The sequence below is a fragment of the Crassostrea angulata genome, unplaced genomic scaffold (assembly GCF_025612915.1).
Source record: "Crassostrea angulata isolate pt1a10 unplaced genomic scaffold, ASM2561291v2 HiC_scaffold_124, whole genome shotgun sequence".
Classification (NCBI taxonomy): domain Eukaryota; kingdom Metazoa; phylum Mollusca; class Bivalvia; order Ostreida; family Ostreidae; genus Magallana; species Magallana angulata.
The window spans coordinates 4,379-76,467 of record NW_026441679.1 but is presented as its reverse complement, the minus strand read 5'-3'; the positions used below and the strand labels follow the sequence as shown (position 1 = coordinate 76,467).

At 33.2% G+C, this 72,089-nt stretch overlaps 2 protein-coding genes and 1 pseudogene across 2 annotated transcripts; 1 reads left to right on the top strand and 2 right to left on the bottom strand.

Annotated features, from left to right (window-relative positions):
* Positions 1–2,536: 2,536 nt before the first annotated feature.
* Positions 2,537–9,361, bottom strand: LOC128169384 (uncharacterized). The gene is made up of 4 exons (XM_052835535.1): positions 8,847–9,361; positions 5,664–5,754; positions 3,864–4,043; positions 2,537–2,817 (listed from the first exon to the last, which is right to left on the bottom strand). Exons 1-4 carry the CDS (start codon positions 9,171–9,173, stop codon positions 2,537–2,539), a joined length of 879 nt encoding a protein of 292 aa, XP_052691495.1. The 5' UTR covers positions 9,174–9,361.
* Positions 9,362–21,185: 11,824 nt separating this feature from the next.
* LOC128169383 (uncharacterized) lies at positions 21,186–23,714 on the top strand. Its single transcript, XM_052835534.1, has one exon. The coding sequence runs from the start codon at positions 21,186–21,188 to the stop codon at positions 23,712–23,714; it is 2,529 nt and encodes an 842-aa protein (XP_052691494.1).
* Positions 23,715–52,608: 28,894 nt separating this feature from the next.
* On the bottom strand, positions 52,609–62,556 carry LOC128169391 (uncharacterized; annotated as a pseudogene).
* Positions 62,557–72,089: the final 9,533 nt, after the last annotated feature.

Below are 72,089 nucleotides of genomic sequence, written 5' to 3'. Positions count from 1 at the left end.
GTGCGTTCATTCCTGTCTGCGTAACGATTAGTTCCTAAGTATGCTCAAGCATGGTAATTGAAGTCTGCACTTGTAAATATTGACATCAATTAAGGATGTCTGATTCTTTTTCGGGTACGGGCCTGAGGGGGAACACAGGCAGTGACCCCTTGCACGTTACAGGAGTCAAACTTAGTCGCCTTAGACCAGATAGCATAGTAAATAATGCTTAAACTGACCTGGTTTGTTATAATTAATCTAAACCTGATCCAGATGTATATGCATACATTATCATATTTATTTTCTCAATAAAATATTTTTTAATCAACCAATGTAAAACGTATATACATTGTATGCTTTTCTACAATCTTTAATTGTTTTTTTTTTCTTATACAAGATCAAAATTGAAAAAGGACTTCATATTACATCAAGGTCAGACTTTTAAAGTAATATTCCCCGATATTAATTATAACAGTCTTCTCGGGATTTAATTTTTTTTTTTACCGAATCTTGTTAATTGTTTGAGATATGGTTTATCTTTTATGTAAACACATATTGATTTATTTCTAGAAAAAAAGTTTTAATTCATGGCACATGCACATTGTATACAAACACTTTCGAGCTAGACATACACATGCATTCGTTGGTTTAATTCTTACTGAGCCACGATTACTCAGCTTATATTTGACATTATGAACATTGATCGTAAAAAAATATGAAACTTGTGGAACTGTAATTTATTAAAAGATTATTTCGAGAAAACAATCAGACTATGAGTAAATCTGTCTCTGTCTCACTCTCTCTCTCTCTCTTAGTTGCAAACACGCAAACTTTCTATCATCATGCATTGGTGTACTCTTAAAGCCCCTTTCACAATTGGCGCACGACCAATTTACACCACTTTGGGATCGAAATTTTTTAGCTTCGCACGAGCTCTCGCATACGTTGCACGAGTCCCCGCTTATGTTGCACGAGCTCTCGCATTCGTTGCATACGTTTAACTGGTCTCATCAAGTCTCCTCTGAATAGTGGACATGCACACTATTCAGACGCAACCAAACGTGATCCAAAGTATCGCAGTGCAACGCACAAACATTAGTACGAACGTTTTACAACGTTTTGTGTACTCGTAAGTGTGTAACACAGTTTATAAAGATCAAAAGATAAATCGCTGGTGTTTATGGGTCTGTTTCGCGACCGTGAGACTGTTGCTCAACGTGTCTCATGTAATCTTGCAACATTTTACTATCATTGCACGAATTATCAGCCTCAATATGCCATGCTTTGCTACAAGTATATATACCCTGTTTCATATATTTTCTGTTTAAGAACAAAATTTTCAATATACATTTATTGCTTAATGGTGAAGGAAATACAGGTATGAAGATTTATTTTCTTAAGAAAAATCATATTTCCCGAGGGCTTTGCCCGAAAAAAATGATTTTTTCCGGGGAATAAATCTTCATATTATCCGAACATTGATGCATTAACGTTTTGTTTTACCCAGCAACATATGATTACACAAAATACGTTAATTTCTAATGATGTATGACTTTTCAACAGTCGCAACATTTACGTCGTGATTGTTTGATTTTCCGTGTAACTGTCTCACTTTTCTTTTATAAGTCATAGTTAAGTTGGTTCTGAGATAAAAAGCATCATGATAATTAAATATTTTTGATTTAATCATATTTGTCTACATCGAATGCTCATATCGGCTTTTTCATTCTCATGACATCGCCCTGTCACGTGACTTTCTAAACCAATCAGATATAATAGAACAATTATATTGAGATATAGGGTCTAATAATAAATGCTGCTGCAAATCTGTATTTTTCTCGCTTCCAACTATGTCTACTGAATATGGGCGGTGTATATCCCCCCTCTGATTCGCACGATCATTCGTACCATGGCACGCATAATCCCACGTCCAATCACATTGGCGCACGTTCAATCGTCCGATCACCTAGTCTCTCGCGCGTTCCTATCTTATTTTCTTTCAACAGTTGCTTTCATTGTACAACAGTCGCATACAGACGCAAGATATAACGCAAGATTCAATGCGTTTACATCGCACAACGCTCGCTTAGATCGTGCGAAATTCGTACGAATACTTTTTTATATGCGATTATTTCGGCAACAATTGACGACTTATATCTAATTTGTTCTGTCGCACGAATATTTGGTTGCTTCTGCTCGTGCGCCTATTGTTAAAGGGGCTTAAACGAGTAAGACATTATCAAATACAAAATTTAAGCGGTTCGAAAAATACAATTGTGAGTTCTGAGGTTTTGATTTGCAGTAAGAGCTGTTAAATAATTTCCTTATTTTGTATTATTATTTTTTTATCAAATGCACTCTTAATGACAGCTCTTTCCAATTATGAAATTCTAGTCAAAAATGAGGTCTAATGTTTATTTAAAGGACATAAGAATTGTGTAAAGTCGTGACGCTTAGATAAATCTGTGTTCAATTATTATTCTTGTAAACTTTGCAGTTTTAAAAGATGATATATCAGAAAAGAGAAAGCATGATTCACTTAGTTTGTTTGTTTTTTTTAATAACATATAAAATCCACATCCAGGTACTTATAGGTGCCACGACAAGGATCTTCGCTGAATGTTGTACTGATTACTGCAACTCTGCATTGTGGTTTACCCTCACATATTTCTTTAACTTTTACCTCCGAATCCGGAGATTTGCAATCCGTTGTGAGAATTTGTGAATGGTTACATACTATATTGCCTTCTGTTCTTCCAAACATCGCTTTTTCAATAAAGATGTTTCCACTTGGGCAGGTTAAATTCATGATGTTGCCTTCACACTTTCTTTCGTTTCCTTTAAAAAATATGAAGAATTTACTAATTTTACTAGATTTAAAGAAAATAAAACGAAATGAAAATGGATAATTTATATGTAACTAGATACACTAAATTTATTCTCAATTAAAATCAAAGCATATCGTTGTCCTTCTCCCTCAACATTCTTTTCACCACTTTATTATTTAAATAAAATTAATTCTTAATCTGTTTAAACTTATAATTCAAAATCACAACAGAGATACATGTTTCGATGGTACATGTAAAACATGTAAAGATAAAGTTACATTTTTTAACCTTTTTATCAAATATTTAAGCTGCCGTGATACATAGGGGTCATAAACATATGCAAAGGAAATAAATATTTCTTATCCTGTAATATTTATAATTCTAGAGGTTTAATATTTTGGTGCTACATGGAAATTTGTACAAAGCTATGATCGAGCAGTTACCATTACTTTTATTTTTTTAGCATGAAAGAAGTTAACTCGGTCAGCTGTTAAAAGCTGAGAGGTATCAAAAAGGTGACTGAATGGCATACTTGTAGCTTCTCAGTTATCATTCATGCACTTAAGTTAATAGAATGACACAGGTTGTGTAAGGAAAAAAAACCTCGGTAAACTATAGAATACCGCTCTCATCAAAGGGTTATGTTATTATGAAAAAAAAAGTCGGTCACGAACTCCTGTTCGCCCCACAATTCATGTGATCTACCCTCAGAATGACCAGGGCTCTCGAGTGAAAAATAATGCATATCCACTTACACTATTATATCAACAAACTACAAGGGCACCTCATTATACTATTTTGCTAGTGGTGTCCTTTTCTGCTAGCGACATCACTGTTCACCTTTATAATGATTTTCCCCTTACAACTTCGTTTATTGTTGCATAAAATCCGTGCGTATTCCTGATGATTTTTTTATCGTCTTAGACTGTACATTTTTACACAATGCAGTTTCGATTTTGAAATAATTAAGGTAACAAAGTTATACCATATTGCAGAAAAATACAAAATACCATTTAATGAAACAACTATGAATTAAAAAATACATGTGTAGTTTACTTTTTAAGATGCATCTCAGATTCTTTCTCCAGGATCCGTCAGATCTACATAAAAAGAATCCAGAACCATGCTGTGTGTACCTTGGAGAGCATGCTAAGTGGATTCCTCTTGTTATTCCGATACCGTCCCATTCTTCTACTTTGTCGAGCGAATATTCTGGACCTTCAGGGATACCACAATCTAGAAATTAAAATAAACATTCTAGTTTTTTTTTAAAAACAATTTGCTTTCATATTTTCTGTTTTAATACTGATAATCTAGAGTATAAATTTATTTCATGTCAAATTGTTTATTTTAGATTGAAAATGTGTAAAGATTGGTATGATTACACATGTTTCTAATATACTATCTGATATACGCTGGTGTTTTTTATATGTTAAATGTTACTTCTATTTATTTTTCTAATGGGTCGTCATACATTCGTCATGACATTGAAATCATCAATTTTGTTGTCATTCGCTTTAAATGTAATAATTCCTTTTTTTATGTGTGTTTTAAACAATATGTATTTCTTTTTATTCAATCAAAAGATTCTGTGAAAATATTTTGAAAATTATACTAAAAACGTTCCTTGTCAAACAAGATTGTAAAGACTGTCAAGAAGTCATGATATATGGATGACTATTATTTTTTCTAAGCTTACAACACCATTTTTAAAAAGCCAATGCATGGACATGAATGTATGCCTATTATTTTGCTGAACAAGGCTGAAAATAGGTGTGATTGGTTGTCACTTTATCAGAGTAATATTGTTTAATCTGTTAAAACTGCAGCAGTACAATGACATTTAAATGGGTTTGAAAAAGCGATACAATGCTACAGCTAAGTTAACAATTGATTTTACAGATTAAAAGAGTGTGTGGTTTAATTTTAAATCCTCACGACTATTCTAACCATTTTAAACATTTGTTTAATAAACAATTAAAAAAAACACCGAAATTTCATTGGTCAAGCACAAACCATTGCAAATTCATTGTAAGAATTTGCATGAAGTATCAATACTGCAGTCTTAAATGAATTCATGTAGCATTTGAACAAAATACGGTAACATGTCATGTTTTCTGAAGAGTTTTTTATATTTCTTGTCACAGTGCGTTAGTGAATTTTCCTCTCTAAATTATAACATATTTATGCATTAAATACTTATTTGTGGATGTCGTCGGTCCTATGACACACCAAACAGTGCAGACAAAATGAGTACAGCGTTAGCGCGGTATAATAATTTGTCTGCTTCGCTTGGTGCGTCATAGGACCAATAAAATTTAAAAACAAAATATTCAATGCTTATATTTGCATTAAAAGTGATGTCTACTTCAAGGATTAATATGTGTATCGTTGCTGTAAAGCCATTTATTATTTATGTACATGAAACATACAAGGAACAGCAATATTAACATCTAATTTAGTTTGCCGTCTCGACTAAAAATATAGTGCCAGAAACTTGATAGACACTTTTTTTATTAAGAAGAAGATATAATTTAATGATTATTTTCGAAAGTACATATCAAATTGGTTATGTAAGGTAGAACGTTTCGTTTAATCGTAATAAAATATTTATTCTCAAAACACGTGATGGCGTATTTGCGCTCATGGCGTATAAATTATTAAAGTGTATTCAATGAAAATTGGACGTTGCAGATTTTCAATCCAAACATAATGGGGAAATGAACAATAAATGAATAAATATATTTCACAAGATTTGTTCTGAGTTTTATTTGTTTATAATTAAAATAAAACTCTAATACAGATTCTAAATTTGAGCAATTAGTTAAATATATATTGTACATAATTAATACAGACCTGAAAGGACACAGTCAAAATCATCAAAAGGTTTTGGAACGCACTTTTCGTTAATATCACAGCTGGACCGGGAACAGGCTCCTGCAATCTCCTGTATATATTATGAAAGAGTATACTTTTTATAAACGTTATGTTAGTATTGTACAATTAGTCCTAATTTACTTAAATATTCTTATCATTATCTAATAACTTTCCGTATTTTTTTAGTTTGATGAACATTTTTAATATTTAGAAGTTTATTTTTTAACAATAATTTGTTGACAAATACAGTTTGTACAAGAAATTATGAAATAATAATAAATCCAAAAGACTACAATGATATGTATTAAAATGAAATAAACACTTATTCTGTTGAAAGGTTTGCTTTTAAACTCATAATCCCTGCTTGATGGGATCAATTTAAGCTAAATATACACTAAACACAGGCATTGAAAGTTTTACATTTCCTTAATACCAATGATATTGGATTGGGTCAAGATTGGTTTTGCACTCATGCACTGCAGTAGTAGAACAAGTACATCTCATCGTCTTTACAAAACGTGGCAACAAAAGAATAGAGTCACAAAAAAGAGATTTCAGTAAAGCAATTGTTCCATTTGTCTCATCATTGAATCAAAAGATATATCTTGTGTAGCAATGAGAATTAATTGATGTGCGAGGCACGCAACCATTCCGTCATCGATAAATATTAATCATAAATAATGAACATGTTTTAGAGCAAGCCTCTGGGTGACTAGTTCACGCAGTATTTTAGTGTCTAGTTTTGTTTTTTCTTACAACAGTTTACAATAGCACAATGATTTAAGTCAACAAATCCATGTAATCAATGTTATTTATTAAATACTGCATGCACTCGCTCACTCTAATTTTCAGAGAAAACATAGTTTGTGTACATGTTTGATAGAACTAACTGGCTCACAGAAAGATTAAAAATTGCCTAGAAAACTATCATTAATTATAAAAAGTCGATCAGTCGTAAAACAGAGAATCCATCTACTCAAAAAACACATGGAATTTGGTTGCCATATTATAACTACGATGAAGTGTTGCACAAATGTCAGTTAAGCTTCTTTAAGTTAAGTCATTTAAATGTCTTAATGAAACTACATTGACAAGTAAAATTGATCGATCTCTGAACCGTAAGGGAAAACTGTGTTCGCAATATCACTGATTGAGCTTCAGTGTGCATTGCTTTTTACCGTATTTCTTATACTATTCTCAAAATTACTGAAAAATTATTGCACTTCAAATACGGACAAAAATAAAAGGTAAGTCCCTATTTGGCATTAAAGCCGTAGTTATTAAAAGGCGGTCCGTTATTTGATACACATTTAAATATCCTAACTGGGTGCAGGATGGTTTTTTAAATAGAATTATTTTTATGGTTATTTTTATGACTCAAAAGGAAATTTGCATATAGAAAAATGTTTTATACCTTAAACAAATCTCACATATTGTTTAAAAAGTCATAGACTATCGTGTTAGGCGCGTTTTTATCAAGACTATAAGCTTTTCGGAAAATTTCGAACCATTTAGAACCATTTGAACAAGACCTTGGACTTGCAGTTGTACGTTGCTATCTATTTCTTGCGTCAAAACAAGTTAAAATGACGCGTTTTCAAGCGAAATATACACCGATTGCGTAGTCTTAGCTCAAAAGCCAGACAAATCTTGTTGATTTCAAAGAGCCATGGTTTAGTGGCCAACAATGAAATAGACAGGGCTACGTCACATTGCTGTTTGACACAATTACCTAAAGTCCAAGCTTTTGTTAAAATGGTTCTATTATATTGTCATCTGCAATGTGGTAGAAAAATATCATGAAAAGACATCCAAATCAATTATTTAAGCAAATATAGGAAAGTACTGAAAATTTTAATTGACCTAAAAATTTGAGCTAACCTGATTTATTTTTAATTCTTTGGAAAACCTCTTCTAACTAATACCCACAATTATCTCCATAAACAGAAGTGTAGATACATGTAAGATTTATAATTCCATTTAGGAAAAAAATTATCCGCCTTATTTTTACCTTAAAAAGTATGCAGATTCTACCGGATGAGCATGATCTTACATGTACCTTTAAAATAATCCATTCCTAATGTATCATGTAGTCCCTTGAAATCATATAGACTAATGCATTAAGTTTTAATTCAATACAATTCAACAACAAAAAAAGCAAATTAGTTTGAAATACATAATCTTCAGGAGAATAAGGATGAGTTGATACTTCATACTATGGCAATGATCATACAATTACCGTTAGAAATGCTTTTAGTAACGAACTTCATTCTTAATTATTGATAATAGCAAAATGTTAAACTTCAAAACGTGTGGCTGAAAATATATCAAAATTTACCATAAAAACTAGTACAACCAACTCGTTATTTTCTTTTTTGTGGTGTCTTTGTTGTGTAAACAACCAGTTGTGATTTATACAACAATTATATTTTTGGCGCCCCATTTGATGCTTGCGTTAATATTATTTCTTTTCACTATGAGATATGTGATATATATGGGAATATTTAATTTTCAGTAAGGTCGGTTTGTAGGTGAATGCTTAATTTAGAACAAGTCACGAAAACCTTTAATGTGATGCGTGTCAATGTCGCTATGTAACCTAACTAGACTATAGAAACCTTTAAGTAACATTGATATGGAACAATATGTAAGGTTTTTTTTAAAAAAAAAAATAGCTTAATATTTTATAACTTTATTCTGGTTGAACCGCAGCATTCGATTGGATAAAAAAAATTGTAAAACCTGGTTTGCAAGTCACAATGCACCAACATCATAAACGTACTTATTCGCTTGACGTTACGTTTGAATTTTGAACGGATTAATACCGTTTTTAAAAGTAAATCGCAATCAATTTGTACAGCAAATTACATAAAATTAAATTATAAGAAATGAACTCACAATCTACCCAGGTTATACTCGTATAACCTGTAAAATTTACAAATTTTTGTAATCCGCTTTATATCTTAAATATCAATCCCAAAAAAAGAGCAAAAACTTGACCTCAGTAACTGGAAGACTTTTTTTATATTCCGAAAAAACGAAATCACTTTTGTCACAAATAAATAAAAATAGTGAATTTGATGTAATTAAAATGCGGCATACAAAAAAAAATTAGAATCAAAAATAAAGGGACATCTATCTATCTATCTGTCTATCTTTTACCTTGTCCCAGTCTCTGATGTCGGTATATATCCAGCCAGGCTTCTCTATGTAGTGTTCAGGTACATCTGTACTGCTCTTAAAGTTGGTCTGACAGAAGTGGGCTCCTTGGTAATAGTTAATGGACCGACATCGTGTTGTTCTCAGACAATCCTCTACACAATCTAGAATACTGTATTTATCATACGACGTTATCATCCTTTTTTCCAGTTTTCGTCCATAATGTAGTTTTGAGTAACTACTTCTTAGGTCTGCTCTACATACATGAATGGTAAGGAGAAGAGTCCAAAGACATCGTAGTATATAATATCGAAGAAGTGACTTCATCATGATGTGTGAGTGTTGTGTAGACACATGTATCGTAGGCGCTAGGTGATGCGTTGATATACTCAAAGTACTCTACAAATATGACATCACCATTTAAATAATATTGATTTGTTTTTTTATTTTATTTCAGTTATTGTTCATTGTTGGTTTTGTATCCAACATATTGTTCGTACATATCTTATTTGTCCAAAGTTAAATACCACACAGATAGTATTGATTTCAGGGGCTTGTTATGCAGTTTCCGTTTCATTATTAATGGAAATTAAATAGTTTTCTTTGTATACCTTTATATAACATAATGCAATGGAACATGAAAAATATCATAAATCATGCAACAAACATTACATTATCTACTCTGGTTACATAGAAAAAACGCTACAATCGATAAAAAGTTAAAATTGTCAAAACCATCCAAGGACACACATTTCATTAGGAAAATATTACCCCTCTAATTTTTTTGGTATGAGTGCCACTGTATTGAAAACCTTCAATTGTTGTTGTATCTGAAATGGAGCACATTATATATCTAACTTAAAATTCAGACTAACGTTCTTTTTAATATGCTTTATACAACAAATGAGTTTTTGTATTTACGCTTTTCATTTTTTTTTTTCAATATGACTTTTTCTTGAGATTTTGTTATTTGAATTATTTGGTTGCATTCTGAACGTTAATATGTATAGACTCATCAGCTTGTTTGCCTCTTGATCATGTTTTCCAACCCCCATACCCTATCCATTGTCAGGAAAAATTTATATCACTAAAGAAAGCTGTTTTAGTTTACGTGTACGTTAGATGAAATGACTCATTGATTCATAGGTAGGATTTACAAAAAATTTAATGAAGAAAAAAAATCGATTCTAAAGATATTTTCAATAGTTTCGACTTTTACTTGTCATTATAAATTGATATTAAATATATTTCCTTGTATACGTTTCTGTTAATAGACCAATGGATACACGGATGATATATTATTCATTATCAACAATTGTCTTTATTGATGGCATGGATACAAGGCCTGGAAAAACAGTAATGTTATATTCTCTTCGCAGCTAGGTTAAGGCCTCCCATAGATTTCACCTCATGAATATCACGTGACATTTCATAACGTTAGCTCCGCCCATTATTCATGTTTTCATCTTTTTCCTACTTTCGATATAGTAAAGCGATCGCTGTAAAAATTTATCGATTGACTGCTTTAAATAATCATTTTGAATTTTATTTTAAAGAATATTGTATCGAAAATATGTGACTGAAGGTGTTTACCATCCGCGTCAACACAGCGCCTTCACTCGCCTTGTTTTGGTTGCGAACAGCTGACAGCGGTGTGTCAACATTTTCATAAGATGCATGGCCTGCAAGACGCCGAGAGTGGAAAATGCAGCTCAACCATCGTTTGAGAGATAATAAAGGTATGTTTTAATACAGAATAGGTAGTGTTGACCTTTTCTTTTCAAATCATATGCTCTTTTCAGTCCATGCAGTGTACATGTACGTTACACACGTGTTGTTTTGCACATCATCGCTGTTTTGAATTATTATTTCTTATTAGGCTATTATTTTGTGTATTGAACTACACACCAGACACTGTAAACATTGCACTTGAAATGGGTGGGGTTCCCAGGGTACACAATTATAGAATTCATTAGGGCCTATAAAGTGCATATGCATGTTTGCATGGTGATTATACATATGTTTTGCACTTCAGTAAATTTTTGGATCTTAGATGATATAATTCATTTTGCTGGTATAGTTTACAGTATATATCTGTAAAACTGTTATGAATTCTTATTTGTTATTATGCTATATATACATACTGTATGTACATGTGTGTCTTAGTTCCGGTTTGTAGTGAACTATTGTATATACACACCATAAAACATGTAGGCTAGCATACACTGTATAAACATGTGGGGTCCCATGGTACACAAGTGTAGAATGATGTAATCATCAAGTGCATGTATGCATCATGATTTCTTTACTTTATTTAAATAAAACAATCTGTATCATATTGCCATCCACAGCTTCATTTATGAATTCAAATGTTCAGAAAGATGTGTACTACATATTCAATTTGTATGTGCTGCATTAAAAATATATGATTAATATATTTGATGTGTTAAATATGTGCAGTTATGCTTCATAATAATCTGATAATAAACCCCAACCAGTAAAATCTAACATATGTGGTTGTCAGTCTCGGCCGCTTGAGACCAGGTTGCATAGTGGTTAGATAATATTCGAGGGGCACAAGCTTTAAACTGACCTGGTTTGTTATTATTATTCACTACCTTATCCACATGTATATGCATACAATTACATATACATTTCCTCATAGCAGACTTTTTTAAAAAAATTAACCAATGTAAATTAAACTTATATGCTATTCTAGAATTCATTTATGTATTTTCTTAAAAGAAGATTTTAAATTTTTAAATTGAAAAGAACTTAATATATATATTACCCTAAGGTCAGCATTTTTGGGTATTTATATTCCCTGATATTCATAATACAGTCTTTTCTGGATTTTTTTTTTACAGAATCATTGTTATGTTTTGAGTTAGGGTTTATCTTTATGTAAATACATATTGATTTTACTTCTCGGTAAAGTGTTCATGCATAGCACATGTACATTGTGTACAAACAAATTTGAGATAACAAATACATGTGTATGTTGGATTAATTGTTACTGTGCTCAGATACATCAGCTTATGTGTGACATTATGGAAAATTCATTGATAGAAAAAAAAGTGAAACTAATGGAATTATAATGTCAAAGATTATTTCGAGAAGAGATATATAGTACTGTATATCAAAAGAAATTAAATATTTACTACATGTATCACGCTTTGAGTAAAGCAGACTCTCTCTCTCTCTCTCTCTCAATTTGATATGTGTTAATATTTTAGACCTAAGCTATTTGATTTGGTTTTTGTACTGCCATCTTGTCATATGCATAGATCCAGAATTTTTTTTCCAGAAAGGGGAGGGGGGGGAGGTCCGAAGGGTAATTGTTTTTTTTCATGTGGTCTGAGGCATATTTGCGATAATTTTACAATGTAAAATCTTCCTCCCTTCTAGATCCTCGCATGTTTTCATACCTATGACACTGCATGGTCAGTGTATTTTTTTGGTAACAAATATTCATGTATTTGCTATGCATATGTTCCCCCAGCTAATTGATTTTTTAAAATTTTTATTTCAGCCCAACATGGACTTCTGCTACCACCTGGCGACATGGGTTTTGCGGGTCGATTCTTGTGGTTTCAACTCTTGAGGTTACCCTGTCTTCCCTACCCACATATTCCCTGTGTTCTACAGACTATTTTATATAAAAAAAATAACCTGATAATGCATAAACATAATGGATAAAAAGGTGCTCATCAACATCATGCTTTGGTGTATTTTGAATGTGTAAAGACATTATTAAAAACAAAATTTAAGCTGTTTAAAAAAATTACAATTGTGAGTTTTGAAATTTTGCTTTTCAATAAAAGTATAAATTGATGCCTTTATTTTGTAATTCATTTGATATCATATGCACTATTGTATATATACAATTATTTATGAAAATCTTGACAAATATGAGGTTCAGTGTGTCTTAAATAGAAATCTGTATCTTAATATAATGAAAAAAATATTCTGATTTTATGGTAGAGATATTCTTATAGTTATAAGCAAGATTAACTTTTATCGTGGCAGAGACACCATGCGCGGATCCAAAAAAAATTCCAGGGGGGTGGGGGTGTCTGAAGGATGAAGGGGGGGATGGTCGTGCCCGAGGCATATTTGCGATGATTTTACTAGACGTATGTAAATTTAATAAATTTTCATTTTCCAGGGGGGTTGGGACTCCTCTTACCCCTCCTCTAGATCCGTGCATGGACACACTTGATAACAATATCATATACATATTTAATAAACAATTACATATTTAATAAACAGGGGTAGATTGAAGCAGGTACGTAGCATAAGATGGGGGGGGGGGGGGTAGGGGTCCCCCCCCCCCCCCCCCCGCTTTTTATTGCCGATTTTTTTTTTTTAAAATTTACATATAAGAAATTAAAATGCATGGAGTTGGCCCCCAACTGTTTTGAGAGTATGTAAAGAAATATTGATTTTTTTTTCTTTGCTTGTCAAGGTTTTTTGGATGAGTCTGCCCCCCCCCCCCCCTTACAAAAACGATCCTACGTACGCGTGGATCTGGCTTCTTATTTTTTTTTTCTTTAGCCTGTTATATAAACACTTTAATTAGTCTAAAATTATAAGGAAGACATTTATAGAAAACTAGCACCCACCCCAGACCTTAGATCCGCACATGGGGTTATCTGATTCTGTTCTGGTGCATTGAGGAATCTATCACTCTATTCTGTTTAAACTGAACAAAAAATAATAAATTGGTAATATTCCTGTGTATTTTACGAATTGAAAGGTTTAAAAGGTTAATGAAATGTGCAGGTAAGGAATAACTAACGATTAACAATGTAAATCTTTAAATTTTCCGCGCTTCACAACGCCAGATTATCTGCCCTTGATCCTGATCATCAGTGCGTTTGAAAATTGGCTAATTTGCATAAAATCATATACATCTGTCTAAAATTGCAAAAGTTCAACGATATCCCGTCAATTTTAAGGATTGTGTTTAACTTTTTTTATTTTCATCAAATACCAGTGATTGTAAAAAGTGCTGGGAGCAAGTTGTTGCTTGAAAGGAAACATTTTTTTGACATGTGAATTAACTCGGTTATCGAAAATTTTTATTAAACTTGAACGATCAATGCTAAAGTTAAGCATGTTGCTGGTACTGCTATAGTTGCTCCCAGCACTTTTTAGATTAAGCAATTAATTTTCTTTTAAGTGATATAAACAACAATTTAATATTTTATTCGTATATCGTCGAACTTTTGCAATAAATTAAGTCATATGTAGCTGCTCTATTTTTAGCGTATCACGTGATAAACAGCTGATGCGGTGGCTGTTTTCCCGTGAAAAATGTAGGGGAGATCGGTAGTAACATAATGATGTATAAACTTTATCATTGCCATACTTGGATGAGTTTGTATACTTTGTCTGGAATGAAGTCCGTTTTTAGTGTATTCATTTCATACGATAATCCATGGGCGTCCTTAACCTAGCTGCGTTTAATAAGGAAATGAAAATCGCGAAATCGTGTATGTAAATATCTGATATAACCTTCTAGACAAAGTAAAATCAATTTAATATAAACGCAATTTGTTTAGTTTGCCTTCGTATTAAAAAGAACACATTGCTAATGTTAACATTTAATTTAAATCACATATTTGTCAAGCGTTTTGGTGTAAGATAAACGGTATTCCGTATATAAAACAAGAATTTCAAGTTTGAAAACTTAATGAGTTTCTTCGTTTTATAACTTTTGTATGCATATAATTCATTTACAGTTTTTATCATGTTCATATTGAAGCTTATATTGATACCCTCACCTTTGAAATAACATTGTACTAACAAACTGTAAACCAGTCTACATAGCAGATTTTTTTATACATGTTGTAAATAAAATCATTTAGAGGAAGTATATGCAAATAAATAAATCTTTAACCTATAAATTAATATATTCTTAGCAGTGAAAAAAACATAAAAAAGCATAAATCTTTATTTGTACGTCTATATAATGGGAAAAACCCTAAACCACATTCAGTTTCGAGTTCAAGTTTAAATGATTCTTGGGGGTTTCTTTCTTGAAATCTGAGTTGAGGATTAAGGTCCTTGAACTCCTGGAAAATGAACTCTCTTGTTTTCATAAGGACCGAAAAAAATGTTATTTTCTCCAGAAAAAAATACAAGTAATATGTTTATTGCAGCATATTTTTATAACATAAATATGATTTCTTAAAGATCAAATTAGAGTGCATGACCTGATATTGAAAAGGTGCAAAACGCTGATGGAAAATATTTTCCCCATAATTGTTAACTTTCAAGAAAGTTTTATGTATGTACATGTATTCGTTTTCAAGGATATACTAAAACAAGGTGGCTAGTATTATGCTTTATTTAAAACAATTCCAATTCCCCATACCCCAGGCAGACAGAAACTATCCATGTGGGCATTTAAACCAAAAAATTCTGCATTAAAACTATACGTGTTACTCACTTATGTTATAGCTTTTAAATAACAGCTTTATTGACACATCATCAACATCTGACGTCTATAGCAAAATTATAAATTATTAAAAACCAATAAACACTGTTTTTGTTTCAAATAATAAAAATACTTGCATGATCTTTTGATCATACACTTCTTAAATTGCATTATATTCAAGCATTAATTACTAAGTATGAACAAGCAAAGGAAGATAAGTCCATAATGAAGAAGCAAGGAAAGATAATTTCATTAACTGTTACAACAATTTTCCCTGAACTCTTTCCAAATGCTCTCAAGATATCTTAACTTTTATAGAGACCTTCAATATTTCTCTTTTCTAAATATGTGAATTAGCTCATTTCTTTCATTGAAATTTATGAGCAGAATAAAATAACAACGCAACTTCATACTCCCACTCCAAGCCCACTTTTAAAGCTGACAGCATAATGTTTTTTTTTTAAAATATGCATTCCGATTTATTCTGTGTCAATAGACGTTTTTTTTTTAAAAAAATATATACAGCAACCCTAAATTACCATTTTGGCCACACCCTGAATTAAGAACCCATACCCTGTAAACTATATGAGTGTTTCGGCCCCGCACTAGATCGAAATCTCTGCACTGGGATGCATGGAAATTCAAATGTTTAATGATTAATTCACTTTTTACGATGCGGCATTTTTGCAGAATATTTCATAACCACTATGTTTATCTCGGTCCCTTAAGGTGGCTCACTTCATCTTGATATATTTTCTCAAATCAGCAGAAAATTACTTGATTATTGTAGGTATCATAATGGATAAGAAATATTTAGTTCAAATAGGCCAAAAATGTGCAATTTGGGGTGAAAAATTACAATTACGAAAATTTAATTCAGAAAACATTAACAAAAGCTCCATGCGGATTCGAACTCATGATCTGCGGTTCAAAAGCTCAATACTTTGACCACTGGCCAACGTCGATATACAATCGAATAGAACTATATTTGACAAAACATTAAATCGTGATCTTGTGACGTAGTTTCTTAAAAAGTATAAGTCTGGGTGTAGTGAGGAACCTTAATTTAAAACCCTTATCACGGATGATTGTATAATTTAGTAAATGACTATATATATATATATATATATATATATATATATATATATATATATATATATATATATATATATATATATATATATATATATATATTTTTTTTTTTTTTTTTCGATTGCAGACGTAGAGAAAAACATTACGGAAAAAAAATCATACTTTGGCAATTTTTACTGTGTCTTTGTTGGGTAAGTACATGTATGTTTTATTACCAATTAATATCCATCCTACCCCTCAAAATACGCACCATGTAACATTTAACATTTGTAAACACACGGCACTGGAAAGAAATCATTTGCAATAAGTCACCTAAGTGATCTAAAACAAAGCATAATGGCATCATAAAGAAATGTACGTTTTTACATGTACTACCATTTATTTTTAGACCAAAAAAAACCAACAGAACAGAAATGTGATTCAATGCATACCATCCTCTTTTCTATGATAGATGTTGACATTGTTTATTCTGTAGGATTGTCCAAGATCCACCTGTAGGCAGGCCATTCCATAATTCGCCTCAGTATGAGCACAATGACGTTCGTCAGTCTGAACCTCGCCGTCATAGCAAATGATGCATTATTGATGTTGTAAATCGAACTTTAGTTGAGTACTGTTGTTGGTCTTCTACTTAGATTTTCTTGTAAAAAAGATACCAAATTCATATAAAACAATTATTTAATGTATGATTTAATTTCACGAACTGTTTATATATTACACTATTGATAAAACTTTTATTCATATCAACATAATCAAATTCACCTGTTGTAGTCATTATACCTTTGAATAAAAAAATGTAGCATTTTCAATTTTCAATCAGTAGCTATTATTTGCTACGGAAAATGCGTCCATATATATTTTTTAAATAACAGCATTACATACTTTTAAAAAAGAAACGCTTTTACCCTTTGAAGAAAAAGTGCGCTTGTATAATAAATTTATCAAGAACATCGAATCAATACATCTCCTCATGGAAAATTATAGCTGAAGATATTACAATTACAACCCCAGTCACAATTTTATAAACGAAGGAGGGCCCCTAGAATGACAATCCTGCGCCGCCGACTGAACTCATAGCTGATGATAGTCCTCTTGAACTAGGGAAAGTGCTTGTGCAGACGCAAGATGGCGAATTTCATGTTATTTCACAAAAGCCGAAGAAGTTGAAGTGATACAGAACGCCGTTACTCTCTGACAAATAAAAAGGCGGTAGCACTAGTGTGAACATTTAAAAGAGTTAATGTTTATCTCTACGGACGAAGTTTGAACTCCACACTGATCACAAGCTGCTTTAATTTTCAATTGGTTTGCACTATAATAGTGGGTTGGCGTTACGTATACTTTGAGTCCGTACAATATAGCGGTTACACGTAATGTAAAGGAAAGGATTCCGCGGAAGTCGCATGAAATTAGAGATAATGAATGGTTATGTTATGTGCAGTAGGAAAAACTATACCACCGATCGCAATGACAACCTACGATGTTGAGAAAGCGTTAGAGAACGAGCCAACAATTTGTTAGACAATGTCTTTTTAACCACCAGTGTATCGAGGGAAAGTACAAAATAAGCCACTCCTGCTGTCCAATTCTATTTCATTATGAAACAAAATATTATGTAATAAAATAGCGTATCGTGTTCATGCAAAATTTGCTAAAACAGGGCGTATTGTGTTTGATTCAAAAGTTAGTATTACGGGGAATGACAATTGTAGAACCATTTTAACAAGAGCTTGGACTTTGGGTAGTTGTGTCCAAGAGCAACGTGACGTAGCCTGTCTATTTCATTGCTAGCCACTCGGCCATGGCTCTTTGAAATCAACACGAGTTGCCTAGCTTTTGAGCCAAGACTACGCAATTGTCCAAGGTCTTGTTAAAATGATTCTAATTCTAGCATAATTGTTCGATCAGGTTCTTGAACTTGCGTATGAAAGACATTCCGGCATCGTGTCAGCGATATTGCAATTTAGCAGTAAACCTCAGTGACCAGGAATCGCAAAGGTATTTAAAAGTTTTGCAAAGATTGTAATTGGTGTCAGTTAATAAGTAAACCTTGTAAACCCGATCAAGTGAAGCGCACCAAATTACCCTGGCAACATCTAAACTACATTGACAATAAAGGTATATAGTGCCTGTTATTTATGTTAAGGATTCTGAGAGAGATGAATCTATACCACCCCTTAATATATTATGTTAGGTTATTGTCCCTGTGTTTTATTTGACGTTATTTTAAAACAAGGCTTCAATGACGAACGTGCTATTCACAGAAGTACTACACCTGTTTAGCATTCAAGAACGAGACGATATGACATCATGTCTAACTTTCAGTCCCTCAAAATACAAACAATGTTTGTATGGCAAAGGACTACATGAGGTATTATGCATTTCTGGCCCCCAAAATTAAAGTTCTATAAAGACCTTTGAAAATAAGTTGAATATAGCTGAAATCATTTTGAAAATAGGTATGTATAAAGTGTTACCTCAGTGACGTCATAATGTAGAAATGATGTAAAGAAGATTTTCTTTTTTGTAATTTTGAGATAAATTAACCTTTTGGACCAAAATATAGGTATTTCCCTACGTTTTGTTTTACTGGGAAACATAGAACGCATGCTAGCTAAAGTACCACTTTTTACTATGATGCGTATATTTAAGTGTGAAAATCATACTTGAGCAGAACAGCACTTTATACTTTTAAATGATGCAAGTAAATGTAATTAAGTTTAAATGGTTTATAGAGTTTGTTTTTGTGTTGCCTTTGTTTTTTGAAGAGTTATCTTTCTTTTCATTTGTTGGAGTTATTGCCCTTGATAGGAAAGTCTCGTCAGCCATGTTTGCTGATCGTTGTTTGTAGTTCGAGGCAATTGTGGCCTACCACAGTGTAAGTTAAATGTTTATTTGTCTTATGCATTGTGTAAATGATTAGATATGAATGTAGGCTATCTTCTGATGCAACCTTTTTTATGCATGGTGTCTAATTTCTGCAAAATAACTGTCCGATGTTTTATACACATGTACTACACGTGGTTGACAGTCAACTTTTAATTATTGAAATTTAGGAAAGATTTACTCATAATTCTGTCTTCTATATTTTGTAAGTGATTTAACTATTATCTATAAGTAATTTAGCGAGAAATTTGTTAGGAAATGTGTATTATTTACAAACCTCCCCTATTTGTTCTAAAAAAGTATGGAACACTGTTCCTGTCATAATTCATTTTATTTCTACTCTATTGTCACATTGCTGTAATTGTTTTTTGTATTCTTTCAGCTTTTTACCTTACACAATAAAGGTTATACTACTGTCTCCAGGACAGCACAGTAAAAAGACTACAACTGGCAAAGACGCCTTCATCATAAGTCATAACCATGAGTACTACCACGGAACCCAATTCTGCGGAGAAGGAGATAGAGCAGGCAGCTTCAGGAGATTTGAAACGAAGCATTTTTATGACCGAAAAGGGTGTAGAACAATTTGAAGCATCTTGTAATACACATCTCAAGAAAATAAAGAAGGTATGGTGTGCCATTCAGGACACAATTAAGGAAATAGAAGATAGTAAATCGTCTCGAGTGGAAGATCTGTTGAATCTGCATGAAGAGACAAAAAGACACGTGGCAGAAGTAGAATCTTTGAGCACTAGTTATTTAGATTTTTTAAACAGATGTCATTCGGATCAAAGTAACAAAGAAATGGAGCGGTTCAGTGCAACATTGAGGGGCTATCGGATATCCATAGATTCAGCCATGAGAAAACTTGCTCTGTCTATACAGGATCAACAGATCAAAGACAGTATGTCTCACGTCTCGACAACATCTACATCCTCCAGAAACAGTTTGAGTTCAATCGCAACCAAAAAGAGAGCGAAAGCAAAGGCTCTGAAAGCCTCACTTAAGTTCGCTGAAGAGCAGGCAAAGTTAGAACGAAAGCAGGCGGAGCTGACCCTACAACACGCCATCACAGAAAAGGAAAGTGCTTACATAAACACTGAAATGACTTTGCTGAACTTGAAAAAAAGAAACGTTAGAATTGGAAACAGAAGCCAGTGTATTAGAAGAAGGAGAGGATGGTGATTCCATGAAGTCAGCCCTTAGAAGCTTAGAACAGGAAGCTACAGAAGACCGTACGATGGCTTATGTGGAAAACATCTCACCAGCTTCAGTTTCAAATCAGCCGGAGCCTACATTTCAAGAACCTTCATTGAATGTTCGAGCTCCTCCATTTGAACCACGATTGGCGAAGACCCAACATCCACATGTGTCTCCAGAGACTGAAACACCATCAACTTCTGTTACATCGGACTTCACAAGATACTTGTTAAAGAAAGACTTATTGTTATCTCGTTTGACAAACTTTAATGACAAGCCTGAGTTTTACCCCACATGGAAAAACAGTTTCAAAGCAATCATGCAGGAGTTACAAGCTTCACCCATAGAGGAAATGGATCTGCTTGTGAAATGGACAGGTCCCTTGTCACAACGCCATGTACTAAGCATCAAAGCTGCAAATCCGAACAACCCAAGACAAGCAGTCATAAGGAGCTGGAGTCGTCTCGACGAAAGGTACGGTTGTCCAGAAATGATGGAAGCAGCGTTGAAGTCCAAGCTAGATTCCTTTCCGATGCTAACCAACAAGGATGTTAGTCGTCTTTATGATCTGTCCGACATTTTGAATGAAATTGAGGCTGCAAAGGAGGACACGCAATTGCCTTCTGTCATATTTCAATTGCTCGACTGGTATCACTCCGATAGTCAAGAAACTACCTAACGATTTGCAAGGAAAATGGACTTCGGTAGCCGTGAAGCATATGGCAGTGAATGATGTACCATTCCCACCGTTTACGGTGTTCGCAGAATTTATTCGTGAGCAGTCAAGGATTAAGAACAACCCATCATTTTCCTATGGTGTTGACACGAGAGGAGACAGACAAGTGAGAAACCAGCGAGACAGAGTGTTGAATGTTTCTTCAAGGAAAACAGAGGTTGCACAACCCAGAAAAGAAAATTCCTCAGACCGGAAGTGCCCCTTACACAACACCTTTCATACATTGAACAAGTGCAAGGGGTTCAAGCAGAAGTCATTAGAAGAGAGAAGGAAGTTCTTAAAAGAGAATAATATATGTTTCCGTTGCTGTGACTCTCGTTCCCACAAGATGCGTGATTGTCGAGCAGCAGTCAAGTGTGAGGATTGTGACAGTTCAACCCATCCGACAGCACTTCATGTGGAGACTCAGAGTAGGAGACACTATGGCGGGGAGTCGCAGAATTCATTAGATGTCAACTCTGCATGTACGAAGATTTGCAGAAAGCAGTTTGGAGGCAAGTCTTGCTCCAAAACTGTGCTCGTGCGTGTGTATCCTCAAGGAGAACCTCAGTTAGCAGTCAATATGTATGCGGTCATAGACGATCAATCAAACCGCTCACTTGCAAGCCCCAGATTCTTTACCTATTTCGAATGTGGAAGTGAAGCAATAACCTATACACTTTCATCTTGTGGAGGCACTATACAGACCTTTGGAAGGAAGGCAGAAGGATTTGTTGCGGAGGCATATGGCGGTGGATGTGTCCTGAACCTTCCAGCCCTCATCGAATGTCAGCAGGTTCCTTGTGCACGGGATGAGATCCCTACACCGGAAGTGGCTTTACATTACAGTCATCTGGCCGACATAGCAAAGCTAATACCTCCACTAGATCCGGATGCTGACATCTTGTTACTACTTGGAAGAGATTTGATAGAAGCGCACCATGTATTTGATCAGCGTATTGGACAAGGCAATCAACCCTATGGACAGAAACTACATCTGGGGTGGACCATAATTGGTGAGACATGCCTTGGCAAGACTCATGCACCTACACAGGTTACAACCTACAAGACTCATTTACTGGGATCGGGCCGTGTATCCTTACTTCCACCATGTACGAATGAGTTCAAGATACGAGAAAACCTGAACTATGTGACGTATGGCATGGACACTGGAAAACCCCCATCATTGTATGACAATGAAGACTTTGGTAAGAATGTTTTCCAAAGAACACAAGATGATGAGAAACCAGGTATGTCTGTGGACGACTTGACATTTCTCAAGATAATGGACCAGGAATTTCAGAAGAGCGAGAATGGGCATTGGACAGCTCCACTCCCATTTCGACAGCCACATAGTAAACTGCCAAACAACAGGGACAGTGCTCTAAAAAGAGCCAAAGCACTAGAAGCTAGTCTACGGAGGGATGCAGTGAAGAAGGAACACTTCCTTACCTTCATGGATGGACTGATAAAGAATCGCCATGCAGAGATCGCGCCACCTCTGACACAGACGGATGAATGCTGGTACTTGCCTATATTTGGTATATATCATCCAAAGAAACCAAACCAGCTGAGAGCAGTTTTCGACTCCTCTGCTAAGTATGGTGGAATATCTCTCAATGACGTCCTTCTTACTGGCCCTGATCTCACCAACAGCCTGTTAGGAGTTTTGATGAGATTTCGTCAAGAAGCTGTTGCTATTATGGGCGACATACAACAGATGTTTTATTGCTTCAAAGTGCGGGAGGACCATCGCAACTTTTTGCGATTTTTCTGGTTTCGAGATAATGACCCAGATCAGCCTCTGACAGAGTATCGTATGACGGTACATGTTTTTGGCAACCGACCCTCCCCGGCAGTTGCCACATACGGACTCCGTAGAGCTGCACTGATGGCAGAGTCTACATTCGGTAAAGATGTGATAGACTTTGTTGTGAACAATTTCTATGTAGACGATGGTCTTGTTTCTGTACCTGCCCCATCAGAGGCAATTGATCTCATGAAGAGGACGCAGAGAGCTTTGATGTCAGAAGGCGGCTTGCGATTGCACAAGATTGCATCAAATCAGTCAGAGGTCTTAAGCGCCTTCCCCCCAGAAGATCTTGCAAAGGATATGAAGGACTTAGAATTCGGAATTGACCTGCTTCCAAGTCAACGCAGTTTGGGCCTCAACTGGAACTTGGAAACTGACGCCTTCTTCTTTGAGGTTATGATGCAAGACAAACCGTTCACCAGAAGAGACGTACTGTCATGCATAAACAGTATATTCCATCCCCTTGGATTCGCAGCGCCCGTCATCATAGAAGGAAAAAGCATTCTGAGGAACCTGGTTCTTGGCACCATACACTGGGATGATCCATTACCCTTAGACCAGCTAAATACTTGGACACAGTGGAGAGACTCTTTATCTCACTTAGAGAATTACACATCTCACGGAATTACTCACCTGAGTCCCTGCAACTGTGTAAGGACAAATCCATCCATGTATTTTGCGACGCTTCAGAACTCGCCATTGCGGCAGTTGGTTATATGAAGATAACCTCCTCAGATAATGAAAGCCATCTCGGATTTGTGTTAGGAAAGGCAAAACGTGCTCCTACTCATGGACATTCAATTCCGAGACTGGAGTTGTGTGCTGCTGTGCTAGCAGTAGAAATTGCATGCTCTATTGCAGACCACTTGTCTCTACCAATCCAAGACTTCAAATTTTACTCAGATAGCAAAGTAGTGTTGGGATACATATTTAACACTACTCGTAGGTTTTATACCTATGTAGCCAACCGCATATCGTACATTCGGAAATTTACAAAGCCAGAGCAATGGGCCTTTGTACCAACTGAAGACAACCCGGCCGATGCAGCCACTAGGCCGCTGCCGACTCATCAATTAAAGGACAGCTCTTGGCTAAAAGGTCCCACTTACCTGCTTAAACAAGGCAAAGGCAAAGAGCAAGACTTTGACATTGTGAATCCTGAGAGTGATAAGGAAATCAGACCCATTAGCTGCATGAAAACCAACTCATCTGTGCAATTGCTAGGATCCCACAGATTCTCCAAGTTTTCAAACTGGACGATACTCGTACGGACATTTGCATTCCTTCAACACATCATCAGATCATTTTGTGGCCACAACGAGTGCAAGGGTTAGCATTATTGCACAAAATCGAGAACCGTTGAAGCATATCAAGAATCAGAAAAACTGATCATCAAGACCGTTCAACAAGAGGCTTATAGAGAGGAAATTGACTATCTAAAGCAAGGCAAAGCCTTACCTTGCACGAGCTCCTTGTTGTGTTTAGGAGTTTTCCTTGACTCAGATGACATTCTCAGAGTGGGAGGACGTTTGAATAGGAGTAACATATTGCCACAAGCTGAGACAAATCCTATTGTGATCCCACGAAAGCATCACATAGCCACACTCCTTACCAGACATTTCCATGATTTAGCACAACACCAGGGGAGACACATTACCGCTGGAACCATTAGGAATGCTGGCTACTGGATTACAGGCAGCAAACGCTTGATATCGTCCATTATCTACAATTGCGTGAAATGTAGAAAACTGCGTGGAAAGTTTGCATATCAGAAGATGGCAAATTTACCCCCTGACCGTCTCGAGCCAGGTCCACCATTCACGTACGTCGGCCTAGATACGTTTGGCCCCTGGGAAGTAGTAACCAGGAAGACAAGAGGTGGGGCCGCTAATGCCAAAAGATGGGCCATTCTCTTTACATGCATGGTTAGCAGAGGAATACATATTGAGGTCGTTGAGGAGATGTCCTCGTCATCATTTATTAATGCCTTCAAACGCTTTGTTGCCATCAGAGGTAAAGTCAAGCAGATACGCTCTGACAGGGGGACAAATTTCGTTGGCGCCACGGATGATCTTCACATCAACGCGGTAAATGTTGAGGATGGACCCGTGAAAGAGTGGAGTTGTATGGCTATTCAATCCACCTCACTCCTCTCATTTTGGAGGTGTATGGGAATGCCTCATTGGAGTGACCAGGCGCGTCCTTGATTCCATGCTGTTGGAAATACCACCAGGAAGTTTGACGCATGAAATACTTACCACGTTTCTTGCAGAAGCATCGGCCATCGTGAACAGTCGTCCGTTGGTACCGGTGTCGACCGATCCTGAGGATCCTCTTCCTTTGAGTCCTTCGTTAATCCTGACTCATAAACCAGACAATACAGTTGATTATATACCCACCGATGGTAAGGACCTCTTACGTTCCCAGTGGAGGAGAGTGCAACATTTGGCTGACACCTTTTGGAAGAGATGGAGAACCCAGTACCTTCAGACATTGCAAAATTACAGGAAATGGAAACAAGAAAAGCGGAACTTGGTCATTGGAGATGTGATCTTGCTAAAAGACAATTCGGTGACCCGTAACTCGTGGCCCCTTGGAAGAGTCGTCAGAGTGTTCCCGAGCACTGATGGACGAGTACGCAAAGCAGAAATTTGTGTAGTGTATCGCGACGGACACTCCACAACGTTTGTCCGACCTGTAACCGAACTGGTCGTTTTGATCCAAAATGAATGAACTGTTTTGCATTAACTTGGTGCTGTTTGTATATTTGAAACTCAGTTGATTTGAATTATTGCATAGTGATGTTTGTAACATCAGGCGGGGAGTGTGTTGCCTTTGTTTTTTGAAGAGTTATCTTTCTTTTCATTTGTTGGAGTTATTGCCCTTGATAGGAAAGTCTCGTCAGCCATGTTTGCTGATCGTTGTTTGTAGTTCGAGGCAATTGTGGCCTACCACAGTGTAAGTTAAATGTTTATTTGTCTTATGCATTGTGTAAATGATTAGATATGAATGTAGGCTATCTTCTGATGCAACCTTTTTTATGCATGGTGTCTAATTTCTGCAAAATAACTGTCCGATGTTTTATACACATGTACTACACGTGGCTGACAGTCAACTTTTAATTATTGCAATTTAGGAAAGATTTACTCATAATTCTGTCTTCTATATTTTGTAAGTGATTTAACTATTATCTATAAGTAATTTAGCGAGAAATTTGTTAGGAAATGTGTATTATTTACAAACCTCCATTATTTGTTCTAAAAAAAGTATGGAACACTGTTCCTGTCATAATTCATTTTATTTCTACTCTATTGTCACATTGCTGTAATTGTTTTTTGTATTCTTTCAGCTTTTTACCTTACACAATAAAGGTTATACTACTGTCTCCAGGACAGCACAGTTTTTAACTGACGGATTAATAAATCATGCGTCATATAAAATCGGCTGCATACAAGATCAACTAGTGTTTAAGTCTTTTTTTTTTTTTGAAGCAAAGGACACATAATCCTAAATACGTCTATGTGGATAAAAACGATGTTTTCTATAAGGGGTCGGGTCGGATGGGGGTGGGTGCGTGACGTTTTATACATAAAAGTAGCCCTTTGAAGCAAGTCAATGAGATACGTCTCCTTTATATAATCTGTTAAAACCCTTTATGCACAAGTACCTGCAAAGTTCAGACATTATTTAAAAAATAAAGTTTGAGAGAACTTTTTTGTGAAATTGAATATTGGTTAGAATAGGAGTAATTGGTCAACGTATCTTTTACATAAATCACTCCCCGAAGAAACCAGGGGCTTTTAAAGAGACAAAAAATGACTAACACATACATAAAATTTAAAAAAGAATTAAAGCCTCAGATATTTAATTACGAATACTTCGTATTTGAGAATTGGCAACGTTCCTGGTTTCCGTACATTTTTTAAAAATAATTTTTATATGAATTTATATGTATCTAAATCGACAACTTCAGGCTCAACTGACTCCTTCTTTCATCCTTATTAAAATAATTTCAAGTATAAATATGCTTCCAATTTAACATTACTTTCAATATCTTATGTCTTAAGATATAAAGTGCAATAATCTATATTTCAAATGATTTTTTTAATAAGTGTCATGTTTGATAATAAATTAAATACACATAAAAATCTAAACACACTTAATGATGGAGTGTAATGATGTTAAACAATTCGAGTCTTGCATCACGTCTTTATACACAACAAACCATTCGGCTATAAACAGCGATACTATACATGAATAGGTTTGTTGAAACATTTTATGACTGTAAGCAACTTATTTCCCTCTACAAAAATCATAACTTGAGAAGAAGCTAGCGTTGTTACATACAATTTATATAAAAAACACATACCAAATGCATCAACAGTGAATATTCCTATGACGTGTGCAATAAACGAGACAAACTGCATATCTGTGACTGTCATGGATGCCGGTACACGTGCATACGGAATTATATGACACTGCAGGTGTTGTTACACAATTATTCACCAAATGCCGACTGCCAATTTAAATTGAGTCTTTTGAATTTTAATTGCACCGATATCTAAATACCCCATTCGTAATCTAAACAGTGTCATATTTCTTCAAAATATTCTTTGGGGTTTCAATTCATCTGGTTTGTACTTTAATATCACTTGAGGCAGGCGCACAAGAAAAAAAACCCCAAAGAAACCTTTATCGTAGACCAACAAATTACAGGAAAAACATAACAAATTATACACAATTAAATATAAGCAGAATAGTCTTAATAAATTGACAAACAATATCCTTTCGGCCCAAAATAAGCATAAAACTATGAAGAAAAAAAATTACGATTCCCGTGCATCCACATAGAAAACACTGTAAAGTTAAACGAGAAATATTAATTGAGACGATTTGATGACAGAATTTTTTAGGTCACTCGCGTGACCTGTTGCAATTTGTCTTCGTCCGTCGTTGTGCGTCGTACGTTAACAATTTTACATTCTTAACTTCTTCTTAAAAACAAGGCCAATTGTTACTATTTTTAGTGTGAAGCATCTTTATGGTAAGGAAAATAAAATTGTGAAATTTATGACTCTACCACCGCGAAAAGGGGTGAAATACTTTGGGATTTTTAGATTTCGTGGTGGCTCATTTTTCGTGGAATTCGTCGGTACCTCTGATCCACGAAATGACATCCTCTACGAATTGATAAACTAGGGTAATAAAGTCATATTGTAAAAATAAAAGATTACACAAAATAACGTCCCCACGAAGCTGTAAAATTTTAGCCATCCACGAAAATTGGCCCCCACGAAATTTAATGATTCCACAGTATGTAAAAAGCCAAATTTTCTAATTATTCTTAAAAGATATACATGATTCCCTCTAACATAATTGTCAAAATCAAGGTCCGTGGGTTAGGAGCTCAGGACCAAGGGTGGTGCTAATATGGCCATATAGTAAAGTGTTTTAAACGTTTAAAAATCTTCTCTATTCCCATATATCCGTCGTCGTACATCTTAATTCTTTCTTAAAAATCAAGGCTAATTGTAAACATTTCTGGTGTGAAGCATTTCTATGTTAAGATTGTGAAATCCATGGCTCTGACATTTCCGGGATGGCATTGGCGGGGTCAAATATGCAAAAAGGCAATTTTTCAAAAATATTCTTTACTTTAACACATGTTGTGGAAAAAATTAAATTCATTTTGATGATGTCTATGAAGCACTCTTACGTGATTGCTCAGGCCCGAGAATGGTGCTAATATATACACATATTAAAAGTGTTTTAAACGTTATAAAAATCTTCTCTACTCCCATATATTTGAGAAAAACTAAATGCATGTGAATGATGTCCATAAGGTCGTGACTATTTTTGGACTTTTTCACTTTCATTAGGAAGAGGAGCTATGTATAAGGCTATTAATATTAAAGCTGAAATATTGCATTTTTCTTATCTTCATCTTACTTTATGGCCAAGAATAGCATTTGTTAAAGTTTAAGGCAGATCTGAAGGGTAATATGTTGATTACCGATCCTTCTTAAAAGGTAACTGCAAGGCATATTCCTGTCAATCAACCATTGTCCTGACTATTTATGATAAAAAAAAAAGCATTACATAATCTTATGACCCTCATAACAATCATGAATGAATGTAAATTAAAATGTAACAACGCCGCAATATTAGTACATGCATAACAAATTTAGCCATCAGGTGAACATTATGTTGAAAATGTCTCTTTTCAGGATAATGGCTTATATCGTGAACAAATTAAAAAAAAATCATTCTTGTTTCGGTCAGGGCACAATAAAAAGGTCACTTGCTTCAGTTTTCATCATAAATGCTATAGAAATTTATATCTTTGTTGGACAACCATGTTCATTGTCTAAATCGACATTAAAGTAGTATATAAATAAATGGATCGTACAGCAAATGACACAGTACTACAAGTTTAAAACGGACAAGGTTAAGGTAATTATGCTTTCTCATTCGTCGTAAGTTAGCATCCGAGGAGCTATTTACTTTCTGGATGATTTTCTTACGGATGATGACGTACCGTTTATTAAGAGTATTCCAAGTAAACGCGACAGACAAATCATGAGACTCGAGGATTGGAAAACTATAGCATACATCGCTGTAGCTACAAACTCTAACAAATCAGCCGAAAACTTTCCTCCGAAGTCAAAGAAAGTGGAGTTAAGGTCGTATCCTTTAAATAGCTCTAAATATGATGATCAAAAACCTTAATATTTGTCCTATAGAAGCTTGAAGTGTTTTTTTTTTTCTGCATGTACCATACGGTTGTACAGCATCGGTCGCGCATTACACTTTAGTGATGTAGATTCAAATTGTTGACAGTCAAAACAAAAAACCAATTAAAGCAAATGCTGACCAACTAAGATGAAGATAAATACTATACAAAAAAAGAAGATTTGGTTTGAACATATTTAAGTGCATAAACATATACAAATGATCCGAACACAAGTTCTAACAACTTACGAGGTTCTTACCAAGTATAACAATTTACTACTGTATAGTAGTTTAGAATGGAAAGTACAAATAAATGAATATTACTAAAGTAGTTAAATTATTGAACAAACGTACATGTATTAAATCTGGTCAAGGCAGTAAGACTAAAATTATGATAATCTACCACAATCTCTGATAAATCTTTGAACAACTAAAAATACGTTGGTTTAAATTGATATTCAGAGATTCATCTCCCCACAAAAGTAAATGACAACTAATAATCTTAATTTGATTTAAATTTGAACGGTTTGAATGCAGTTCATTTCGTGCATTTGTATATTTCTTACATCCAAAAAAAAAAAAAAACAAATGATAAGAATCTTTTGGTGATCCCGATTGGTAGGGCTTTCAATAATATTTCTTCTAAAAGGTAGAAGTTTAAGATACAGTTATGTCTTAGTTTTGTGTGCATAATGTTAAGTCGTCCCTTGCCGAATCAAAACAGGACGGATGTTTAGTTTAATTCAATACTGCTTTTGAAACTTACGAACATACTTTTTTGAATTTTTAATACGTTATTTTGTCTCACCTATCCGAAATTCTGCGTTCCTGGTGCGGAAGGTTTTTTGTTTTACCATAAAACACTTACTAGACTTTCATTTATAGCTTTTAAAACACATTTGACTTAATTCAATTTAAAAAAAAACTGACAATGCTGGCCAGGCATTATGAGTCACACCTCACTGCACGTTGCTTGGGTAATTTTACCTTTGTCAAGTATCATCGCCTTTTAAGCAAAATTTTATTTTTAAAGGGAAAATGTGCTAAAAATCCCCAAAATAACTCAGGAGTTTTACATAGCGTTGTGGTTTATCTATTCAGAAAAGTTATCTAAATCGATTTGAAAACATTATTAGATTAAGTCAAAAGAGGAGGAACAAGAAAAAAAAATGATACCATGGCAATTCATCGGAAGTATATCAGCAGATCTTGTAAATTTCAAGCTAATAACAGTTAATTTTATAAATGAAATGAACATTTTAAACAAGACATTTATATAAACACTGCATATATTTGTAATATTTAACCAAGACATTTCGGAATGCTGCTAATCAACCGAAAATCGGGTTTATGAGTTTTTGTTCTAGAACTGCTTATTTTTATCAGCAGAAAAAAAACGATCAGAAAAAAAACAACACCAACCAAAATAACATTAAAAGACAATTTTTTACTTGTATTGTTTAGCATATTGTCGTGGAGCTTAGTACGACAATTACAAGTGCACTTTTCTCCTTCAGGAGCTGATAAAGAGCTACAGACCATGAACATAAGTATTCCAACGATCGCGTCATTTTTTACGCGTTTTTCACGTATTGTACAATTCGGGTTGTCTTTCTTTGCATAGGATCGTTTCAACCCATCACCCAAGATAAATTTAGAAAGTCAAGGTCACTAGCAGTGACATATTATCTTTTTGTCTGCTTCTCTTTAATAACGAGAGTTGATGAGAGTGAAATTATTGGTCGAAAATCAACTGAGCTTATTCACGGCTGTAAAGAAAAAAATCAAATGAAGCGGAAGTAGTTAATGAAAATCAAAAATCCCTTTCGGTCCTCAAGAGTATGTTTTATGACTTCCTGTTTAAAACTCTGCCTATTGACTATTGTCACGTGACAGACTGGGATTTAGCGAATTAATTTCTACTGTAAAATTCAATTTTATTTGAAATCAGTTATCATTGATAGAATGTTAGATGAAAACAACTCTTTTCTGGAAGAGAGCTGTGAACGATATGCAAAATCGGTAAACTCCGATTACTTATAGGCGAGTGCAAAACTCGGGTATTGAGAAAATAGCAAGCGCAAGTGGTAGCAGTAGATATCACGATGCGCATTCGCCAGGTGCCGAGGATACTGTAGTTTTGCTTAACATGGGACAGTCTGATAACCCGGTGATCATTGGATATCCGGATGAAGTAACTCCAAGGAAAGTCGAAGCGCAAAAAAGAGAGGGCCTGCGAAACATTCAGCAAATGCGTAATACTTGGAAAGTGCTGTAAACCATAGTGACGCGCAACAGCTGAGAGCTAATGCACTTGATCATTTAACGACGGATGTGCTGCATCAAACACCAGCACATGAAAATTCACAGGCCATTAGAACGGGCAGAGCGGTTTGAAGTAAACGCTGATGCAGACAGCACATTCCCTCGGCGGATAGTCCGCATTGATGATAATGGTAACGAAATCAGAGAATAAGATAAAAAGACTACAGCCAAATGTAATATTAAACCTGCATCGTTTGATGGGACTCACTCGTGGTTAGATTATAAGTTCCCTTTTGATGCGTGTGGGGCTCTCATAGACTAGAATTATAAGGGAAGGGGTTAATACTTAGCTGTGCTGTTAAGAGGAGCGGCATAATGAATATTAGTAAACGAGTCAGCAGAAACAGGACACCAGTATGACTTGCTAGTCAAAGCGCTTGAGGGGAGGTTTGCGCCACCAGTTATACCGCGCACAACTATTTGAAAGGCGGCAAAGCGCATCAGAAATATTATCCGAGGTAGGTCAAGCGGTGCGAAGATTAAATTATTTTGCCTATCCTTCAGCACCGGCTGTAAGAGAAACCCTTGGTTAAGAGGCTTTCATTGATGGCCTGTTTGACTCCGATGTGAGATTTCGCATAAAAAGAGTCGGCCGCATAATCTGAATGAAGCTATACGCTTGGCAGTTGAGCTCGATACTTACTACAAAACGGACAAAAGAAGCCACATTCGTGCGTTTGATTCTCAAGAACAAGCGCGTGGGGAGACTGCAAATTATAATGTAAAATGCATCACAAACTAGAAACCTTGAAGAAACAGGTTCATACACAAACTTACTTAAGATATGTTAAACACAGGTTACATCATTTATAAATGCACATTTATTTATAAAGAGTTTTCACGAAACGTAGCGATTAGTGTATAATTCATACCCCTATACACAGGTAAATTTTACTTCCAAGTATTTTCTGATACCATCACAAGGATCCCCAGATACTGTATTTGAAGCATTGATACTGCAGTTTGTTTTCTCATCACAGTCGCGTTTTACTATTTCCTCAGAGTCTGGGGCTCGACAATCTGTTGTACTAATTGTACTTTTCGAACATACTAATTGTTGTGTCAGAACATACATCGCCGTCTGTTCTTCCGTAGTTGGCTTTCTCGATATTAATTTTTCCAGTTGGACATTTGATAATCATCGTGGAATCTCCACAAACTGAATTTAGAGAAAATTTAAAATACATTTGATATTGCATATTAATGGTAAAAAACATCACCCCCCCCCCCCAAAAAAAAAAAAACCCACCAGACATGTCTGAATATAGTTTTTCGGTAAATTCATTATTTGAAAAACAAGTTACATCTCAAGACAATTCGTGTTATCGTTTACAATACATAACACAGTCGGATTGTTTACGTGAAGATCCGTTAAATGATTCACTGCCTCTTCTAGATGATATTTACACTTTGATGTCATAATTGTTTTATATATAATAGCGTAATTTAATCCACGTATCTGCTTTAGTGAAACTATACATAAATAAAAAGGTTTTTTACTTTACTTTACAACAAAAAAACATCATCAAGAAGAACTCTTTGTCTACTCGGCACCTGGTGAACTCGGCAACTAGTACAGTAAATTTGGTATTAGGTTCATTCGGCACTTGTTAAAAATTTGATTAAGGAGACAAATATTACCGATATTGTTGAGTTTTATCAATATGTTTTACCAATTTTTATATTCTTTTATAGAACACAACTTGAAATGGTGACATGACATTTCCATGTCTCAAACGTGTTGGAAGCCTGCAATAAATTGAATTGATAAGAAAGATCTCGAAATGGAGATTATCTACATTCACGTCACTTGTTCTGCTTAAAAGAATGAATATTCAACGAACACATTATGTACATCTTGAACTGCTGTAAACATTTAGGATATAGTTCATTTACCAGACATGAAAATTCTCCATAGGGTTATCACCGAGTTTTGGGTGATATTTTTAACTTTGATATGTGACGTAATCAGTTGAACCTGAAAATAGGACAGGAGACGTTGAATATAAGTTCAGATGTTTATTTCTTGCCGTCCAAGGAAAAAGTAAGTAAAAGACAATCATTAATAATCACAAAAATAATGCCAGCAATGCCACTTTAAATAGGACAAACATGGGGTGGCTTGCAGTAACATGTGCACAGATCACCATTAAGACAAATCTTACACATTTGATTAAATAAAAAGAACATTGCCTAAGACGCATTATACAGTCACTGTAATAAAAGAATATGAGGTGACACTATAATTTTAAGTGTAAGGGCACCTTAATAAAACAAAACATACTCAACATTACAGGACTGAAGTGAAAATAAATGAAAGTCTATCACAATATTAACAAGAATATAATTCCAGGGTCCCCCGCCAGTCAAGCAGTATACTAGTATATTGTATATTGGAATATTTTCAAACATTCAGGGCTGTTCCAGAATTAAATGTGTGGGGAGGTTGGGAGGAACATTTTTTTACCCCCACCACCCATTTTTTTTCTTCTATTTTTCCTGTCGCAAATATATCCAAAATACTACAATCTCAAGAACTTGACCAAAGTATTAGCGGTATAAACATTTGGTATAAATTTAATAAAAATCCGTCAAAATTTGTAGGCATGAGAGCGCTTACAAGGTCACAAAGTCCCATAACTCCAACAAAAAGTATCGACCAATGCTAATTTTCGAACTTGACCAAGATAATAGTAGTATAAACATTTGGTATAAATTTAATGAAAATCCGTCAAAATTTGTAGGCATGAGAGCGCTTACAAAAAAAGTGTGATAAATCCGTCACAAAGTTCCATAACTCCAACGAAAAGTATCAACCAATGCTGATTTTCGAACTTGACCAAGGTAATAGTAGTATAAACATTTGGTATAAATTTAATGAAAATCCGTCAAAATTTGTAGGTATGAGAGCGCTTACAAGGTCAATTTTTTTTTATAAAACGGAGTCGTTATTGTGGTCAAAGTCCCATAACTCCAACAAAAAGTATCGACCAATGCTGATTTTCGAACTTGACCAAGGTAATAGTAGTACAAACATTTGGTATAAATTTAATGAAAATCCGTCAAAATTTGTAGGTATGAAAGCGCTTCAAAGGTCAATTTTTGGATAAAACAGAGACATTATTGTGATCAAAGTCCTATAACTCCAACAAAAAGTATCGACCAATGCTGATTTTCGAACTTGACCAAGGTAATAGTAGTACAAACATTTGGTATAAATTTAATGAAAATCCGTCAAAATTTGTAGGTATGAAAGCGCTTCAAAGGTCAATTTTTGGATAAAACAGAGACATTATTGTGATCAAAGTCCTATAACTCCAACAAAAAGTATCGACCAATGCTGATTTTCGAACTTGACCAAAGTATTAGTAGTATAAACATTTGGTATAAATTTAATGAAAATCGGTCAAAATTTGTAGGCATGAGAGCGCTTACAAAAAAGTGTGACGGACGGACACACGGACACACGGACGCACAGACACACGGACGGACGCCCGGCATTTCTATGTCCCCGCACCGCGTTGCGGCGGGGGACAAAAAGGGGAAATATAAACTCAAATGGAAATTAAATTTAAATGGGGAAATTTACTCAAATGATAAAGTTCACTTGGCATTGTAAAAGGACTTGACTTTAATAAAGAATAGACCAAAACATTAGCACATGGTTATGTTTACATTATTACAAAGACTTCCGGTGACAGCTTCCGGTATCAAAATTGAGCTGGGGGGGGGTGTAATTACTAAACAAACACCCAAACAAAGAGTAAGCGGCAATGAGAAATTAATTATATACTACACATACAAAACATACGGTAACAACTATGCAAAGGAACGCTACAGGTAAAATGTTACATTGTTACTTGTTTACAAAAGGACCTGTTGAAAAGTGCACATGTACTGACCATAAAAAGGACTTGTAAATAAGCATATCAAATAAACATGACAAATTCTAACTAAATGCATATGTAAAAACAATGAACAAAGTTACTTACACAGGTAAAATATGCATATTGGACACTGATTAAAGTTAAGACAAAAGAGTCGCAGGCGTCTATTTTCATTTTTGCACCGCAGGCGATTATAGCCGTTAAAGTCGAAAAAGACGGATAATAACTTTCCGGTTAACAAATTTGAACAGGTTATAAATTTGGAAATTAAGATAAAACAAGAAAATAAATTTCAAAGGTATCAGTCTTAAAGATTTGAAGACTGCAAACAATGAAATGAAAAGACTAAGCAACAAATTCCAAAATAAACATTTCCGAAATAAAGTGTCAATATGAAGTCACAAACAACGCATTCATACAAATGATATAGAACATGATATAAACAATAAATTTGCACAAAGTATATAAGTAAAAGGTTTCATTACCTGAAAATAGGACAGGAGACGTTGAATATAAGTTCAGATGTTTATTTCTTGCCGTCCAAGGAAAAAGTGATCGGACAAAGCATGATAGCGTCCCCTTCGGCTAAGGAAAATGACATTGGTGCGAATTAAGTTTGTTCAACGAGTTACTCGAAATAAATCGGCTTCATTTGATTAGTGTGACACTAATTGATTTCACAAGTGTTCAAAGAAAAAGCTTTTATACAAATAAATGAATAAGAGTGATTAACAAACCTTACCTTTAGCGTCATATCGAATCTGCAAAATTCAACATCTTCTCCTTCCGTGACGTATAAAATGACGTATGATTGCAAACGACAAAATTAAAGCCAATCAGGATTTAAATCCGGAATGGTTAACAAAAATTTTTTCTGTAATTTAGTCGGTAAAAATTTATTTTTTTTATTTATACATGTATTTACTAATAATGCATAAATAAAGGTATAAGTCATGAAAATGAATAATAAATAAAATATTTTTTTTTTACTTGTATATGTTTAACATATGTGGTTTTTTTTTTAAACATGTATTGGACATATATTATTTTATATATATGTTAAACATGTAAAATGCATATGTTACACACGTGTATAATGTATGTGTTCAACATATAAATTTTGAAACATGTGTTGTACACATGCATTATATGTGCAAAACTTGTGTAAAATTATACACATATTTTACACATGTGGACAAATTTTCCTGTGTAAGTGATTATATTTACAGTATGAATACAAATGTTACTATCTAAATTGTTTTTTTGTTTGTAACTAAACAAGTTTTACTTTATATATACTTAATTGTAAATGATTTAAATACATACCAAAGTACTAAACCAGGATACCATGTATAAAAATAACATTTTATTTTTTGGCAGTTTAACATTTTACTTTTATCTAAAAAAAGATCTACAATCTTATAGCAGAAAGATTAAAAATAAAACATAGGAGATGTGTTCACTAAGGTCAGTCTAGACTGCCTTAACAACTCTCTGTATAAAGCGACTCTCTGTCTTATGCGATCATACTTGGACCGTCCAACGTAATTTCCTATATGAAAATCTTGCATCAGACGACCCCCTGCCTTACGTGACAAGCGACCGTCATTTTTTTAAACCCAAACTGCCATGTAGACAGTTAAATTAAGGTATCGGATGTACAATTGAGCCTGAGAGCTCGGGATTTCTCGGAATGAGATCGGTAGATTACGGTGATAAAAATAAATTTTAAAAATGTCGAATAGGTTTTTTTTAACATTATAAACTGTAAAGAATTAACAATTAATGCATAAAGTCAAGCAAGATTTCTATTATTAAAATTTAAAACAGAATATTTCAACTTTTTCCCCCTTACGCGTCAAAATATCAGCTTTTGCTATACCGCATTTTGTTAATTCTACTGTTTTTATTTTGCAAATAAAGTTAGCAAGGGTTTTATTATTATAATTACATGTTTTTAAAACAATATTATGCATAATGCGCATAAAATTCCATGAAATATTTTACAAAGCTTTGGATTTGGTTGCACATTTAAAAATTGAGGGATTGATATTACATGCTTATTCTAAAATTCAATGCAATGTTGATTTTTTTCTACTAAACAGAGATATTTTTGCTACAAAATTAAGTCGCTATCTGATGCTTTGCCGAGATTAAAAGCATGAAAGAGAGAGAGAGAGAGAGAGAGAGAGAGAGAGATTGTTTTAATCGTAGTGTGACAGTCAATATTTCAATTCTAAACTACAAAGGTATATTACCCATCACAACTGCGTATAGGATTCTGGGCTTTCAGAGCAGTCGAATCATCTGAGATAGTGCCCTTGACCTAGTGACCTTGACTTTTATACCTTGAACTACGATGCGCGCTCAAACCGTTAATTACTCTTACGCAGGAGGCATCGAGAAGTTCAAAAGCATTTGCCTCTATCCTTTCGCCCACTTTCGATTTACGCGTATTTGGACCTTAATGTTTTTTTTTCACAAATTAAAGATGCTGAACTTCATTCTTACACTCCTCTGTAGCATTGTGCAAATGATCAGACGCAAACACATTTTTTAACAAAGATATCAAGTTTACGGCTTTTGAGTCTTCAATGTCCTTCTCTGGCCTTCATTTTTGAAAAAATCCTACTCCCGATTCCTAAGATCAACCAAATTGAAAGATGAGGGAAACGTACTTCAAAACCGATATTTTCTGTCAATCCAACTTGAAAACGGATTTTAAAATGTCAAACAAGAAATATGCACGGCTAAAGGCCGACAACTCTAATTCCTGCATTAGAAATTTCACCATGTCCTGTCTGTCGAATGTAAATAAAAGCTTGTGCTGCATGTTTGTGTCTTGTTTTTGTTTTAAATAACAACTAGGATAACATCTGATAAACACACGAGCATTAAAACCCAGAGGTAATCATTTCCCGTTTTTATACGAATTAAATTTGCATTATATTCTCTGTCTATCATTTCCCTCTCAAATTTCACTGAAAATCTTTGTTTGCATTTTTATCAGCAACCTGTGACGATATGTTTTGAAGTTCCACGAATGATAACTGTTCCTTCCTAGGCCCAAATGTTATTTGAAATTAGGAAAATGCGCAACAGTTAATCCAAAGTGACATCCAAACCACCTTCAAATAGCCGTTGCGATCAGAGTTTGACCTGGCCTGTTCATTTCTTGGCCAACGCTATCCGGCCACATTGTTTATAAGCGGCACTGATTTTTGTTAATAAATTGATACACAAATACTGCCATCCCTACCCATCGTTAAGGGCCTATCTATTCAATACGCTTCACAACATTCGGTATCAACTTCATATGGACTGAAGAACGTTGGATCTCTTTTTTTCTACTTGTGTCATCTTCAAAATAGACTACGTAACTACGTAAACAATTTTTACCTTTCTTAATAATAAGCAAAATAGCGTAGTGGTGACGCTCTCTACATTGAATACAAAGGTACTCGGATAGATACCACATGGCGGACAAATAATTGGTTTTCCTTTTTTCGCCAAAAAAATAATTCTGAAACAATTTTTTTTTTCTGATAAACGCACAATGGTTTGTTATGTATTACTTACAAAGAATCAACCAGAGGTGTATGTTGTTTGTCATGATATGTTTGGAAGTCTCAGAATGATTTCGTTTATCATTGACCCTGAACTTAACTAAGAAGACTGAGTAAATTCATATGCCGTATAGATCATTCGACGCACCGAACATATTTGTATTTAATAAAAAAGAAAAATCTCTAAAGGAAACCAAGACAAATCAAAAGTTTTTGGAATTCTAAAATGTCACATACAAAAATCAATTTTAATGCTGACGTTCGATGTATCGAATGCACCGACGAGCTTTAAATTCAATTAAATGTGATAAATAATAAATAAATAATAATTGCCTACTTGAAGCTACATTACGTATTGACATTAAAATCAATGTAATTTCCTATCAACCTAAATTAGGAATTTAATATTTAAAACAATGTCAACGACAGATCAATAAAGTGATAAGATTCATTTTGTGGCAATGATTTTAGTTTTTTATACTAGGCTCTAAATTGCTAATACCTTCCTTGCTTTCAAAAACCAATACATATATAACCGACAAAAATGCATGTACATATTCATAGGAAATACATGTTTCTTTAATATTGTAGAAATTGATTTATTGATATTTTATGTTGGTTTTGTTGCTGATTCGTTTTTTTTATTTATTTGTTCATTTTTTGAAATATGAATAATATTGTAGATTCCTAATTTAACACCAGGAATTATTATCCGCGTAAAATCGCGAGAAGCAGTCCTCGCAAATTAAAAAAAAAATGGTTTCATCTTTATGAATTTTTAGCTATATTAAGTTATAACAAAAAAATTGGTGCTCGTTATTTTATATTCTCGCGATTTGGTCTATAAAATGTAAATAGTGGAATCGCAGAATTGAGTACTCGGGTAAAAAAAGGAATTTACATTAATTATACATTTATAAGGATACGATCATTGAACAAGGAATTGTCTATGCTTGGAAATGTAAAATTTACATTATCCACGGAAATTGGTGTTCACGAGTTTATATTATTCAGTTCCTAAATAGATGTATTAATTTGTACTTTTTTTGGTGTAAGAAATAATCATAATACTGGTACTGTACCAGTTATCGGTTAAGACCAGTTATCGGCTAAACTGAGAGTTCGGGTTTATAGCACGCAACAATCCAAGGTTTATTAATTCAGTCGTCTTTTTCGAATAAAGAAAAGTAAGTTTGCTTGAAAACTTTCTTGAATATGTTTTATACATGAGCTTAAACGATCATTGTTTACCGCTGATTTTTGCACTTTAAGCAGTGGGGGAAGTGACTTAATAAGTTAAAAATAGAACATTACCTCTTTGTAATACGTTATTATATCCCTTCTTTGATTTGACATATAAAATCAATACATTTAACATGTATAAACAAAAGGAATTCACGAATTTTCGAGAGATTCGTAGCGCAATTGAACGCCTGATTGCACAATTATGTATTGAATAGTATAGATTTGGTGTAATACCGTATGATAATAAACAAATTATTTCATGAGTTTTGTTTATAATGTATCATGACCCCGAATACTTTAGTCTGACCTCACAAGGGGCATAATTCAAACTACATTTAGCAGAGTATAAAATCAACATGAACACGGATTTTTACTATGTTATTATCACGAAGCCGATAACTGGTACAGTAAATCGTAAAAACTCGGCAAATTCGGGTCGTACTTAAAAGCACAAAAAAAAATGTTTTGGGTTCTAAATAATGATATAAACTAACATATTGATAAATAAGGAATTTACTCTTTAAAGTATGTCAAGTTTTATCCAAAAATATCAAGAAATAAGGAATTACAAAAAGAAAACGTTAAATTTTAGCCGATAACTGGTACAGTGCCAGTATAGAATACACCGCAAGCAAGTTTCCAGAGCTTACCAAAAACAAAAACAGAAACAATATTTAAAGAACTGTCGGTTACGACCGGTAGTCACTCCGATTCAAACAAAGCAAGCTAAACATAAATGCATACATAAGTATATTTTTCCTTAAAGTTTGATTTTTCAAGTCTCTGCCCAAACTGACAGATTGTTGAGACAACGTTTGCTGTCTCTGGACAGGAAACAGAATTGCTGGAAGACAATAAAAAATTTGTAAATTTTGTAGGTATTTCCAATGTATTTATTTGTTTATCAGGCTAATTAAAACAGTAAAAAGGAAGCTGAGCTTATCAACATATTGATTAAGTTTAGCTGTTCGGTTAGAACCGATTATAACGGTTAACAAAATGAAACCCATCTTCAATAACGTATCTATCATTCATTAAATTTTCCGTGTCTTCATCATTTCTAATTCTGATAAATTGCGAGTATAACATTTGACAAAACTACAGGAAATATTAAAGATATCTGACGGGAAGAAGAAATTGTTTCTCTATTTATCATTGTATAGATGACCTATGAACGGATTTATATTCATTCCATGTAAATTTAACAAAATGATGAAAAAAAATCATGTTTGAAGTACTTTAGATAGCACGGACGTTAGGACATATCAAACAATATAGTTTAAACACATTTACATTACAATCACCAATGGATTTGATGTTTACGTCTTTTCTTGTCAGTGATCTTGTGGAAACAATGGTGTTTTTTTTTACCCAGGACAGGAAACAGAAGACCACAACAAAATTTTGAACAAATGAAAAAAAAAAATCTCGAGGCATTATCATTTTCTTTAATTCCTGAAATGTGAAGAAAAACTATTGAGTCAACTCAGAGAATTCGTACCGATCAAAAAAAAGGGGAAGGGGGATCTAAAATTGATTTTGGTTCATTTTCGTTGTTTAACATGGAAGTTTCTTCAAAGTAAATTTGATGACTATAACTTTATAACTATTTTTTTCCCCTACAAGACAAAAAGCAAATTATTGCAGATAAAAGCGCCATGTTTTTAAGAACACCAGAATATTTGTACAAATAAAGATTAACGTCGTTTGTTTTACTAAGGTGTTTGGTGGTTAACAAATTATTTATATGCATATTTCCAGACCTACTCCATGACCGTTTCACCAAGGCTTTCATTTTACAAAGTTTAAAATTCATTCTGGAACACAATTTCATGAATTTCGATGGGATAACATATAAACAAAAACTTGGAACAGCTATGGGAACTAAAGTTGCCCCAACCTATGCTACACTTGTACTAGGATTTCTGGAGGAAAAGCTATATAAAAACCTGGAGGACCAATTTAGTGTTGAATTTAAAAATTTCATACAACAATCATGGAAAAGATTTTTGGACGACTGTTTTATAATTTGGACCAAAACCAAGGATGAATTAAATAAGTTTTACAATATTTTAAACAATTTAAACAACCATTTGAAATTTACAATGAACTGTAACGAACAAAAACTCCCATTTTTTGATGTTATGATCATAAAAAGAGAGGACATCATTATTACTGATATATATTATAAACCTACGGACACCAAACAATACCTTGTTTATGATTCGTGCCATCCAAAACACATTAAGAACAACATACCTTATAATTTAGCCAGGCGCCTTTGTACTATAATATCGGACAAAAATCTTCTAAATTCCAGACTAAGTGAACTACGCTACCTGCTACAACAAAGGAACTACCCCAAATCACTAGTTGAACATGGAATCAAAAAAGCCACATGCCATGATAGAAATGAACTACTACAGATAAAAGATAAATCAGAAAAATGTGTTATTCCATACGTCTCAACACACAACCCGAAAAATCAAGAGTTTTACCAAATTATAAAAAGCAACCTTCAACTTTTAGAACGTGATAAAAAAATGAATGAAGTCTTACACAAATTTCAGATCATCAAAAGTAAACGACAAAGTCCGTCTCTGAAAAAGATTTTAACCCATGCCAAATTTGGAAATATCGAAGAAATACAAGATGTCCGTAAATGCCAGAAGCCAAGATGTGCAACCTGCCCTTACCTACAAGAAGGCCACCAATTCAAGTTCAAAAACGGCAGAAATTTTAATATACATTCCTCTATTACATGTGAAAGTTCCAATCTAATCTACGTTATTACATGTGCAGGATGTGGAGAAAACTATATTGGTCAAACCGGAGATACCCTCAGACATCGAATGACCGTCCACCGACAACAAATTCGTGAAACAAAATACCAGTGCACGGCTGTTAGCGGACATCTCAGAAACTGTGCCAAGAACATTTTTCCGAACTTTACAGTGTGTCCTATTTATAAATTTTATAAAGCAACAACCGAAAAAGAGCGTGAAACAAAAGAAAAACATTTCATTTCATTATATAAACCAAAACTGAATGCATTATAATTATGAATGTTTGAATATATTTTATGTTTTTCTTGTACAATTATGGAATATTTGAATATATTTTATGTTTTTCCCGTACTATTATAAAACGCTTATACTATGACGTCATAATGAACTCTGAAAAGCGCAACATATACTTGATGTTATATGACGTCACAATGATCATTTGAAATGTATGTATCTTATGTATCTATGATGATTGTTCAAAACTCCTGAAGATTTTAATGAAACCGGTAGAGTTTTGAATCGGCTTTCTGTTATTTTTTATTATTTATTACTTGTGTGGATTAACTTTACTTATTTTGGATTATATATATATATATATATATATATATATATATATATATATATATATATATATATATATATATTATCTAAACTGTATATACTAAGTTGCTATTTAAATTGTTATACAGTTTGTTTTTTTAATTGACGAACGAGGATTCATGTAAGGTTTAAATAAACTTAACTGTATATGATTTGAAAGAGTAGATTTGATAATCTACAACTTTCAGAACTCTACTTTAATATGTTAAAAAAAACCTTTAAAAAACGTTTGTAATTCGCTTGGAATTAAGTTTCATCAAAGTTAAATGTAGAAAAGTAATCGAAGACAAAATCAATCAATGGCGCTTGTATTACAATTTTCCTAGAACGTGGTTTTATCTAATATTTATGGAGATGATTTAGCGATTTTTATTTCCTGATTTTTAGCGAACATTACATTACAGTTTTTTCCAGGCCGTGTATCCATAAAATCAATTAAGATAATTGTCGAAAATAAATAATAGATCATTCTTTGTTCCATTGTATCCGTTAACAAAAGGGAACACAGGGAAATGTATTTCAATTTCATCCACAATCAAAAGTAAAAAAGAAATGTTATCTTAAGCATCAAATTTTCTTTACTGTTTTTTTTTTGTGTGTATTAATCATTTTTCCCCAAATATTTGTACATATACAACTTTCTCTATCGGTATAAATGTATCTTTAAACTAGTCAGGGTATGGAATGGAAAACGGGGGAGGGGGTCAACATGATAAAGTGGCAAAAACATGCTGATGAGTCTATGTATAGAAGTAAAATTGCATCCAAATAATTGCAATAAAACGTCAAGAAATAGTCATAAACTGAAAATGCAAAGCATACAAAAACAAATCATTTGTTGTTTAAAGGACATTCAAAATACACGTCAGTCGGAGGTGTAAGTTGACCTATCTTAGACACCACATCATATGAAGCTTGCAATATTTTTTAATGTCTTTTATTTATGTCACTAAAATTGGGTTTTTTGACAAAGTATTGTTTGATGCTCCATTTAATTGTTTTTTTAATTTAATATGTTATATTTTATTCTCTAAAAAGAATGTATGCGAGAAATATAATAATTTCCGTTAATAATCAAGATATATATAGAAAATGTATTTGAATTGTATATAGCCTTAGCAGTATTTAAATTTGTGATTTAGTAAAGTGATCACTGTGGGAATGTATCGATTGATTGCTTTTAAAAATAATCATTCTGAGTTTTATTTTAAACAATATTGAATCAAAAATCTGTTATTAAAAGCGTTGTCGTTTGTTTGCCATTCGAATCAACAGAACGCTTTCACTCGCCTTTATTAGTTGCGAACAGCTGAGATCAGTGTGTGGACATTTTCATAAGATACATGACCTATAAGATGTCGAAAAAAACTCAACCATCGTTTGGAAGATCATTAAGGTATGTTTCAATACAGGATATGTCGTGCTGATATTTTTTTTATAGATAATATTTAAAGATAGAAACATAATCCCCGACTTGTAAAAAAAAGTATGTGGAGTGAAGCGGGCAGCTTAATAGAGTAGTTTTGCATTAGAGTTTTTGTCCTTTGATTTTTTGATAATGTAAATAATGTTCCAATAAGCTTCATAATCATTTTTATGTATAAATATGTCGTCGTGTGCAAGATCTATTAGATAATGTAAAGCAGTTTGTTTTACTTTAAAAACCAATTAATGATTCTAGCAAGCACTAATATAGAGACAGGGAAGGGTAAAAAAACCCGACTGTTTGGGGTTAAACCGTGACACGTACGGCTAGATTGAGTGTGCAGACATCCCTGCACTTTCTAATTTTCGTGTGAATTAACCTACGATATTGAGTGTGCAGAGATCCTTGCTCTGTATAGCATCAATATATGTGCGCAGTCATCCCTGCTTGTGTTGGTGGTTGTTACAGCAGATCACTAGTTTGTGGTCATCCCTGCTGGTGTTCTAATCTTTCTAGCACAGGCGATTTCTGCTAGCGTATTGTTGCATTGTTGGCGCATGCGTTTGGTCATCTCTGCTTGCGTTGACGTTGGTACCTGTCAAGTTTCGTCGGTGTGCGTTCATTCCTGTCTGCGTAATGATGAGTCCCTAAATATGCTCAAGCCTGGTAGTTGAAGTCTGCACTTGTAAATATTGACATCAATTAAGGCTGTCTGATTCTTTTTCGGGTACGGGCCCGCGGGGGAACACAGGCAGTGACCCCTTGCACGTTACAGGAGTCAGACTAAGTCGCCTTAGACCAGATAGCATAGTAGATCTATAGATAATGTTCAGGAGGCAAATGCTTAAACTGACCTGGTTTGTTATAATTATTCTCAACCTGATCCAGATGTATGTGCATACATTATCATATTCATTTTCTCAACAAAATGTTTTATAATCAGCCAATGTAAAACGTATATACATTGTATGCTTTTCTTCATTTTTTTATTGTTTTTTTCTTAATAGAAGATCAAAATTGAAAGGAACTTCATATAACATCAAGGTCAGACTTATAGCGTAATATTTCTCGATATTTAATATAACAGTTTTCTCAGGATTTAAAATTTTTTTTACCGAATCTTGTTAATTGTTTGAGATATGGTTTATCTTTTATGTAAATACATATTGATTTATTTCTAGAAAAAAATTTCAATTCATGGCACATGCACATTGTATACAAACAATTTCGAGCTAGACATACACATGCATTCGTTGGTTTAATTCTTACTGAGCCACGATTACTCAGCTTATATTTGACATTATGAACATTGATAGTAAAAAATATGAAACTCTTGGAATTGTAATTTATTTAAAGATTATTTCGAGAAGACAATCAGGCTATGAGTAAAGATCTCTCTCTCTCTCTCTCTCTCTCTCTCTCTCTCTCTCTCTCTCTCTCTCTCAGTTGCAAACACGCAAACTCTCTATCATCATGCATTGGTGTACTCTTAAACCAGTAAGACATTATCAAATACAAAATTTAAGCGGTTTGAAAAATACAATTGTGAGTTCTGAGGTTTTGATTTGCAGTAAGAGCTGTTAAATAATTTCCTTATTTTGTATTATTTGTTTGTTTCAAATGCACTCTTAAGGACAGCTCTTTTCAATTATGAAAATCTTGACAAAAATGAGGTCTAGTGTTTATTTAAAGGACTTAAGAATTGTGTAAATGTGCTTTCAATTATAATTCTTGTAAACTTTGCAGTAAAGAGTAAGCATGATTCACTTAGTTTGTGTGCTTTTTTAATAACATATAAAATTCACCTCCAGGTACTTATAGGTGCCACGACAAGGATCTTCGCCGCCAAATGTTGCAGACTCTACTGCAATACTGCATTGTGGTTTACCGTCACATCTTTCTTTAACTTTTACCTCAGAATACGGCGATATGCAATTTGTTGTTTGAATTTGTGGATAGTAACATACTCTTCCGTCTTCTGTTCTTCCAAACATCGCCTTTTCAATAAAAATGTTTCCACTTGGGCAGGTTATATTCATGGTGCCGTGTTCATACGTTTTTTTATTTCCTTAAAAAATATGAAGACTTTACTAATTTTACTAAGTTTAAAGAATATAAAATGAAAATGGATATTTGTTTAAAGGGGCATGGTCACGATTTTGGGAAAATATTATTTTTCCGAATTTAATGTTAACAATGCTTCAGAAGGGCATTTTTAATTAGACAACTGAAATGTGATTCATTTGTTGAGTTACAGAGCTTGAAATTCTTCGCTATGTAAACAAAGCGTTTGTTTACATTTTGAACGTTGAACTAATAATTTGAGTGTTAAACCTAAAACGAATGTGTTAAACGTTAGAAGACTGTTTATCTATGTTTACAATAATTAAAAAGATAGAAAAATGAGTTGGAAAAATAATTTTTACTGGCTATACAAAAAAGGGCACGAGCCTTGTTTACATGACAAAGAATTGTGAGCCCTGTATCTTGCTTATATCCTTACGAATGACTCTCAAATTTTATTTGATCGTTAGAAATGCATTTTTAAATCATTGTTAATAATAAAAACATAAAAATAGAATTTGACCAAAATCGTGACGATGCCCCTTTTTAACTAAATGCAATGGTTATTCTTTAAAATCAAAGCTATCGTTGTCCCTTTTCTCAACATTCTTTTCATCACTTTATAACTTAAAGAAATAATTCTTAATCTGTTTAAACTTATTATTCCAGATAGTTGACAAACAAACACAATAGGGATACATGCATCCATGGTAAAACATGTTAACATAAAGTTTCATTTTATTTAACCTTTTTATCAAATATTTAAGCTGCCGTGATACATGTAGGGGTCTTAAACATATGTAAACGAAATGAACATTTCTTATTCTGTAAAACGTATAATTTCAGAGGTTTACTGTTTTGGTGCTACATACAAAGCTATGATCGAGCAGATGCCATTACTTTTTCTTTTAGCATGAAAGAGGTTAACTCGGTCAGCTGAACAAAGTTGAGAGGTATCAAAAAGATGACTGAATGGCATACATGTAGGTTATCAGTTATCATTCATGACACTTAAGTTGATAGAATGACACAGGTTGTGTAAGTAAAAAAACCTCGGTAAACTATAGAATACCGCTCTCATCAAAGGGTTAAAAAAGTCGGTAACAACTCCTATTCGCCGCACAATTCAATTGACCTACCCTCAGAATGACCAGGGCTGTCGAGAGAAAAATAATGCATATCCACTTACACTATTATATCAACATACTACAAGGGCACCTCATTATACTATTTTGCTAGTGGTGTCCTTTTCTGCTAGCGACATCACTGTTTACCTTTAAAATGATTTTCCCCGTACAACTTTCTTTTTGGTTGCACAAAATCCGTGCGTATTCGTACTGATCTTTTTATCGTCTTAGACTGTACTTATTTACACAATGCAGTTTCAATTTAAAAATAATTAAGGGAACAAAGTTATATCATATCGCAGAGAAATACAAAATAACATTTAATGAAACAAATATGAATTAAAAAATACATGTGTAATTTACTTTTTAAGATGCAGCTCAGATTCTTTTTCCAGGATCCGTCGGATTTACATACAAAGAACCCAGAACCATGCTGTATGTACCTTGGAGAGCATGCTAGAAGGATTCCTCTTGTTATTCCAATACCGTCCCATTCTTCTACTTTATCAAAAACATATTCCCAATATGAAGTCAAGCATATATTTTCTTATTATCAAAGACCTAAAGCATGATGGAAACGAGAAATATTGTATCAAGCTGTTATTATGCGCCATGCATTCCTCTATGGTTTTCAGAATTACATGTATCAGTTACTACACGTACTTACTTAGGAGAAATACATTTCCAAAGAGATGATTCATTTAACAGTGAAGTTCCAGTTTTTGTCATGCAAGCACGTGTGTAATCTTGATTTAGAAATAGGTATCATAACCGGAAGGGGGGTTTAATCGCAACAGGATTGTGTACTAGCATACTAGAGTGTAAACTCATTGTTAATTTATAATTGATGTTGAGTAATTATTAACAAACAAAATCATTAATTTATTATAACATGCAGTCTAAAGGTTAACTGGAAGAACTAAAATGCCAGGGGGTTTGTTTTCTCTATCTGCTGGACGATTTCATTTGTCTTAAATTTATAGGGTGTAAGGATACCCGCCTACTAAATACACAGTATTATGGATTTATAAATCGTTCTAAAACATTCGATCTTATATATCATTGTTAACAAGTCAAAACTTTGAACAATTAAATTGGTTTTTATACCTACCCCGACCCTCACGAAAGAATCAATTCTGACCGATGGAAATTCTATTTACAAGACTCCGCGCCAGAATGTCTCATCCATTCATTTTTCGCAGTTATAGTTGACGAGTCCAAAAAAGGAATCTTTGAGACACATCATACAATGTGACCATATACCGTGAATGCAGTTTACTTTGCGTCTAATTTCTTATTTTGTGAGTTCTTCTTATCATTGCTTGAAAATAAGGGAAAACCTTGAATATTGTTAATCTTTAAGTCATATAACATGTGAAACTGTTTTCATTTCACCCACACGCTTGAAATAATGAAATAATTTTGATAAAACAATATAGATAGACGTCATAAGTCCCATATCAAACGACATTTTACCACTTGAATCTGCGCGTCTTTATAATGAATTGATGAACATCGGCACATTATAAATTATTATCGGCACATATTTTTAAAGGTAATGGTAGTCAATTTTTCCGGGATCCAAACCAAGAGCTACATATCTGCAGCTAAGGTAACTAATAATGCTTCCAATGAAATACTTTGTTTAGTAATGCAAGCTTTTAAGAAAGCAATGCTTGTATTTGTTTAAAACTTTACACCCTAATACTTCGTCTTACATTCGCTGTTAGAACAAGTAGAACCAGTATCAGTCCGAACCTCACAATATACATAGTTCGAATTTAATTGCCCTAGCATTGCATTGCTTTGCATGAACAGTCGTTTTAGCGGTAACGAATATTCGCCAGTATCGAATAATTTTTAGAAAAATTATTGGTGAAACACGGATTTAAGGTTTGAAAAAATCCAAGCTGGGTAATTTTAATACAGAAATAAATATTCTATCAATATGTGGAGTTGTTTGTCCTTTGCACAGTTATTTACCGTATTGTTTACAAATTAAAAAGTTGACCCAGATATGAATGCCGGAAGTGCAAGGCAGAAAAAAAACGAAAGTGTGAAAACAACTAAACGAAACTATGAAAATAAGTTTGTTATTGGTCCCTTTTTAGTGGATAATTAGTAATTATAATCCATTTAATCAGATTATGCATCATATCAACTAAAATTAGAGCTTTGAATGAAATAACGACTTCAAATAGAACCGCTTGTAGTTTTCCTAGTGTCGGTTCATTGCGACAGAAGTATTATTTGGCTGGATATATTGATAGATATACGGGCAAAACAAAGGCAAATCGCAAATACTTATCATCAGTTACTATCGTAAAGTAATTTCATGAAAATTCAATTTCATAGAGTAACGCAAAATGAAAACTGTTAAAGTCCAGTTTCAATTTGAGGGGAAAACGGTACGATAAAAATAACGATCATATTATTTGTTTTATTAACATATTTCCACAATATTTTTTCCTTCTTTATTTATAAGTATATTAACAAGTACCTGAGGCTTTAGTATATTTTTGAAATTAATTCGCCCAAAAAATATTCGGCCAGAAGTGATAGAGGGCGCTTAGTTCGATACTGGAAAACGTATTCGAAACTAGGAAAATGGAGGGGGTATTGAAATTACTATCTCCGTAATTCATCCTGTATATTTTCGGAAGTTTGATACTACCGTTTAGAAGAATAAAGAAATGTGATTGAAACAAAATAGAAAAAAAAAACATTTGGAATTCTGATAATAATAGTCGCATGCACGACGAAACCGCATGCTGATTCGTTACCGGTAGAACGACTATACACAATTTCTTTCAAAATAAACACTTAAAGTGTTTATCTATATGGCTATTTATCTATGTGTACACATAGCGTACACACGTGATTCAAAATAACCCAGACGGAAAACGGTAAAGAATTCAATCAATCAGTCTACATTTTATAGAATTTGTAAAAAAAAAACACATTGCGGGTCTGAATGTTTGTTAATGTGTTAATCTATCAATATAGAGTTTGTTAATTATTTTCGATTGCTAAGGCTACAGCGTATTTGATGAACATTGAACAACATTTTTTCCATGCCACTTTTTTCCATGGAAAATAGCGAGTACAATTATAAATCATTTATAAATTTTATTCAATTACTTATATTAAAAATGTCATAGTTAAACATCATTTTTTAAACTTTAGAATATTAGACTTATGTCTACTGCAACTAAAAAGTCCCCCCCCCCCCAAAAAAAAAATTAGTACTTCAAATGCCTTTTTTCTTTACGACATTTAGAACACATATACCCCTTTATCAAATGTAGCTTAAAATAAGTGTCACAAGCACTATTTAAAAATATTTCAGAAAACAGCATTATATTTCTTTGCTTTAAGAAACACTAAGAGTCTACTTTCAAAACTACATGTGCTGAGTACAATTTATATACTGGTATACATTATTTACATTTGACTACTTCTATCAAACTCAGAATTATCAATTAAACATTAAAAAAAATAGAACCAAACACGGTAAGTTCGAGCAAATGTCGTTTTCAATTTTAAAGCTTATTATATCCGATAAATTGAACACGCGTCTGAGTAGTGATCTACCTTAAATAATGTCACCCAGTACAAATTTAATGTTATACTAATAAAGTAGTAAAATATGTTAAATAATCTAACATACTTGATTTAAACGTTAAATCTTTGTAATTTTTTTTTAAACTGTATGAACAATAATAATTTCAACATAATATAATAATTCAACTATTCCTAAATTACATTGAAGACGCGTACTTTTTTTGTTGTTTTTTCCCCGTTTTTTTATATAATTTTATTGATAAACATTGCTAGTTAATTAAACATTTTTCTCGATACATGGAATCATAACTTCTACATTTAATCCAGTCATAACATATGAATAGCACATGCAGACATTTTAGTTTGATATGAGCCATATTAAAGATCATCTTCCAATACAGAGTGTTGCCTTTGAAGCTCCCTTTCTGTGTATACTTTAAAGTCGTCTCACAAAAGTCTATCCTACGTATCAAGCAACGCAATCAGACAAGAACGGGGTGTCGGAAGTTGATTGACAGCTGCCACCATTTTTGCAGGTAAGAAACCACGCAAAGGTCCTACTGATCTAAAGAGAATATTTGAGACCACTAAGTATTATCTTTTTGTGAATTCTTTTCTACCGATAGATTTCAATAAGGCACTAAATGATTCAGCAGAATAATGCAGTTTAACAAAAATATCGCACTAGGCTCTTAACCTTCTTTGCTTTCTTAATTGCTACGCAATCTATGAATAAAACTAATACGTACCAAACCTAAGTCCAAGAGCCGCGCCATCTTCTTTGTCTCGCTGATGACGAAATACAAGCCCGCCACATCCACCCATGTGTATCTCGTAGTCAAAATAAAATTCAGGTGGCATAATGTCACCCTTTGGAATAGTGGTACCAACAGTGATCCAATTGCGCATGAAATCATTGGGGACAGATTCATTGTTGTACTTTTTGATTTCTTTAGGGTTGAAGTAAAATACAAAGTAACTATTTGGGTTCGCATCACAATTTTTAAATTCGAAATCTTTGTTCGCAGCTCTGTAACCCTGGGTATTATGAAAACTAGCTTAATCCAACGTACAGGTATGGTGTCAATTTCTCATAATATCTTGGCTTCGCATAACCTGTGTATTGATTGTAGAAAAATTCCTAGTGATAGATTTTTATAGAGTTCAATGTTTTCCATAACCGATTCGATCTGGGTGCCGTTTTGAAGCACGTGTCGTACTTTAACGTGTTCATTGGAGGTCAAAAGGTCATCGATGTTGATTTCAACATCAGCATGCCTCGACCTCGAGACATAGGTATAGCCAAATTTATCATGGAACTCGCAGTACACTTTAAATGGTTTATTTTCCCTGTTTTGGATTGTATAAGTCCCATTGGAACTGGAAGGATTTGAAGCATAAATATCCTTGCAGGAATCTGTGAAAAAATGAAAATAAGTTTAGACAAAACGTGTTTTAATAAGAAATTAATTTAACTTTAATTTGTCTTATCTATCACGAATAATCATCAACTCTACTGATGCCATGATTAATGCACGTGACAATATGACTGGGAATGCACAGTTTTTAGGGTCTTCCGTTTCCAATGATCTTAGAAACTATCAGAGATATGATTACGAAACCTTCAAGATAGGTAGTCTATAGTTTGAAGTTGTGCACTATTATGTTGTTTTACGCGAGTGGCGCCATTTCTTGGATCTCGCCTGCGCACGACAATTGGGTACGAATTTTCATTTGAAATATTCATAGGTTCTTTTCACCAATATCAAAAAAAGAGGCTGACCCCCTTTAAGTAGGGGTCAAAGCATCACTATTAGCATTTGTATCTCAAAAATGAGGAACAATTTTAGATGGGTGTAAGAACAACAAATGTAAGTATTCTTTATTTGGGGCCAAAACACTCTATTACAAATAACTCAAGAATAACAAGGATATTGTAATGCATTATAGAAGCAAAGTTGATGGTTGTAACAATATAAATCAGAAAACATCATTGCTACGCCCATTTATTACATAATTATGGATTTTAAGCTGCCGAAGAATTTTAACTTTGACGCAATATATCTAGAGAAGTAGACACATTTTGTTAAGCATTGTAGATATAAGAGAATGTTTGCATTGATAATACTAAACGATTCCAATAATCAAAACACCAATGTATGTTTCCTTTAAGGATATGAAGTGCTGGCCATCTAAAGATTCAATCATTTGTAAAAAAAAAAAAAAAAAAAAAAAATGAACAACAATTTTAAATAGGTGTAACAACACAAAATGTTAGTATCCGTGAGTCCTTTCGAATAAACCCAAGAAAAAAGGGGCTGGCTCTCTTAAATTAGAGACCAAGACACTTGTAGAATCTCTTACACATACCTTTAAACCGATCAAGATTTTGTAATGCACTATAGAAGCAGAGTTGTTTATCTTCACAACATCAGTTTGTTAAACTCATTGCCACATCCATTGATGAGGTAATTAGTGATTTTAAGGGGACTAAAATCTTAAATCATTAATGTGCTGTATGTGAAAATGCAAAATACATTGTAAAGCATTTTAAAGAATATTGATAATCGAATACATTATCTGAAAGGGAGGGGTTGTTGGGGAATATTGAAAATTTTCAAAAACTACTTGTCCGATATCGACCATTTTTTTCATAGATAATGGGACATTGTTTGAATTTTTTATGTTTTTGAAATTTGTGTTGTGGTCACTTCCGGTCCGATTTTACGGCCGATTTTGAAATGTTTATACGACCAAGTTTGTGCACGCATAAACTCAGAGACTATTAGAGATAAACTCATGACATTTTCATGATACCTAGACTACATTTTGAAGTTGTGTCTATTGTTTTTGTTTTTCGCCTATTGTTTTTTGTTTGGCGCCATTTCTTGGAGCTAGCCTGCGTCTGAAAATTGGGTACCAATTTTTATTAATTTTCCTTTCTACAAATTTTGTGCATGCGATTTCTCAGCAACCATCAAACCGATTTTAACAATTTTTTCACAGATCATTAGACTTTATATTACCCTCATACATTTTCACTAGATTTTTGTCATCACTTCTGTTACCGATTTATCGGTCATCTTGTTCATTTTTACGACCTATTTTGTGCACACAAAAACTCTTAAATTATCAGAGATATGAATATGTAGTTTTCAGGATAGGTAGACAATAGTCTGATGTTGAGCCTATTGATTTTGTTTTACGCCAGTGGTACCATTTTTAAGAGCTTACTATGGCTCGAAAATTGAGTACAAATTCTGTTTCCTTTTCCTTGTCTACAAGATTGCCCAGGGATGGCTCAATAGATTTTCTTGAAATTTCCAGGATTGATAAAAAATATATCGTCAGGTATTCATTTCATTTATTCCAAAGTTCATTTCCTGTCGTCCGTTTCCTGTTCCGCGACAAAAAGCTTGTGACATTGATATCTCAAAAATAATAAGGACTTGCGCATTCAGACCTTGTAGAATTATAGACCTTTGGTTGAAGATGTCTGTAGATGTATTTTGTTTTGTTCGTCACTACTTCCGGTCGAAACCGGAAGCACGTCAAACATTATTTTTTGTTTGCATTTAATTTGTTTTATTTAGAATTGAAATAAAAGTATTAATCCTTACATATATCATCTTTCCGATCTTAAATAAACAAAACAGATAGTCTACTTCCGGTGAGATATCTCAAATGAACTTTTTTAAATAAATGTTTTATCCACGAGAATTTAGAAAAACAAGTAATCAATTCACAATTCAGTTCTTTAAAACAAACCTACATGTGCAGGACGTCCATTTGAGTGGAAGCGAATAAAGTATATTACACGAGCCCCATTTTCCTTCGAAGCCATTGTGTAGTCTAATAATTGTTGATTCGGTCTATTGATTATAATATGTTGACAATGGTATTGCAGTAAAGTATGGGCAATCGTTGTTTTTTTACACTCATTTTAAAATGTTTAATTTTTTTCCCCATGAGTTGACTTGATTCGGATACGTTTTCGACGTTGTCGCTGAATCCTCTGTACAAAGTAGTACATGTACTCTTTGAGTTCATTTTGAGGCAGGTTACAAACACGAACAATGAGACGATTTTATTGTTAAATAAGTGGTATACCGTAAATGGCGATGAAATTACTGTTTCATACTTTAAGGTGGGTCACAAGAAACTATTATAAACTGCCACGTTCGTTTGATGGTTTTCAAGGTACCAACTCGGTTATGGGGTTAACTTATCTGGTTATCAATTCTGAGATCATGCGTAGAATGCACGCGACACCGTGCCAATATATATGGTAAAAAATAAGACACAATCACAGCACTTATGACATTTTCCGAGCTAATGACAAGTGAATATGAAAGTTAACACAGTTAAAATGTTACCCTGCAATGAAAGCTTTAATTTAGGACGATGACCCGGACAAGCGCATTCAAAAATCAATATTAATTACCAAATATAAATATATCTTCTGTTTTACACTCTGAAATTGCTTAAACTTTAACAAATGTCCATAATACTTTCAAAAAGTTATTTCACATTGAACATTTTAAAAAAATCCAACATATAAACCTTTTCTTAGTTGATTAAAAAAAGTAATTGCACTAGTGAAATTTTAAGGACTAATTAGGATGAAATAAATGTTTCCTGACATGTTTTGATTTTGTTAAGGTGTGGTTGGCTGTAGAAAATATGTTATAAATGAGCTTATTTACAATTATTCATATAATCTTCCTACAAATGAGATGGAATATTTCATCTAACGATTTCTTTGTTACGCGTATGAAAGCGCGTATTCAACCAAATTTTACACAGGTTAACGAGTGAGCTGAACATCATTTTGCAGGATTATAATCAAATTTGATAAAATAAAAGAAAAACAGTTGCACATTGAACTCTGCAAGAATTTTAGGCGGACAGGTACTTCAATTAGTTTTGTCCCTATTTTATTGATACATTATACCTACAACATTATATATATATCTTAAATGGATTTTGTAATTCTATTTGAAAGTCTAAGGATGCAACAATAACATTGGATCTCAAAAATACAATTTGATATAAATAAGACCCTAATTAAAACTGATCTTAATCAATGTCAGTTAAAAATTGTAAATGCTGGTTGTTTAGACGAGTACCAAGAAAACACGTGCATCCATTTCTAACGTTTATTTTCGACCAACAGAAAACGTGATGTCATGCACATAAGTACACAAAGCTCACATGGTACACAAACAGCTGATTTAACATAGGAAATGAATGAAACATGAAACACTGACAGCAATTTTTTTGTTAAAAAGTACGTACTATGGTGAACATTTGTCACCATAGGCGCGCCATAATGGAAACGTGTTCTTAAAAATTACTCAGCATGTTCAAGAACATGCAGTTTTAGTTTCCTGGGTCTGATTAAAAAGTTATCGAGTTAAAAAAAATTAATTCCTCTGGCAACTTGAAACCTCAAAATCTCATATAACGTAACATTTAAAATAATATTTTATGGGTGAAAAAAAAACCGAGTAAGATGAATATTTTCGTTTTAAAACATTTAGCTGGTAAAAAAGTATGAACTGAATAATTTACACCACCTATATTAATTAAATAAATAGTTCATTCTTCACTAAAGACCCATGAAGCTATTCTTTAAAATCAAGAGTACCCCCCCCCCCCCCTTTACCATTCAACACGGCTCATTATTTATTTTATTATTAACACATTTAGATAAAATCTACAACTTAATTCATTTAAATTTATAATCAGAGAACACGGAGATTAGTACAATGTAATGGTTGAGCTAGGATTTATGATAACTATTCTCTTAAGATTTTAAATGTTATCTATGTTAACGGAAAATAAGCTATTGTAGCTTCAGCATAAGGTCACACTGTCATTTATTTTCGACAACATTTGTGTACACGTGTATCCTGATCAATTAAAAAAAACCCATAGATACATGTACGTATATAACACATGCTGTGTCCCTCAATGGAAAAATTAATACTTTTTACGGTGTAACCGTTTGGAGGGTGAAGCCAAAATCAATGGGGCTAGATATGCCCTTTCATTATCTCTGGCCTGTCATTTCATATACAAGCCCTGATATGCTATAGACTATAGTCTGTCCCAAGCTACTGTTTCCATCACATGTTGACAATTTTTATGGAAACATACACAGCTAAAAGAAATACAATTGAAATCTTTCATTAATAAAAACTTCATCGCTTTTTTTTTCACAGGAACGAAAAACTGACTTCTTATGGAAATTTTATAATCATTTTTATTTTTCATTTGGAAGTTTCTTGGAACACCTCACACAATTTTCATATGCTATCATCCAGATCTTATTTTATATTATTTGCTTTACAAATAACCATAGATTTTTATTTTAACAGCCGCTTTTTTTTAGGCGAACAAGTCAGAGAGAGAGAGAGAGAGAGGGGAGAGAGAGAGGGGGGGGGGGAGAAATTCAAATATTTTGGTATGTAAATAAATATTGTTTAAACCCTCAAATATGTCATCTTTGTAAGCCAAGGGTTTCTGATCCGCGCCGCTCCTGCAGATCACACACCCTTGGCTAGCGAAGGTATATTTGAATAACTAATAATGAAGCAAAAAATCTTGGGACAGATTTTAGCTGCATTTTTGTTGTTGTTATTTTGATTCTATCAATATACATGTGTATTATTTTGATGTCTTATTGTCTTTTCTGAAGTAATTTATACATATATTGGATAATACCTAGCTGCATCGCAGATCTCTGGATAATTTCTCAGCATGAAGTATTTTAACGTTGTACTCCCTTATTTGAAATGTATGCATAAAACATGAATTAAAGAGTCATGACGTATATTTTTTTAAAGTAAGAAAATCAATTTATCTTGAGAATATTTCACTTGTATGGACATATATTGATATTATTTTTGGTCCATAAATTTACTTAAAGTTGTCATCCAAACACTGAATTATTAAACATTCAATGATTGATTTGTGTATTTAAACTAGAAATTTGATTAGTACCATAGCTAATTCACATCATAAGGTGCAAATGATGTCCTTCATGTATATTGTACATACCGGGGTGTATAATTTAATCTGAGTTTGTCTGACAAATGTCTTACATTTGGTGTTCAATGCATATTTTTGAATTCTAAATAATTTTTACGTATTTATAATGCATATTACTCCAAATAATTTCCCTATATTGCTTTTATTTTTATGGCAGTTTGGGAGTTCTTGAATATTTATTGTTTTTTTAATCATATACGAATGGTTTACACATTTGGGGGGGGGGGGGGGGTGAATTAGAATGGGGAAATATTTTACAATGTGTCTGTCAAAGATTAGGATGTCTACAAAATTAAGTTTTGATTATCTTTGTTTTATACTGAATTAGTTTTTGGTCGTCACTTAATTCTTTTTATTTTGATAATTAATTTGAATTCTGGGTACGAAATGACCTGGGTATGAGTATGTTAGGCTACGATTTGAGATGAAACCTAAAAACGAAATTTCAAATTGAAAATTGGAGAAAAATCGTCTTTCGTGTTTTCAAATAGTAATCAGAAAGCAAATTTAATTCGAATACATGATGTTATATTTAATAACAATGAATTAAAACTGCTTCACTGTTGAGACACGTTTTTTGTCCAATCAGAGGTCCTGAAATTCCTTTGATCGAATCTAATGCAACTGTTGAAAGTTGTAGGAAACGAAAATGTTTTTTTCTTTATTGGGAATTAATTTTTCAAGAACACACTAGGTTAGTTTGAATGTATTTATCACTCATTAAACAAAACTGATAAATTATCACCAAACGTGAAGTTAGAACGAGATTCAAATTCAGCATGGATGTCGGTGATGTCACTGCGCGTGAAGTTATTCTGTTGTCCTCCATCTTGGAAAAAGTTTTTCAAATTCATAGGTGTAGAGTGTAATTTCTATTTTTAGACACATGTACACGTGTTGTCTATAGTGAGAGCTTCGCTCTAACGGGCCCTTCGGGCTCGTGAGAGGGCTTCGCCCTCTATTATATTTTTTAAAATAAGATGAGTTTATCTTAATCCCACAAGGCAAATGGCTTACCATCTTTGTGGCAAATCTAGCAAGGAAATTAGAATAATGCATATCTACTTACACTACGAAGCCTTAAATCTTTCTCGTAATATAAACCATTTCAATTTGGAGTAGAAGTCCTTATTTTAATTAGAAATTATTGTACAAAATCGACATGTTTTTTGGCAGGAAGTGAAGAGATTAAAACAGATGGAGACAGTAACAATTTGTAAATACTTAACAGAGCTAAATCATATCGCAGATAAATACAAACATCATTTAATGAAAACAAATGTGAATTAAAAAATGCTTAACGTTTTAAGATGCAGCTCAGATCCTTTCTCCAAGTTCCGTCGGATCTACATAAAAAGAATCCAGAACCATGCTGTGTGTACATGTTCCATGGAGAGCACGCTACGTGGATTCCTCTTGTTATTCCGATACCGTCCCATTCTTCTACTTTGTCGAGCGAATATCCTGGACCTTCAGGGATACCACAATCTACAAAAAATTAAACGTTCTTGTTTTTCTTTTACAGAAAATGTGCATGCACTTTTTCTATTTCAATTATGATAATCTATATTGTAAATTTATTTCAAGTCAAATTGTTTTTTTAGATTGAAAATGAGTAAAGATCGGTATGATTTTACATATATCTAATTTACTCTCTGATATAGCTGGTGTTTTGTAATATATTATATATTACTTTTCCATTTTTACTGATGGGTCGTCATACATTTGTCATGACAATGAAATCATCAATTTTTTTGTAATTGCTTTTAAATGTTATAATTCATTTTTGACGTCTCCTCATAATTAAATGTCTTTCTTTAATTCAACCAATATTCCGTAAAAAAAATTCTGAAATTTTTTATTAAATACAGTCCTTGGTAAACCATGCTTGTGAACATATTCAAGTAGTCATGATACATGAATGACTATTATTTTTTTAAGTTTTCAACAACATTTTTTTAAAGCCAATGCATGGACATGAATGTATGCCTATTATTTTGCTTAACATGAGTGACATTAGTGTGATTGGTGTCCATACATGTATATCAGTATATTGTTTTTTTTTTCTGTTATGAATACAGCAATACATTGACATTGAAATGGGATTGTAAAAGCGATACAATTCTACAGCTTAATTAACAATCGATTTTACAAAATGAAAGGGTGTGTGGTTAAATTTTAAATCCTTACAATTATTCTGACCATTTTAAACAATTTTATACTAAACAATTAAAAAAAAAGCATTGTTCAATCACAAACCATTGCAAAATCAGTGTAAGGGTGAGCATGAAATATCAATACTACAGTCTTAAATGAATTCATGTAGCATTTGAACGAAATACGGTAACCTGTCATGTTTTCGGAAGAGTTTTATATATTTCCTGTCACAGTGCATTCGTGATTTCTTTCTCTAAATTAAAAAATGTTTAAGCATTGGATGCTTATTTTTGGATGTCGTTGGTCCTACGATCCACCAAACGGTGCAGACAAATTAAATACAGCGTTATCGCGGTATAATAATACGTATGCACCGCTTGGTGTGTCATAGGACCGATGAACTCTAAAAATAAGCATTCAATGCTTATATTTTCATTCATACTGATGTTTATTTGTATAAAATATATGTGTATCGTTGCGGTTAGCCATTATATACGCTCTCAGTTAGGAATATGAAACATACACGGAACAGTCATATCAAAATCTTATTTAGTTCGCCGTCGCGAATAATTTTACAGAACCAGAAATCTTATAGACTGTGAGACATTTTCTTTTTATTAAGAAGATATAATTAATGATTATTTTCAAAAGTACATACCAAATTAGTTATGTAATGTAAAACATTTCATTAAATCTTACAAAAATATATATACTCAAAACACGTGATGACGTTTATATTTGTGCTCATGGTGTATGAATTAGCAAAGTGTATTCATAGAAAATTGAACGTCGCAGATTTCAAATGCAAGCATAAGAGGAAATATACACTGAATGAATAAATATTTTTCACAAGATCTGTTCTGAATTTAATTGTTTATAATTAAAATTAAATTTTAATACAGATTCTAAGTTTGAATAAATAATAAAAAATATATACATATTACAGACCTGAAAGGACACAGTCATAGTCATCAAAAGGTTTCGGAATGCACTTTTCGGTAATATTACAGCTGGACCGGGAACAGGCTCCTGCAATCTCCTGTATATATGATTAAAAAAGTATTTTTTTTATTAGAGTTGCGCAGTAATACCGGTATTTCGGTGTATTGCGGTACGTTGACGAAGTACATCGTATCGTAATACATTTTTTTCCTACCGGTTACCGGGTTAATTAATCAGGCTAGGAATTTTGTTACGGGCTCGGGATTCCAAAATTTAGATTTGAATTAAAATGACGCATGCATTTGTAATCGTTACAAGCACTAAAAACAAGGTTTTGATATTGTGATTGCTCATAGCAACAACATGTTAACCTGCTGATTTTCTTCATTAAGAATTTGAAGTTGGACCTGTTGCTATTGGAATTTCGTCCCCCTGAAGGTTGACACAATCAGTACAAACATTCATTTCTTATAGTAACCGTAAATTTATAGATTATTGGCCATGTTTTCATCTTATGTTTCATTTTTTTTCTTTAAACAGTTTATGAATTGACACCAACACTGTTTTATTCTTTTAATTTAAATCGACTTATAGTACAAATAAAGTATGTATATATAAATCTGTATACGATCATACGATCTATTAGTCTATTGACATTTTTGAAAAAGAATCTAATTTTGATTTAAAAAATATATTACAATACATTTTGAAATATCGCAATGTATCGCAATACAAAATTTCCCCCAATACTAAGCCCTACTATATATAAACGTGATGTCAGTAATGTACATTAAGTCCTGCTGTTCTAAAATTTTGCATCATTCTCTAATAAATATCCGTTTATTTTTGTTTATTTATTAACAATTATTTATTGACAAATACAGTTTGTACATGAAGTTATTAGATAATAAATAATTCAAAAGATTACAATGATATGTATTGACATGAATTAAACACTGTAATTTTGTTGACGGTTTTGCTTTTAAACTCACAAGTCCTGCATGATGGGAGCAGTTTAAGCCAAATATACACTTCACACAGGCATTGAAAGTTTTACATTTCCTCAATACCAATGATATTGGAATGGGTCAAGATTTTGCACTGCAGTAGTAGAACAAGTACACTTCATCGTCTTTACAAAACGTGGCAACAAAAGAATAGAGTCACAAAAAAGAGATTTCAGTAAAGCAATTGTTCCACTTGTCTCATCATTGAATCAAAGATGTATCTTGTGTAGCAATGTTAATCAATTGATGGGAGAGGCACGCAACCATTCGATTATCGATATACACCATTCATCTGAATAATGTACATGTTTTACAGCAAACCTCTTGGAGTCTAAATAAATGCAAACAACTACTCTTACTGCACGCAGTATTTTGGTGTCTAGTATTTTGTTTTCTTACAACAGTTTACAACAGTACAATGAATGTCAATAAATCCATGCAATCAATGTTATGACCTAATTACTGCATACACTCGCCTATTCTGAGTTTAAGGGGGAAAAAACATTGTGTGTACATGTTTGATAGAACTAATTGTTTAACAGAAACATCGTAAATTACCTAGAAAAGTATCACTATTTATAAAAAAAAGTCCATCCACGTACTAAGTGCATTGGATTTGGTTGCTTAATTTTAACTACGACGAAGTGTTGCACAAATAATGTCTGTTAAGCTTCTTTAAGTTAAGTCATTTAAATGTCTTAATGAAACCACATTGACAAGTAAATTTAATCGATCTCTAAACCATAAGGGAAAACATATGTTCGTAATATCACTGGTTTGGCTTCAGTGTGCATTGCTTTTTAGCGTATTCATTACACTATTCTCAAAATGACTGAAAAGAAATGCACTTGAAATACGGGCAAATATAAAAGGTAGGTCTCTGTTTGGCATTAGACCCGTAGTTATTCACTATGAGATATGCACGTCACAATGCCCTAACGTCAGAAACGTACTTATCCGCTTGACGTTACATTTGAATTTTGAACGGATTAAAACCATTTTTAAAAGTAAAACGCAATCAATTTGCACAGCAAATTACAGAAAATTAAATTATAAGAAATGAACTCATTATCTACCCAAGTAATACTCGTATAACCTGGACAATATACACTTTTTTTGTAATCCGCTTCATTTCTAAATACCGAATCCAAAAAAGAGCAGAATCCTGACCTCAGTTACTTAAAGACTTTTTTTTATTTTCCGAAAAAACGAAATCACTTTTCTCACAATTCAAATAAAAATACTGAATTTGATGTAATAATAATGTAAACATACCAAAAAATAGAATCAGAAATAAAGGGACATCTATCTATCTATCTATCTATCTATCTATCTATCTATCTATCTATCTATCTTTTACCTTGTCCCAGTCTTCGATGTCGGTATATATCCAGCCAGGCTTCTCAATGTAGAGTTCAGGTACAGTTGTCCTGTTCTCAAAGTTGGTCTGACAGAAGTGGGCTCCTTGGCAGTAGTTAATGGACCGACATCGCGTTGTTCTCAGACAATCTTCAACACAATCCAGAATACTATATTTACCATACGACGTAATCATCCTTTTTTCCAGTTTTTGTCCATAATGTAGTTGTGAGTAACTACTTCTTAGGTCTGCCGTACATACATGAATGGTAAGAAGAAAAGCCCAAGTAAATTGCAGTAAATAGTATAGTAGAAGTATATTTATCATGCTGTGTGAACGTTGTATCGACGAATGTAGCGATGGTGCTGAGTGATGCGTTGATATACTCAAAGTACTCCACAGATATGACTTCTAAATTTAAATATTATTGATTTATTAACTTTTTTTATTATGAATAGTTTATCATTGTTGGTTTTGTTTCGAACAAACTTTTTGTATATTTCCTCCTCGGCAAATTTCAAATGTCGCACAAAACATTGCTGATTTTGATTTCAGATATTTTTTTCTACATTGTTTTTATTTCATTAATACTGGAAACTATATATATTTTCTTGTACACCCTCCTTTTAGAAAATGTGATGGCAAATGTAAAATTAAACATTAAATGGACCATCAACAAATTCATTATCAAAAAACAAACTATTTTGTTGCTATGAATACAAGGCATAGAAAAAATAAATGATACAATTGGCAAAGAGTGGGACTAAAAACTATTTAAAACAAATTCGTTTGAAAAACATTACCTTTCACATTGTTCTAGAACGCATGGTGCAAACTTCCATTATTGCTGTATTTAAGATATATCACATTATATAGTTTACTTAGAATACCGATTGACGTGGTTTTTTTAAAATTTTATTTAAACAACAAATTGCATTTCGTGTTCACGGTTTGCATTTTCACTATATGACCGTTTTCTTTGTATTTATGATACCATATTGTTTGGTTGCATTTCCAACGACAGTGTTTTACTCATTGACATGTTTTTGCCACTTTAACATGTTAAACTAAGCCCCCACCTCCAAACACTCCATACCCTATCCATTGTCAGGATACATTTATACCAATAGAGAAGGCTGTTTAGGTGTAACTATACAAGGATTGGATGAAATGAAAATATTTATAGGTAGAATGTGCATGAAATAAAATGAAGAAACATTGATACACAACATATTTTTAACATTTTTTTCTTTTCATTATTAACGGATATTGAATAACTTTCCTTGTATACCTTTGTTAACAGATGCAATGGAACAAAAGCTAATATATTATTCATTTTGAAAATTCTTTTTAATTTATGGTCTTGATACCAGGCCTAGAAAACCAGTAATGCTATATTCGCTTGAATAAGGAAATAGAAATCGCAAAACATCTACTTACATATTTAATATACAAATCCTGCGAGAAAACGTATAATCACCTTAGTACAAGCATCATTTGTTTATTGTCTCCGTTTTTATGATATTCTATAAATCCAAGTAGAATTTCAATTTTGTAAATTATAATCAAATCTTCCTGTATGCATTTAAGTCTTCTACAGTTTTTTTCTTCATGTTAATCTTTACATTCATATCCTAATTAATTACAAAATGTACACCAGATTTGATAACAAATTCTGTATATGTATTGTATATAAAATCAATAAGAGGAAGCATCATCAAGTAAATTAACTCTTAACCTCCAAATACCAACATAGCAGTGACACAAAAACATCAACTACTTTTGCATGACGTTAATCTTAATTTGTTCATTGATGCAATTAAAAAACAACCTAGTCATTTGAATATCTAAGCGCAATGTACTATTATTTAATCATATTGGTCTCTAGACAGGAAAACTACACTGCAAACCAACCAATCTTTTCACTGAATTAAATATTTAGAATATCATAATACAAACACTGTGGACTAATCATATAGAGTTTCTTGTAATAATCAATTTATTTATCGAAACATACCACTTCAGCCTAAAATATTAATCCTAACAGGATTAAAGACAATAATTTGAATGCACCCTTTCTAGAGTTGAGCAATGTTTACAGATTTTCTCTTGCTCTATGAGTATGCGACTGGTAATCATTTATTTTTTCATATAACATTGTTTTTGGGGTTTTTAAGAACCTTTCTGGTATAAGAAATAATACAATTTATCTTTAAAAAAATCTTATTCATACTGTTTATTTATTAACAACAATTTCCGTACAAAGTGGATTTTACATTTTCAAGAATATAAAAGTCCATAGTCAATGTTCATATTTTTTTCCACGATTACGACAATGAGCACACGGCGGATGTGACCGGTCAGCAGAGGATGCTGATTCTACCTCCCAATGAATGGAGGTCAGTGTTGGCTCAAGGTGCTGTATTTTGACCATCACAAACAAAACAAATCACCAACGTGTCGTTTTTCTTTATGACATTCTCCTGATTTGACATGTACCTTGATTATGACATGCCCAATTGTGACAAGGAGCACGGCGGGTGCGATCGGTCGGCAGAGGATGCTCACTACTTCTAGGCATCTGATCCTACCTCTATCTTTTAGAGGTCCGTGTTGCTCTGCTTTGAATTTGTACTTCGTTTAATGGATTTTTATATGGCCGACAGTTTGTTATTGTCATTTTTTCATATATCTTTATAAATCTATCATTGATATTCATACTCCAATAAACGAACATTTTTTTCTAAACTGATCAGCAACAGAATAACATTAAATATTGCTTAATATACAGTTAGATTGTTTAAAATATCACTTTTTGCTTTGTTAATATATCGTCAAAACATTTTGTTGGTTATATGTGTGTGGTTTTTTAAAAGTTAGAGAGCTATTTCAAACTCAGCATTAAAATCAATACAACTGCATTAAAATCTATCTCTCGATTTATTGATCTGCTCTTGAATTTGCTTTAAATATTCTAAATTATTAATTCAGGATAAAAGTGAAGAGAGACTGGTTTTGATATCGATACAGAAAATAATGCCAAGGGTGCAATTAGATTTTTTTTTATATTTAACACGTTAAATGGTTAAATGGCCGTTACAACTCGTCATGGGAATTGATTACGTCAGGATCAAAATTGATTGATGTTCGTTACAGTCCAAGAATTGCATAGATTTTTGAATTGCGTTAGTTTTCTTTGGGGATTCTTTCGTTTTTGAATATTTATGTAACATTTCTCGTCAAAAATATTGTTTTTACGTTACAAATGCAATTAATTTAAGATGATTGGCGCCAAACTCATCCAAGGAGACTCATTTAATATAAAATGTTGTACGTGACATTCGATGCAGCAGTTTTTTCATTCTAGTTCTTCATGGGGTATTTGAACTATGTTAATACCATTGAAACTCAAAACTCCCATAGAACAACCGGGTTCTTCATGACAAAAAAAAAAGATCACCACACGGTACTGAAAGCAACTGAAAAGTTGTACAATCCAGTTCTATGACAGTACTCAAGGCAAATGATGATGCAGCTGATACCAAGTATCCAATGCTATTGGTACGGTCTACTAAGAGCAACAAAACACTCATAAATTAGTACCCGACACAATTCATACTTTCCACTGAGAGCAACCCAACAACTTAGCACCTATTTACCTGGTATTAATCAGTACACTGACTTATGAATACGGTCTATTGAGTGAAATAAAACAGCTACACATTAGTATTTTTTGTCTATTGATAATATCACTGAGAGAAACTTAACATCAATAGTGTTCAATGTACGTTTTTGGACAGACACAATCTCATGTATTACACGCGACACAAATCAATTTTGCCATACATTTGAATACCCCTATCACTGACTTAAAAATATACGATCTAAAATGGATGGAAAAGATTCATAAGAATATATCCCCTATATATTTTTTTACATGCCATACAATGTATATATATGCAGTTATATAACATGCGATATATTTTGGTTTTTTTATAAAGATACATGTAGTTATGTTTTATAAGAGAATAACTTAATACAAATTGATCAATTTTATTAGCGAGACGCTGATAAAGGAATAATATCTACTCAAAGAGAGTTAAACTTTACTTCCATTTATTTATGTGTATAAGTACATGGATCTCCTCCTAAAATATTATTAGTCCCCTACCGGTTTCACCGGAGGGGACTATTGCATTCCTCTGCGTCCGTCAGTTTGTCCGTCTATCTGGTCCACTTCAGTTTTCCACTAAACTACATAAACTACAAAACTACAGATAAAGTTTAGACTTTTGTAGCGTCTGGTTGACATTTTCGAGAAAATTAATTTTTTAATATTCGAATTTTTTAATGCCTGGGTTCGTTATCGGGTTCGATGTGTATTGAATAAACGAGGGAAGTATGTAGTCAGTAATAATATCGTACATTACTTGTACCATTCCTTTTATTGTTTCTAACAAACAAATAAGTTCTGCAAAAAAGTGTTAAGAACTGTGTTGTAAATTCAATCGACAGGTTTTTTTTTTTTGTATTATTACAATCGGGTTCGTTATCGGGTTGGTCTGTTGATTTGGGGTACAGAAGACAATAGGAAATTATATTCTGTATAACAGTGCATTGTTTTCACAAATTTCTACCAGCAGATACTTAATGGACTTTGCGAAATTACAGGAGATAAAATTAAAAGTATTATTTTACCCGTTCTTTTAAATTTAATTTCTAGATCAACTATGTTGTTTGAATTTCCACTGTTCTTTAAACCCTGATTAAAGGCATAACATCTCGTTTATAATAGTTTGGAAATAGATCTATGCGTCGAAGCCTTCATAGAGTAATACAAACCGGTAGGGGACGTGTATTGCTTATGCAATACTATCATAATGTTTGAAACAGCTTTATTACAGTATGATTTGCAATTACATAATAGTTTTTGCAGTCGTTTCCGATTCTGTATATCAACATTCTATGGTATAGATTTCTGTAAAAGGCGAGAGCTGACCAACTTTACCCTTCCTATAATGGCTTCCACATTGCTATATTTTTCAAGCGGAGCTCTCTACATTGTAATGTCACTTTGTCTGTTTCACACGCCGTTTTACAAAGGGATATGGAAATGTCCGGGCTTGATTTTTTTGGCATTTTTTTGTAAATTTGACGTAACCAAAATCTCATAATTTGCATGATGCACCTGTATTTGTTTTGTTTTGTTTTGTTTTGTTTTGCTTCTAGATTGCAATAAATTGTTGTTTCAAAGATTAATATTTTTGTTAGAATATAAAGAGTAAATATGTTTCTATAAGTACCACAACTGCAAAGTAACAAAGCTACCGAAAAGCGTCAAAGTAAACCTTCCGCTTTACTAATTAGTTACACAAAGAGCCATGCTTTATTAAACCTTTAGGTTGTTTATGGATTTGTCCTTATTGATTACGTATTTTAAACAAGACAATCCACTTAAGATGCATATATGATGCACATTAAAGACCATAATCTACTTTACCAAACATTAGAATTTTTGCATATCTAAGAAATAGGGGTTTTGATTTTATAACGCTTGATACAAAATTTAATGCACTGTGATTTTTGTTCCCGCTGGAGTAGTATTTTTCTTAATAGCCGTAACAGTCGCTTTCTGTTGCTTTGTAGTCAATCTCGACAAAGAGTACATGACGGGTGTGATCAGTCAGCAGAGAATGTTCACTCTTCCATGGGACCTCATCTTACCTCTTATAATTATAATTTTTTATTTGCTCCTGCTTTATATTTTTACCTTTGATCGTTTAATTTTGATCACTGTTCGGTAGTGCTCGTTACTCTTCGTTCTGTTCACGCATCATCTACAAATATAATCGATACAAAAACGTTAACAGTTAAATTTAAAACAAATGCATTTTTCAGCATGTTTATGTGAACTTAGTGTAAAGAAAGTTTAAAGGACTATGTGCGGGTTTATGCATTTTTGCCACCAAAATCAAAGTTTTAGAAAGAGCTTTAAAAATAAGGTGAAAGATAGTTAAAATCATATTGGAAATAAAGATGTAAAAGTTTATCACCAAAGTGACGTCGTAATGTAGAAATGACGTCATGAAGATTGCATTATTTTGATAAATTGATGTTTTGTAGCGAAATATGGGTGTTTTCCGATGGTTTTTCGACTGGGAAACATCAAGCGCAGGCTTGCTCAAGTACCATATTTTATTATAATGTGTATAACAATCTGAAGAAAACTATATGTTAAAATCGCACTTGAGCAGACCTGCGTTCTTTACTTCCGAATGCATAATATAGAGCAAAAATGAGAATATTTTCATTTGATTGCAAATTTGCGGGAATTTGGCCATTTAGGTGACGTCATAGATACACAGCGAATGAGCAATGGTGATTAAAATCATTCATAAAGTTATAGGTATCCTCTATACAATGAGTTGTGAAGATTTTATTTTTATACGATACTATTTAAAAATTGGTTGAAATCGGGAGCAGATATTTGACGATACCGCACAGAGTCCTTAACTGTTTGTATTATCTACTTTCATAATATATATATATATATATATATATATATATATATATATATATATATATATATATATATATATATATTGAATTTAACATCAACGCCACTTAATTATTATTCTCATTGCTATATTGGAAAAAGGATTGCCCTTAATATGACACAATAATGTGAACTCTAATTCTTGTTTGTCTTTCGTCGCAGTAGATGCAAGTTAATGATTTATTTTTTTTATTTGTGACATACATTTTTATGTTTTTGGTTGAATTCGTTGAAAGATAAGGTGTTGAATAACTGATAGAAAAGAAAGTGTTGTCTGACTTTGCCTGCCCAGTTTTTAGATCTAAATGTTATAGAGAATAAAATGCTTCCAAATAATGTCCTAAAGATAAGGACCCCCTAATGAACCTTTTTACGCAATTAACAAAGTGTAGACGTCTTATCACTCGATATGTCTAAAATTCATATAATTCATTTTGAAGGAGAATAGTGGCAGTGATTGGATGCAAAGGTTAGTTATCGAAGTATTAAAGTAAGTTTGTGTATCATTTTTTGTTTTAGTTCTTAACTTTGCAGCAGGGTATGTAAACAAAGTTTGCCATATTGTTTTTCTGCAAATAATTTTGAAGCTGCAATGTAAGTATTTGTCAATTAACTTGATAATATTTTTTTTTCAAATGAATCAATTTCTCATTAAAACTAATTAACAGTTAATTAAAGCTGATGCAGTCATTGTA

What these genes read in the sequence shown, in the direction of transcription:
- LOC128169384 (XM_052835535.1), bottom strand. Translation starts at nt 9,173, where the DNA reads ATGATGAAGTCACTTCTTCGATATTATATACTACGATGTCTTTGGACT. An exon ending in ACATCAGAGACTGGGACAAG is followed by an intron (nt 5,755 to 8,846) that starts GTAAAAGATAGA and finishes TAATATATACAG; the next exon opens with GAGATTGCAGGAGCCTGTTC. An exon ending in TTTTGACTGTGTCCTTTCAG is followed by an intron (nt 4,044 to 5,663) that starts GTCTGTATTAAT and finishes TTTAATTTCTAG; the next exon opens with ATTGTGGTATCCCTGAAGGT.
- LOC128169383 (XM_052835534.1), top strand. Translation starts at nt 21,186, where the DNA reads ATGGCAGTGAATGATGTACCATTCCCACCGTTTACGGTGTTCGCAGAA.